The sequence below is a fragment of the Coffea arabica genome, chromosome 2c, assembly GCF_036785885.1.
Source record: "Coffea arabica cultivar ET-39 chromosome 2c, Coffea Arabica ET-39 HiFi, whole genome shotgun sequence".
Lineage (NCBI taxonomy): Eukaryota > Viridiplantae > Streptophyta > Magnoliopsida > Gentianales > Rubiaceae > Coffea > Coffea arabica.
This window is the reverse complement of record NC_092312.1, coordinates 45,645,026-45,717,114: the sequence shown is the minus strand read 5'-3', so window position 1 is coordinate 45,717,114 and position 72,089 is coordinate 45,645,026. Positions and strand designations below refer to the sequence as shown.

At 40.9% G+C, this 72,089-nt stretch overlaps 2 protein-coding genes across 2 annotated transcripts; both read left to right on the top strand.

Moving 5' to 3' along the window:
* The first annotated feature begins 22,486 nt into the window (after nt 1-22,486).
* On the top strand, nt 22,487-23,587 carry LOC140035672 (uncharacterized). Its single transcript, XM_072076991.1, has 2 exons — nt 22,487-22,782; nt 22,924-23,587. Exons 1-2 carry the CDS (start codon nt 22,487-22,489, stop codon nt 23,585-23,587), a joined length of 960 nt encoding a protein of 319 aa, XP_071933092.1.
* Nucleotides 23,588-23,630: 43 nt separating this feature from the next.
* On the top strand, nt 23,631-58,128 carry LOC140035671 (uncharacterized). Its single transcript, XM_072076990.1, has 3 exons — nt 23,631-23,790; nt 25,827-27,388; nt 58,102-58,128. The coding sequence occupies exons 1-3, from the start codon at nt 23,631-23,633 to the stop codon at nt 58,126-58,128; spliced, it is 1,749 nt and encodes a 582-aa protein (XP_071933091.1).
* Nucleotides 58,129-72,089: the final 13,961 nt, after the last annotated feature.

Here is a 72,089-nt window from a genome sequence, read left to right as displayed (position 1 = left end):
ACAACTCGAATTTCGTTTAGTTTATAAAGGAAAATTCAACAAAGTAAACGATTTATCCCATTAACTTGTTCTTATAACCATAATATCATTATGCAAGAAAGTATAGCGCTCGAGCACATCAATCGGACAAGAAAACGAAAAAACGAAAATTTGCCGCGGATGAACAGTAACCGGCCACGTCACTATCCGGCCAGAATCTGGCCGGATACCCGGCCGGATTCTCGGCCGGATAGGAGGCCGAGGCTAGACCCCAAAGGGGTCGAAATTCCCCTGTCAATCCGGCCGGAAATCCGGCCAGAAGTTGGCCAGATTGCTCCGGCCGGATTGCGGCCAGTAGCTAAAACCCAAATTTTTTTTTCTTTTCCCCGGCATATCCGGCCAGAACCTGGCCGGATTCTGGGCAGTGTTTTTGCCAAAATTCTTTCTCCCTTCGGTTGCAACCGATACTCACATAAACACATCAAAAACATAATGCAGTTGGTCCAAGACTTGATAAAGCTATACACATACATGCCTTATATACATAAGAAAGGTTCAAATTACACTTCAAAAGCACTTGAATTCATATACATCGAGGTTTTCAAATGTGAGAGGAGCTATTCAAAATTAACTATATAACTAGCTCAACCCTTTTCAAAACTTGAGTTCAACAGTGTCCCTGTAAGGAAAACAAAACAACGGGGTGAGCTTACGCCCGTGAGGTACCAATTTCACAAGTAAGTCATACAATCCAACACACACACATAAGTGTTTTATGAACTCAACCATGTATAAAAGGATACAGTCGGCCCTCAAGGGCCGTTTTCCGATTTCCATACTTGATCATATTCGTTGGCACTCCGTCAACCATTGAAGATAACCAAGATCCGTAGACACCTCTTCTCACCATTTCCTTCCACCATTCACCCCCTAATCGGGCCCGCACACCTCATAGTTTCAAAAGGTAATACTCGAGTATACCACAAGGTCGAGGAGTTAACACTCCACTCGCCTACTAGTGACCCAAAGGCTCGTTAACGAATCGCCCAAGCCCTTGCCGGCTCGACTCGAATAACGGTCTAAGGGGATGAGCTCAATTTTCACAGTAATAATAGGGCATAGCCCTAGCAATTATCAACCCATATACACATGAAATTCAACAGTTCAACAATAACAGTATTGCACATAAGTGGTCAAGAGCGATAAAGTACACCCTTGACCTATTCAAATCACATAGCAAGTACATTCAACCATTGCATGGTACACTCACCAAGTAATCAAGTAAATCACACGTTCGAGTCAGGAGTAGGTCCCGGTCCACCGGTACGACCTAAAACAAGCAAGCAAACATATTTGAGACTCAATCACGAGTCAACGTACAATTTTAACCTACTAATACAAGTTACTCAAAAATAACAAGTAGAGCAACGAAAGTGTGGAATGTGAACAAACTCCCCCAATTCTTCCATTTCTATACAATTCTCCTCAATTCAAAACCATCCATCCTTCTAATCAATTGGGCGGCATTTCCCCTTAATTTCTTCACTTTTCCAACCTAATGAACAACACCCAACTTATACCAAAACACTCAGGAGTCATAAACTAGTCCATTCACCTTATTTGAAACACAATACAATCAAATACACATCAATTGCTAGCATAAAAACCATACATGGAAAAACCCCAATTTCATCAAACCCTAAACCGAAATTTTCCTCACAAATGTTGAAATCTTCTACAATTAACCACCATTAACACACAAAGGCTCCAAATCAAGCCATATAAATCCATCACACTCAACTCAACCATGAGATATCATATAAACCAGAAAATTGCTCAATAAATAGAAAAATTGACATAACTCAACCACAAGTCTTGAAATAACCCATAAAATAGCATCTTTATTCCCTATCACCAACCAATTTCATCTTACAAACAATAATGAAACAATTCCATAGTTACTCACCTTACACTTTCTTGATACAAGGTAGATGAGAGCTTTTCCCTCCAAACCAAAACCACCAAGTACTTCAATCTTACCTAGCAAGCAAGTTTTATGGAAAGATTTGGGAGATTAATGGTTGGTTTGCAAGATTTGGGCAAGAAAATGAAGGGAAATTGAAGAGCTTTCTTTTTTTTTTTCTCTCTAGTTGGCCGGCCAAGAGGGTGGAAAATGAAGAGGAAATTTGGTCAATTTTTGAATTAGTAAAGGTGTAGGAAAAGTCAAAAATCCAAGGGCCAATGAAATTGCAACATTTGTCTTTCAAGTTTATCTCTTCCTTTTGTCTTACAACACTTAATTAAACTCACTAACCTCTAATTAACTCATAACACAAGATAATAAACTTCCGTATATAAAATTTCCCAAAACTACATTTTACTGTACCGGTCGTCTTAGTGGGTCCCGCAACCACTGTACACCCTAAAAACACAAAAATTAACCTAAACCCAGAAAATAATGCAAAATTCATATTTTCTCATAAAATTCCCCAGAAAACCCACATATAAAAGAAAAATCCTAAAATTAGGCCCAAAAGCCCAAAATAAATACTTGGAAAATAAGAAAATTTTCAGGGTCTCACAGTGTAAATCTGTTTGGAATAGGAAATTTATCATCAAGTAGGAAAATGTTCAGGGATTGATAATTAATTACCAACCTCATTTTTCCTCTTACCTGTTCTGATCTCTTGTTGACATAAAAAGCTTGACATGCCCACTAAGAATCAGAAACTTCTATCAAACCATACTTCAAGAGTTCACCATTTGAGGACATAAGGACCTACTAGGACCCATATGTTTGTTATATGGCCTACATGTTTGAAAGGCCAAATTACTATTTTAAAGGTTATTTACCTTTTGAAGTCTGCAAGAGTCGTCTTTTGAAGGTCTAAAGAGTCAAGATGACCTTTGAGAGTTTGAAAAGTTAAGTTGTCCTTTGTAAATTTGAAGAGTCAAGATGTCCCTTGGGATATCAAAGAGTCACTTTGTAAACTATAAATAGATGGTTCCTATTAGCAGAAAGGATCATCGAGAAATTATCTAGAATTCTATTCAATAAAACCTAAGAGTGATTTATACATGACGGGCTAAAAGTTTTAGTTTTCTCCCAAGGGAAGGCCGAGATCCTTGTAGCTACGTGTTGCTTAGATTATCATAGCTTTGTTATAATTTACTCTTGCGATAAAAGTCCCTTGAACCTTTGAAGGCCCGATGGAGAGAGGCTGTTGTGTGTTTGGGAATACTTTCAAAGAGTACGTTACAACTCTGATATGGGATTCTAAGCAGGCACTCTGGTATTTGGTATCAGAGCCAGGTACAACTGGATTAAGGAGTACAACTCCTTATCATAAGTGGAATAGTTCAAAGCTGCCCCATTGAGTTTTTCACTAAAGTATGCAATTGGTTTGCCTTCTTGCATTAGGACAGCTCTAATACCCACCCCAGATGCATCACACTCTATTTCAAACATCTTGTCAAAGCATGGTAATGCAAGTAGTGGTGCGTGTGTGAGTTGATGTTTAAGCATTTGGAAAGCACGTTCTTGGGCATCTCCCCACACAAATGGCTCATTTTTCTTAATTACAGCAGTTAGAGGTGCAGCAATGGTACTAAAATCTTTAACAAATCGTCTATAAAAACTAGCAAGACCATGGAAGCTGCGTACCTCACCCACCGTGCTTGGAGTAGGCCATTCTCGAATTGCTTTAACCTTCGTCTCATCCACTTTGATTCCCTGTTTACTCACAACAAAGCCTAGGAAGACAAGTTGATCAGTACAAAAGGAGCACTTCTTAAGGTTAGCATAGAGCTTTTCCCTTCGAAGTACATCAAGAACAAGCTTCACATGTTCAACATGCTCATCTAGGATCCTACTATAAATCAGGATGTCGTCAAAATACACAACTACAAATTTTCCAAGGAATGGATGAAGTACATGGTTCATCAACCTAATGAACATACTAGGTGCATTAGTTAGTCCAAATGGCATAACTAACCACTCGTACAAGTCATGTTTAGTTTTAAAGGCCGTTTTCCATTCATCCCCCTCTTTCATCCTAATTTGATGATAATCGCTTTTTAGATCAATTTTAGTGAAAATCACAGCACCATATAGCTTATCTAACATATCATCATGTCTAGGAATAGGGTGACGATATTTTACCATTATTATATTAACGGCCCTACAGTCAGTGCACATTCGCCAACTTCCATCCTTTTTAGGCACCAAGATGACGGGAACCGCACATGGGCTCAAGCTTTCTTGTGCCCATCCCTTTGTTAGAAGCTCTTCGATTTGGCGTTGGAGCTCCTTTGTCTCATCTGGTCCCATTTTGTAGGCTAGTCTGTTAGGAAGTGGGGCACCTGGAACCAAGTCAATTTGATGCTCAATTCCCCTTATTGGTGGCAGTCCATTTGGAATCTCATCGGGGAAGACATCCTCATAATCCTGCAAAAGAGAGACAATACTAGATGGTAGAGTGTTAGTAAGATCACTTGTAACAACCAACACCTCTTTGCACAAAAGTACAAAGATGGGTGTATTAACACTCAAAGTTTTTCTTACTACATTGCCTTTTATCAATAGATTTTGCTTTTTCTCTCTCTTTTCAATTTTCTCGGCCTTATCATTTTCTGTTGAGCTCTCGGCTTTTCTATTTTTTTTTCTTCTCATTCTCGAGCTCACTTTCCTTGATCAAGCTTTCTTGATCTTCACGAACTTGAATAGGAGTGAGTGGCACAAGCACAATGTGACGACCCCACCTCCCCCTAAGGCGTACCAGAGGGTTCGACGGTCGCCTGCCCAGCTCTCGCCAGGACTCACTCACTCGAATCACGTGCACACATCCATGTACCATAAATAACATCGCAATTAAAACTTATAATTTATATTGATACCAAATCAAGGTACAAAGCCTCAATATACCCAAACGGATTCATAGGGATTCATATCGATTTCCTAAGAGTACAAGTTCGGCCAAGTTCTAACGTATAACCCTCGATAAACAAAGTAGCAAAGGTCCTCGATAGTTCAAGTGATAATTACTTTTAACCTTTACTCAAGTTGCAAGTATAGTTTTCTAGTCCTCGAGTGTAAATTTGGGCAGCATGCCCTTTGTTTTTACCTAATTTTCCAGCCATTTATGGCTTCATTATTTTTCTTCAGCCAATCCCAAAGTCATACATATTATAGATTCAAGTAAATAGCCGTTCCATAGGCTCATAACAACATAAGAACAAAAATCAAAGTGATAACAAGTGCGGAAATGTAACCTAGCAAAAGACAGATTTGATGTGTGGTTGCGGAAAGAACACATCCGAGGCTACGCTTATCGGATTGAGACACAACTTATACCGTTTCGAAGCTAAGACACAGGGCTACAATTTTCATGAAGATCACTTAGTCCAGTTTCCAATGCAACCAGTCAAATTCCCAATTTACAGAACCAAAATCCAACTAGTCGGCTAATTAACCGGACTACCTTTAAATGACTATATCTTAGGTTACCAAGGTCCGATTAAGGTGTTCTTGGAGATGTTTAAAAGCTAAGACAGAATACTAGAACTTTCATGTTTTGACAAATAGCTAAATCAGTACGGACCATAGTGAATAAATACGATTAACTGGATGAATTGTCCAAAACGGATCACTGGAATGCATCCTAGGGTAGCGAGAGTATTTTGGCCTTTTCACAGTCTACATAGCTCCGATTGGGTTGAAATTTTGTAGGTACCTATAAAATACCATTCTATACAACTTTCATGTTTTAGGCCAAGCCTAATTCGGCCTCTAACTATGAGTACTAAAACCGGGCAGAATGTAAACATAAAATTCCAGAAATCTGGAGTTTTTGGGATTTCATGACAATCTATTTATTTTCTTGCTTCCAACACTACCAAAGCCCCTTATATAATCTTATATACAACATATACTAACTATACAACAAGTTTAGATAGAAATTTATTAAACCCTAACTTGCATATATCATCCAAAATCATCACAACAACTTGCATATCTTGTAATCAAGCCAAAACATGAACTAGATAACATCTTAAACCAAAATTTACAAGAACAAGAACCATGATCAGATCTTATACCTCAAAGACAAAGCTTGAAAGAGTGATACTCCACCTCATTTGGAAATTTTTAGTTCCCCTAGCTTCCCAACTAACAACTCACTCTTTAATCGATTTAGAATTTTGATTCCTCACTTGGATAGTGCAAATCAAGAAGGAAATGGTTTTCTCTTGCTCTCCCTTTCTCTCTCTCTTTTCTCCGCCAAGGAGCAGAAAAAATGAAGAAGAAAGGCTGCTCTTATGGTGTTAAGAAGAGAAGAGGATTAGGATTAATCTTGACCACAAGCTTGCCAACACTTGGCACCTTCAACACCACACAAAATTTTCTTTTCTTTCCTTGCATTTTGGCCCCAAAATTTCAGCCAAGAGATGACCATGAGGGGGGGGGGATATTTTGCTCAATTAGTAATGAGCTTGTATGGTAAGAAAGTGGTGATCAAGTGGTGGTTAAATCGGTAGTACACGGTACACGTCGGTTCGCGCCGTTTTTCTTAAAAACACACGTACTAGGGTTTTTTCTTCCTATTCACTAACCTTATATCATTGCCCCTAATCACATATTATTTCTCACTTAAAAGTCACTTTTAATCACCAAATTGGATCCTTGCTCCGTACCGAAAATTCATCCGGCGGAAAATCGTGAAAACCCTAATTTTGCTCCAATCTTGAAACCAAAAGTGAAACCCTACTTTCTAGGTTTATACGGATCATAAGAGCCTTAAGTATCTGTTTTCTCAGAAGGAGCTAAATCTAAGACAACGTCGGTGGGTAGAGTTCTTAGAGGATTATGACTGTATAATTAACTACCATCCTAGAAAAGCCAACGTTGTAGCAGATGCTTTAAGCCGAAAGGCTCAACTAGCAAGTTCATAGTGGGAGAGTAGAGCCTGTTAGAAGATGTCTGTGAGTGGAAACCTCGTCTGAAACCATTTTACTTGCACTTTTGACTCAAAAGTCATCTCCAAGCAAACATGATATCAAATTTTTCAGTTTGAATAGTGAGCAACTATTTCACAACTATTTCTCAAGTGAATTTCAACTTCTTGATTCTTATTGAAGGAAACGCTTAAGTTTCGAACCTTAGTTGATTTTCAAAGTTCTCAAGTTAAGTTTTATCGCAGATTTGGACTCCAAACCCGGAGTATCACCCAGACACGAGCACTAGAGGCACTATTTCGGTGAGTGCTTCCAAATATCTGATTGAACTCGATATTTGCCATTTATCTTTGATCAACGTGAATATGTGACATATATGTGATTTGATAGAGCAAGGGTGTACTTTATCGCACTTGCCCTATCCAAATTTATTCTTGTTTATCGACTTTACTTGACACATGCACATGAATTATATTATGCCTGGAATTCTAGAAACCCTGTGGCTAGTTAATCGAGTCGAGCCGGCAAGGGCCTGGTCGATTAGATAACAAACCCTGGGTCGCTAGTAAGGTCGAGTGGAGTGTTATCTCCTCGGCAATTCGGTATACTCGAGTATTACCACCCGTGTTTCATGTGGCGTGCGGGCCGGGAGAAGGGGGTTGATTGGTGGACAGAGACTGGTGAGAAGTGGAGTTTTTTTCTGGACTAGTTATTACTTGAAAGTTGACGGAGTGTCAACTACTATTCGATCAAGCTGGGATGGAGCTGAGACATAAGCAACTGTATCCTTACTTGTGAACATGATCCACATATTTCTTGACTACTTGAAGTATTATCTCTTTACTTGAACTTGTTTGCTCGCTATTTCACTATTACCTTGTTATTATCTTGTTTGCTGGACAATTTGATATCTAGAACATCACTGAGTTTTGGCTCACCCTATTAGTTTTGTTTTCCTTACAGGGGTACGAGTGATGCGTGAGACGTGTAAAGACTAGCGGAGTCTAGTTATTTTGACTTGTACTCGCGCTATTCCTCGAATAGAACGTTTTGTTATGGGATTGTATATACTTTGAACCGTTTGGGTATATTGAGGCTTTGTACCTTGATTTGGTATCAATATAAATTATAATTTTTAATTGCGATGTTATTTATGGTACATGGATGTGTGCACGTGATTCGAGTGAGTGAGTCCTGGCGAGAGCTGGGCAGGTGACCCGTCGAACCCTCTGGTACGCCTTAAGGGGAGGTGGGGTCGTCACACACAATCCTCTTCTCGCCTTGCTTGAAGGAGTATTTATTGCTAATGCCATTGAACGTAACTCCCTTGTCGAATTGCCATGGTCTCCCTAATAGTATGTGACTTGCTTGCATAGGGACCACATCGTATAACACCATGTCCTCATACTTTCCAATTCGGAAAGGTACTTGGACTTGCTTGGTCACACGAACATCCCCACTATCGTTCAACCATTGCAAACGATAAGGTGTTGGATGTCGTAGAGTGGGTAGTGCTAGTTTCTCCACCATCAAGGCACTAGCGACGTTAGCACAACTACCTCCATCTATGATCAAACTACATACCTTGCCTTTGATATAGCAACGCGTGTAGAAAATGTTCTCCCTTTGTGCATGGTCGGCGACTTTCACTTGGGTTGCTAAGGCTCGTCTGACAATGAGTCCAACTCGTTCATCGATGGGCAATGCTTCCCCTTTTTCCTCTTCTTCCTCAAGGGATGGCAACTCCTCCTTCTCATCTTCATCATCGGTGAGAAACTCACCATTGGGTAAGATGATCATAGTGCATTGGTTCGGGCATTGGCTAGCAATATGCCCTCGACCTTGGCATTTGAAGCATCTAGTATCTCGATTTCGCCCCATGCTCAACTCAATGGCAGTCTTTGGTGTTGCCTTAGACTCCCATTTAGTCATATCCGGCCTCAGTCTTGAAGGGGTGGAATTACTCGGCCCTTTATCCTCTTTCTTTGGTGGTGTAGTTCGGGGATAAGAGGGTGAAAAGTTGGAGTAACTTCGAGTCGAACCCCTCCTCTTAATCCTCTCCTTTCAATCTTGATGGCCTTCTCCACCAAGTCCCCAAGTTCTACATAGTGGTGTTACTCTACTTGATCAGCGATTTCGGGTCTTAATCCATTCAAGAAGCATGCCATTGTTGCTTCTCGATCCTCCATGATATTTGCTCGTAGCATGAGTATTTCCATTTCCTTGTGATAGTCCTCGACTATAGCCCAAGGATACAAGCATGAGATTGCTCAAGAACCCTTGCCAAAAGCAAGTAAAGGATCGAGTTTCTCACACTAGAGAGAATAAAAAACAATGAATTTTATTGATAAAACGTCTACCCTTCACCCGTACAAAGGGAGCCTTTTTATAGGCTAGAAACCTTGGGGCCTAATCCATCTTGGTCAAAGATTGGCGGTCCATCTAATTAATCTAGACGAGGAAATTCGGACCACATTTTGGCAAGAGTGGGCGGACTTGCACAACCAAATGAAACTACTAATTAAACTAGCAATTCAACTAATGACTCGATAAACCCAACTAAGAACAACTAATACTACTACCAATTCGGCCAAGACGCATTAAGGGCATGCATGGCCGAAACTTGATGCTTCATGGGCTTGGATCAATGTGTAGACAACTCGCTTAGCAACTTCCAAGCCTTCAATGTCTCTATGAAAGCCTTGAGTCAAGGCCGTCATCTGTGCACACATCAGTCCCCTTCACTTGAGAAGGATTTGTCCTCAAATCTGGATGGAAATGAATGATACTAACAAGAGTTGTTAGTACGAAACCTCAAATCTAATGCCACCACATATTGGCCCTCTTAGATTGAATGATACTTGCATACGTCATGAGTATTATAATTTGGTGCACATGTCTCTTGGTGGGTTTGAAAATGTTCACAACCAGCCAAGAAAGACTCATGGCTTTACTCCAATGACTCCTTGAAGATAATGCATGTAGCTTTGGTTCCATGATACAATATAGAATGTATGGGTCATTGGCAGCCAGGTTACATCTTCTTGGATCCTCCAAAATGCAATTGATAGAATGAAGCACACGTTGAACACGTTTAACTTCATCAAACTGATCATCATCTGGAACACTTGTTGCAAAATGGTAAGAAGGCATAGGACCAGATTCCAGTGTAAGAACTCCCTTTGAAACAATGGATTTACGGATGGAACATGCCATGATCAACTCAATCTCTCCCTGTTTAACCTGCGACAAAGCAACTATACTCAAAGGCAATGCCTTATCGAGTTCATCAGCATTCAAAAGCACGTTACAAAGCACAAGTAACAAAGGCTGATTAGATTGCACAACTTTCCTAATGTCCTTAGCCTTTATTATCATGTTTTGTTTCCTAGTGTTTGACTTAACTAATGCTTGTTCATTTGTAACGCTAGTGACAACACTCTTCCCTTGGGCCGATTGCTTAAACGTAAAGGTCGAACAATTTTTAGATTCAGCCTCTTTTTGTTTTCTTTTTTGTCGGTCTAAGTCACATTCTCTTTGCAATTTAAGTTGGTCCTCATACACGTGAAGGTGTGAGAGGTGTTAGGACCATTCTTTTACCATTGTGCAGAAGAGTATATTTGTTAGACCTACCATCAAAAGTAACATGCTTATCAAATTGCCATGGCCTGCCTAGTATCACATGAGTATCATGCATAGGTACAATGTCGCATATGACTTCATCACAGTACTGACCAATCGAAAAAGGGAGGCGTACCTGCTTGTAGACACGGACTTCGCCGTCTTCACTTAACCCTTGAAGTCGATAGGGATGTGGATGTTTGGTTGTGGGCAGCCCTAAGCTCTCCTCCATGATCAAACTTGCAACATTAGTGCAACTTCCGCCATCGAGGATGAAATTGCACACCTTGTCATTTATTTTACACCTAGTGTAAAACAAATTTTTACGCTGTAATTGCTCATCCTCCTTAACACGGGCGGTTAGCACTCTCCTCGCGACTAGGCAACCAATTTCGGCCTGGATCGGTGAACATTCTTCCTCGGCTGAGTCACATTCACCTTCCTCCCTGGTCAATCTGGGCATCTCCTCACAATCGTCATCATCAGATACGACTTCTCCATTGTGAGTGATGAGCATGACCCTTTGATTCGGACATTGAGATTGCATATGTCCGAATCCTTACTTAATATCCCTACTCTTAGGCTTAGGAGTCTCTTAAGCAGGCTTTGAAGTGGACCTAGATGCATCCACAAACTGGCTAGGGGTAGAATTGGAATTTCGGTTAGGGAAATTACCTGGTGTTCGGTTGGAAGGGCTAGATGTCGCTGCATTCCCAGCCTCATGTGCGGCTCCCCTTGGTGGATTCCCCTTCAACGCACTCGGATGGGCGGTTTGGAAGGCTCGGGCCCCTCGCCTCAATTTCTTCCCCCTCTCGGCCTTGATGGCTAGTTCAAGAAGATCATGTATGTCCAGGTAATGTTGAAGCTCCAAGGCTTCTTGAAGGTCAGGTTTTAGACCTCTAACAAACCTTGCCATAATAGCTTCACTATCTTCTTGAATATTTGCCCTCATCATGGCCAACTCGATTTCCTTGTAGTAGTCCTCCACACTCATGTTGCGTTGAGTGAGGGTTTGAAGTTTGGAGTGGAGATCGCAGTTGTAGTAACTAGGAACAAATCTCTTGCGCATCAATGCCTTGAGTTCTCGCCAAGTTCAGATTCGTGGCTCCCCCATTCTCCTTCTATGGGTCCTTACTTGGTCCCACCAAACTAGGGCATAGTCGGTGAACTCAATGGCGGTAACCTTCACCTTTTGTTCCTCGCTATAGTCATAACAGTCGAAAACTATCTCGATACGGCCTTCCCATTCCAAGTAAGCTTCAGGGTCGCTTTTGCCTTGGAATGCAGGGACTTGGATCTTAAGTGATGTGTGCATGGGTGGCGGGACCTTGAAGGCTTGAAGGATGTTAATCAAGTTACCTACACATTGATCCAAGCCCACGAGGAGTCAAGTGATGGTTGTTAGTTTGGGCTCTAGCCCGCTAGTTAGTCTTTGTAGTTTTTCCAATTAAAGGGAGTCGGCCAACTGTTGGGCCTTTTTTTTAGTCTTGAGCTGTCAAGTTATTATTTGGATTAGTTACTAGTTGTAGGGCATGTTGAGTCATGGATTCGGCCCACCTTGTCCAAGGCCTGGCTGAACCTTTATTTCCTTTTTTACTAGCATTAGGGTTTCGTTAGTTTGCCTATATAAAGGCTTGCTTTGGTAAGCATTAGGGGTAGACATTTTATCAATAAAGTTTGATTATTTTCGATTCTTCTTATTGAGAGAGATTCGAGCCTTTTACTTGCTTTGGCAAGGGTTATTGAGCAATCTTGCATCTTGTCCTAGATTGTTCTACCGACCTATCCATTAGAGTAATCACCTCTGTGGAGTCGTCATTCTACCACTGATACGGTCCTCGATCAACACGTTTTGAGACACGTAGCACGTTTGCCCAAGGATCTAACGAGGTTATCCAACGCTTGGGTTGCGGGACCTAAAACCAACACGGACGACACAAATTGGTTGAAGGCGGTAGAGCGACGACTCCAACAGAGATGGCTACTCTAATGGATAGGTCGGTAGAACAATCAAGGATCTTCGCGAGATTGCTCAAACACCCTTGCAAAAGCAAGTAAAGGAATTGTACTCTCAATGTAAGAGAAACAAAATAATGTTATTATCATAAAACGGCTACCCCAAAACCTTACAAAGCAAGCCTTTTTATAGGCTAAGGGTTACTAAAACCCTACGGGAAACAGGAAAGGGAAATTCGGCCATCTTGGTGTCAAGATGGGCCGGCCCATGCTCTACTAAATAAACTAATCCAACTCTATTAAACATTAAGGCCTGAGGCCCTACTCGACCAACTCTCTTGGAGGTCCACTTGTCTCTTCATGGGCTTGAATCATGGTGTAGATAACTTGATTGTCTCCTTCTAAGCCTTCAATATCTCTATGGACTCCATGTTGGACTTGAACAATTCGGACAAGGCCTTAGAGGGATTCTTTGAAGAGCTTGGCCCGTGCACGTGTGACTGGGCCCAATGGAACTCGGACTGGGTCATTGCGTGGGCCAAGGTCCGTTCACACATCAGTCACCTCCTCTTGAGAAGGAAACCGATTTGGAATTTCTCTTGCTTCCATGAGCATCATTATGAAGATTCTTATCTTGTGCATGAGAATGGTAAGCTGTTGCACAATTGTATGCCTATGACCACTAACTATGAGATTTATTGTGTAGGTGACAATTATTGGACTTGGGCAGCATTTCTCAACTACCCAATTCGACAGGTAAAGGAATTTGGTAAGATCATTAGAGTGCTTTGAGTGAACACACGAGGATGAGTGATACACGAGAGTAGAGTGCACATGCGTGAGTTTGTGTGTGGGAGGAAAATTCCTCTTTTTGCTAACCATTTTTGCAGGTTCCCTCATACATTCATGGTGAGTACAAGACGCATAAAAACTAGCTCACAACATTGTCTTCCTGATCCTAAGGGAGTCAAAGAAGTGGCATTATGTGGTGTAGATGAGCAATTGGACATCGTCAAATCTCAGTTGCTTGGTTGGTTTTATACTCGTTGTGGTGTCAAAGATAAAATCTGTAGCTTGGCCATTGATGGGAGTTGTGAAGTCAACCTTGCAAGTGCTATCATGGTTGAGAAATTAAGTCTTCCAACCATTGATCATCTTCAACCGTACAAGTTGATGAGTACTCATGGTGATGTTTGGGTTACTAAGCACACACTTGCACCGATTCAAATCGGCAAATATGTGGACGAGGTATTGTGTGATGTGGTCCCAATTCAAGTGACACGTGTTTTGTTGGGCAAAGCATGGATGTCGAGGCGAGAATTAAATATGACGGACATACTAATAAGTATTCCTTCGTATTTAATGGTCGTCTTGTAGCACTTACTTATGACCAGCTTTGTGTTGATCTAGCATGCATGAAACGTGAGCTTGAGCGTTATAGTATGGAGAAAAGGATAGATGAGGGAATTGAGCTTGAAGAGGTAAAATCTGAGGGAGTTGAAAGCAATGAGATAAAAGGGTCAGCTGTTGAACTAGAAAAAGAGATGGAAAAATTTGATGAGATGGGTGGTAAAATAGAAGAGAAGGGAGAAAGTGGGCTGATTTTAAGCAAAAATGTGAGGGCCTATTATTTTCCTAACGAACTTACCTTTGCTTTGTTCAGTATCTCTTCTTTTGTGCAGATTACACAAAGTCAAATAGAGCTGTTCATGGCATGTTCTGATACGTTCCTCGATCAACACGTTTCGAGACACGTAGCACGTTTGCCCAAGGATCTAGCAAGGATGTCCAACGCTTGGAATTGCGGGATCTAGAACCAAACGGACGACACGATTGGATTCAAGACGGTAGAACGACAACTCCAATGAAGGTGACTACTCCACGGGATAGGTCGGTAGAACAATCAAGGACGATCACGAGATTGCTCAAGAACCCTTGCCAATGCAAGTAATGGAATTGTTCTCTCCATGTAAGAGAAACAAGAACAAGTTTATTATCATAAAACGGCTTCCTTAAACCTTACAAAGCAAGCCTTTATATAGGCAAATACTAATGAAACCCTAAACCCTAATATCGAAAAGCTAGATGGTCGGCCACTCCTTGGACAAGGTGGACCGATCCATGGACTCAATAAAGAAGGGCCTAGTGGTTCGGCCATCCTTAGACAAAGGTGGGCCAAATCCATGACTAACAAAAGGACTAATCTAAACTTAAGACTCCTAACACTAAGGCCAAATCGGCCATAGCCCACTTGGCTCTTCACGGGCTCTCTTTATGGGCTTGGATCATCGTGTAGACAACTGGGTTATCACCTTCTAAGCCTTCAATGTCTCGATGAACTCCTTGTTGGTCTTGAACATTCCGTACAAGGGCTTGGAGTGATTCCCTGAATTGCTTGGCCCGTGCACATGTGACTGGGCCCAATGGAACTCGGATTGGGCCATTGCGTGGGCCAAGGTCCGTGCACACATCAGTCCCCTCCTCTTGAGAAGGATTTGTCCTCAAATCTGGATGGAGATGAATGATACTAATGAGAGTGGGTAATGTGACACCCAAGTCTCCACATATTGGCCCTCTTAGATTGAATGATACTTGCATATGTTATGGTTAAGATAATTTGGTGCACATGTCTCTTAGTCAGCTTCAAGGGGTTCTTAAACAAGGACATTCTCCAAGGTAGGAAGGAACGTGTATAAGGCTTGCGAACGTTCCAGGTTGCAACCCAAAGCTCGCTAATTAGCCTTCGCACCCGGACATTCACATGCACTTCATAACGATGTTCATTGAAACTAGAAAAGCCTCGAACCTGGTTGTGCAAGGTGGTGTAATTCAGCCCTAGGCATTGAATCCGCGCAACTTGCCACTCAGTCGTTGTGGGAACATTTTGGACAGCTTTACAATACTTCTCATCAAAATAATGGCCTCGAATGACTCCTCCAATGGCGCGGACAGGTTTGAATGCAGGTTGTTCCATGGATTGATACCAAAGAGATTTAGCCCCTAGGAGACAAACTCCATGGAAACTCGCAAAGTGTCCAAGTGACTTCGGAATGGAACATGCCATGACCAGCTCTATTTGACTTTGTGTAACCTGCACAAAAGAAGAGATGCTAAACAAAGCAAAGGTAAGTTCGTTAGGAAAATAATAGACCCTCATATTCTTGCTCAAAATCAGCCCACTTTCTCTCTTCTCTTCCTTTTTGCCACCCATCTCATCAGATTTTTCCATTTCTTTTTCTAGTTCAATAGCTGACCCTTTCATCTCATTTCTTTCAACTCCCTCGGATTTTACCGCTTCAGGCACAATTCCCTCATCTCGGTTTTTCTCCATCCTATAACACTCAAGCTCACTTTTCATGAGTGCTAGATCAATACAAAGCTGGTCATAAGTAAGTGATACTAGTCCAAAATGACGACCATTAAATAAGAAGGAATACTTATTAGTATGTCCATCATATTTAACTTCTCGCCTTGACATCCATGCTTTGCCCAACAACACATGTGTCACCTGAATTGGGACTACATCACACAACACCTTGTCCACATATTGTAGACACCAAATTTTAAATAGTTTGCATGTTGCATCTAATTCATGATTTTGTTTTAGATTGTCTGCATTTTAGTTGTTATTTTTATTTTTATTCACTTACCTTTTATTTGTCTTTTATTTGCTAATTATTTTTAGTTTTATTTGTCATATTAATTTTGTTCACGTTTTAGCTTTTAGCTTTTAGTTTTAAGTTTTAACGTAAAATTTGTGAAAAGAAAAAAAAACAAAAAAAAAAGAAAGAAGGAAAAAAAAGAAAATGGTTCACAAAATACGTTCATTCCTCTTAAATTCAATCTTTTGGCATTTTGTTTATTTTTGTTATTTTATTTTTGAAAAAGAAAAAAAAAGAGCAGAAAAATAAAAAAATGAAAAAGGGAAAAATGGAAAATGATGCAAAATGAAAAAAATGAAAAAAGGGAAAAATGGAAAGTTGCATTTTTGTTGTTTCTAGTTTATTTAATATTAATTAAGTTGTTTTTATTATTATTATTTATTATTATCAATTCTGTTTAATTAATTAATTAGTAAAAAAAAAAATTTTGTCGCGGCATGCACGCTGCAAAAAATTGCAGCGTGCAAAGCATAATCTCGGAGGCTCCGTTGGATGGCTGGATGTGAAGGAAGGACAGGCCCTTCATCCTCACCATTGGGGTGAGGGTTTAGTAGCCTTGAGGTCCGTATAAATAGAAAAAGAAGAACTGCCGCAAGGTAGAGAGAATCGGCGGGGGGAGAAGAAAACAAAAAAAAAGAGGAAGCTTTTCTTTGAGGAACGGCTAAGAAAAAAACCGAGAGCAAAGGAGAGAAATCTGGGCTGAGGTCTGAGAGAGAAAAGGAGTGGAGAGTGAAGCTGGGATAGATTCGGAGCAAAAAAAAAAAGGGGAGAGACTACGAGGGTTTTAAGTTGACAGCGGAGAGCAGAAATCAGAGAGGAAAACAGGAGGAACAAAACTATGAGAAGGTAACGTTTGTAGGCTGAAAAGAGGCTACGGAGAGGGGGAGTGAATCGAGGGAGAAGTGGACGGCTAAGAACGAAACCACCGAGAGAAAGGAGAGGTTTTAAGAGTGGAAGACTGAGTGAAAAGCTGAGTAAAAAGGCTGAGGGAGAATCTGGGAAGCAAAAGAGACCAAGGAGGGAAGTGAGGAGAGCTTCGGGTCAAGCCAAAAGAAGAAGAGGAGCCGCTGGAGTTTTTTTTCATACTCGCTGCCAACCTTTGCCGAAACCAGAATCGTAAGATTTCTTTTAGTCTTACCTCTAGATAGCTTCTGTGAGAATCAGGGGTTGTTTGTTGTCCCCAATGGTTATGTGTTTAATTAGTTGTGCTATTTTGTTCGGTGATGAATCTGCCAGTATGGTGAAAGTTTTGCAGTAGCCCTTTTCTTTATCATCATAGCTTAAAGTTGCTGCCTTTTGTTGATTCTTTTGCATGACAAGCTCGTTGGGTTTCTAAATCTGTTTGTTATTGTTAATTTCATTCTCAAGCTGTAGTTTAGTAGTAAAGATGTTAACTTTGAAAAGAAAATAACGCTTCCTTGGCTTGTTCAAGTTTGGACTGATGTGAAGCCTGTGTTTTTCTTGGGCATTCTTGGTTGGGTGGGCTGCGTGCATTCACTTGGCTGCATTCACTTCCTCCGTACCGCCTGCAAATCTGGTTCAGTCATCTTGGTAGTTTGCTCAAACTTGTAGCAATAATAATGATCGATAAATAGGCGGGGTTTGGGTTGTGTTTAATTTTTTTGCCCTCTTTTCTGGTTCGCCAATAAGCTGCAAAGTTGCAGCAAGAAAATTGAAAGAAAATTTTCCAGACTTAACACGACCTCTTGTCTGTCTTTTTGTTTCTTTATTTGAACCCATGGCTTGATGGCCCTTAGAAATGTTTTGAAGTTGTCGGTTTGGTGGCTGCCACCTTTCTTTTATCTTTGGGTCCAATTTCGATAATGAGCGAGTTTGCAGTACTTGGAGGTTGATTTCCTTTTGTAAGAAAACTTCGGTAAACCAGAAGCTAGAAAAGGATTTGTAGCTTTGATGATACTTTGTTTCATTGCTCCTGCATTTTTGGAGCTCCTGCATTCTTGATGATCCTTGTTTCAAACCAGAAACTGTATGCTCGAGCTTTAGAACCAGAATTGCGATAAACAAGTTGAGCGTTTGGATTTGTTTGCTTGTTGAAAATATTTGTTTGCTTGCGGCATTTTTATTCTTTTCCCTTCTATTTCTGTTTTAGTTTGCATTCCTAATGATCATCTCTAATTCTCTGTTTCAAATCCTGCTATGAAGTCATGTTTAGTCGAGGATGGATGGGTGGAATTCTGGTTTCTTATTGAATTTGTTTGCATGATAAAAATGCGAAAGATTGCGGCTGGAAATTGCTGCTGCACTTTGTTTTTCTAGCAGTCACCGAACTAGATTTTGCTTGTTTGAGCATGTTAAACGGTTTATGTCTTGGGGTATACTAGTGGGTAACATGCGATATTTGCCTCATTGTGTTTTGATTTGAGCTCATGGATGGTCTGTACAAAGAGTAAGCCACAAATTTGCAGCAGATTATAAGAAAGTTTTTTTTCATTTTTCTTCGCATGAGAGGCTGCCAGAATTTGTATTTGGAGTTGTTGGCCTGTTGAGTTATGCTTGTCTTTGGTTTAATGTTGAAGCTTGGATCGATTGGCTGAATTTTTAATTGTGCTAGGAGTGCATTTGAGCAACTCGGTAATGCAGCAATTCACCAAAACTGGTTTAGTTGTCTACCTTGCTAGTTTTCAGTTTTTGCAGCATGAAATAGGAAGAACAAGCCAAAGTTGCTGGATTTTGTTTTAGCATTTGAATATTCTTGTTTTCTGGATTTTTGCGTTCCGAAAAGGGGGAAGAATGTTTGATCTCCTTACAAGTTTTTTTGTTTGTTGGATTGTGTTTGCATGGTAGAATGGAAAGAAGCCACGGCTGGAAATGAAATTTGTTGCAGAGAAAGTTTCTTCTACGTGATTGCATGGCTTTTGCATGAAAATGACTTTCAAAAATCGCACTCCAACCCCTTGGCTTCCATCTAATGCTTCCATGGCCCAATTAATTGGAAAACTTAATTAATTTTGTCCTCCTAACATGCCATTTCCTCTTTAATACATCTTGATTTGTTTTGGGTAGATACTTAAGGGGTTGTAGAATGAATTTGAAGGGTCTAATAATTTCTTTTTCCTAGACTTGTAGTTAATTTGATTTTTTTGGATTCTTTGGCATTTGGTTGTTTAGCTACTAGTAAATTGCTCCTCGTTTACCTTTTTGTGAATTTTCTAGTTTGATTTGGTAAGTTTCACCTTAGATTCTTAATTTTATTTTATGTTTTTTAGTCCCTTAGTGTTTATAATAGTAATAAATTGGCCCTTTAGACCTCTTTAATTTTTTCAATTGGGTCTTTGTTTGTCTTAATTGGTTAAGTACGAGTAGTTTACTTTCCTTGGAATGCTTCGAGTGATTCAATTTGACGTTTGTTTCCATTTTCTCTGATTTATTTGATAATTTAAGTGGTACCTTGACCTTTTTATTATTTTGGAGGGTAAATTAGTAACTTCACTACGTTAGGGCGTCGATTCAAGGGAGGTACATTCTACCCCTTATATTTGCACTTCATTTGACCCTACGTGCTCCTACGTGTTATGTGAATATGCATGTTTACTTCACTTTTCTTGCCTTCCCTTAATTCCTTGCATTTATTTCATCTACTTTTACTTTTATTTAAGTTATTCATTATGGGGTATGTGTACACCTCTTGGCTTGTAATAGATAGGGCTTGGCGAGCTTTCTTGTCCATTTTCCCTTTCCCCCCTTTTGTTTTAGTTAGCAAATGTAATAAGTTCATTGCTTGCTTTCGTTGCTACGTGTTTAATCACTTTATTAGGTCCTTGCATCTAGTCAAGCATGCTAAGTGTTATGTGCTACGTGTTTATAAGTGATTCGCATGTCTACTCGCTTTTTATAGTCATGAATGAATGTGATGGATGAATGGACGTCACCACACTAGTCCAATGCTAGTTGTGGCCCCCTTTCCCGTCACCACACTAGTCCAACGCTAGTTGTGGTTCATTGTTCCGTTTCCACTAGTCCAACGCTAGTCGGAATTCATAGAATGGGCTAGTCCAACGCTAGACCCTTAGGGATTTCCCCTCGTTAGTACATGTTTGCATGTTTCACTTCATTTCATGCATTTTTCTTAGTTTTATCATTTTGCATGCCCCTCGAACCCCTTTTCCCTCCATTTTAGGATTTTTGCATTTCATGCTAGTTATAGGGTTCATTTGCTTGAGAGTCCCTTTAAATATGGGATATAGACGAGTGTGGCTTTTTCTAAGCCTTAGCACGCTTGTATCCTCTCTATAAAAGGGCAAATTGAGTCACGATTTAGGTCTCCCCGTACCCAATATGCATGAATTCCCTAGGCTCATGCATTTTTAAATCCACTCTACCATTTTATACCCTCATCACACTTTCATTTTTCCTCCCATTTCGCACACGTGCACCTTTATGTTTCTTCACTTGCACACGAACACTTTTATCATCACTTGCACACATGCACTTCATATTATCATTTCACATACCGTACCTTGCCCACTCACGTGCACATTTTCATTTACATATTTATTATTTTTTATTACTTTTTCGAACTCATGTCCTCACATTGCATACATGCATTCCATTCATTTGCATCCCACTCGCATTATTCGTGACTTCTTCAAAGGATAGTTGTTGGGCTTCACAACTAATGTGATTGGCACCACTCAACCTTTGAAGAGAAATTTCCACCAATACCCCTAGGTCTAGGGTTTGCATTCATGTAGTGCATCGAAATGTAATAAATTCTTTGGTTAAAATAAGAAAATCTTTGATTAAATCATGCAACTAGCCTGGGCTAGGTCGAAGGGGTGCCTTGGATTTTTATCCTTGCCTTCCCCTTCGTCAAATGTGACTCCCGAACCTTTTTCGTTGGTTTACGTAGACTAGGAGTCGTTTAAAAGGGGTTTCTTACTAATTTTTTTCTTTAAAAATTTCATTTTTAGGTGACTTGGTACACCTTAACTCATTACCAAGTGGCGACTCCGTATTTTTCAAAAAACCCTTTTTAAACTATAATTCTGGGTCAAATCGTCGCATCCTCAAACCCCCATTTAGACCCACTTTTCTTTTAAATCAAAATTCAAATTGAATCAAAAAATACATTTTTTAAACCATTTATTTACTTATCAAAAAATGGGGCGCGACAGTTGGCGACTCCACTGGGGACATTTGAGAGTCCGAGCAAATTTGATTTAATCAATCTTTTTCTTCTTTTAACCTTTTCATATATCACATTTGGGTGTTTTAGGGTTGCATTTTTTTCCTTTTTTAGGATTTTGCATTTCACGCGTGTCCAACTACTCCCTCACTCGCAAATGTATGATTGGTTGATTGGATGTATGTTTACTTGCTTATCTCGCGCTTGCATTGCATTTGGGGGGGTGTGTGTCACCTTTAGAGCCTCACGTGGTTCTCAACCCCTTCCCTCAAAAATAGGGAACACTTCATACGTGCACGTTTACTTATTGTTATCCCATTTTATTTTATTTTTCGTGGGCGCTATCCCACACCGCCTTGTAGGATTAGGATTGATTGCCTTGGGTAGGCGGATGGTGTGCACTGCGCCCATAGCGCTACCTAAGGGATCACTCGAGCCACCGATCGAAGGCCTTGGGAGTGATGACCCTTTGCCTTTAGGTCTGAAGGCTTGGGAGCCGAAGCCTTATCGAGTCCAGTTGCATTAGTGAACCCCAGCCTCATGCATCCATGTTTGAATTTTCCTAGTTTAGAGTCAGCCTTACCCTCTTTTAAGCACATTAGGCACGAGGGAAGGGGTTCCACCCCTTTTACTTGTTTTATTGTATTTTCTTTCTTATTTGCTCCCAATGTGTTACGTGTACTATCAATTGTGCTAACCATTTCATTGTTTTCTTGTCTTGCATTCATATGCTTTAGCAATAAGAGGCCTCTTCGGCACTCTTTTAGTGACTTACCCACTAGATAACTCACATGTTTAAATTTCAGTCATTACACTTATTTTTCAATAAATACGTTTCATTTTAGACCTTTTCCCCCCGATGCGTTATTTATGTCTTTTAGGCCATACTTGTCACATAGTTATATTGCTTTAATAAATGGCATCATGCATTAAACCTTAGAAGGAACGCCAATTAGGCAATTTCCATGTTAGGGAAGCCAACCCTAATCCCATGGGTATTTAACCCTACTTTTGGGGGATTTTGCACGTCTACTTTTTGCAATTTAACCTAAGGGGTAAAATCCCAAGGTAACGGTATTTAAGTGAATTCCTCATCCAGATGACGCAGTATTGAATGCTCAACCAAGTTCCCCGAGAGCTGAATCAGTGGAGGAACAACCTATCCTATGAAATGGGGGGGCTATTTCAATATGTGGGACATTTACCGAGCCTAGTCGATATTATACCCAATGTGTCCGTTATTCAAGCACTGATCAATTATTGGGATCCAGATGTCTCGGTTTTCCGATTTGGAATGTGCGAACTCACCCCAACCATAGAAGAGTTAGAAGGATTATTGCAAATGCCGGGAAAGGGTAGTCCTATGGTATACCCGAGCGGAGGAACCAGAGAGCAGTTTTGCCGATTTTTAGGATTAAGGAGCAATAGTTTAGATCAACACCCTGATGCTAGATCTTGTCCACTGAGGTTTCTATATGACCGGTTTGGGGAAAAGGAGTCCTTTGAGTGCCATTAGATTGATTTCTTCATAACAAAGGGGCAATGGGAAGAGAAACGTGTACAAGCTTTTGGGTTGGTTTTGATCAACTTATTGCTATTCCCTCAAAGGCATGGAAAGGTGACATTTGCAACCATCAATATGATTCAGAATCTTTTCTTAGGAATTCAGGAAGCAACACCAACTTTGATACCCGTTGTCATAGCAGATATCTTCTCAGCCCTTACTAATTGCCAAAGAAAAGGGGGGTTCTTCTATGCTTCAAATCTGATACTCCAAATGTGGATCATGGAACATTTGGCGAAGAGATTACTAAATCCGTTGGGTTCTTGCCTCCCAATTGAGAATTGGATTGATTCGCATCGAGAGAGAGTCGGCCGCTACTACCGCGTGATGTCGTCAAGCCAGTTTATCGAAGAGTTCAACAATTTGACACCAGAAAAGGTGCAGTGGGTTTTAGATTGGACCAAAGTTAGAGACCCAGCTTTTAGAACCACCCAACATGATTTCATCCCTTTAGCTGGAGTCAATGGTCTAGTAGCCTATATTCCGCAAAGGGTTATGAGACAGTTTGGCTACCCGCAAAGTATTCCTATGGTACAAGGGGTTGAAGATCTCAGATTGGGTACGGTAACCGAGAGTCAAAGCATGGTATTAGAGGCTTGGGGAAATCTGCGAAGACACGAGAATTTGCAGTTGGAAATGGTAAACAAAACGGCACCTGCAGTTATGCCTGGGTACAACGAGTGGATCAAGCAAAGGGTGGAACATTGATAGGGCAAGGCAACAATCAGCATCAGCCAGTCCCGAAGAACGGATGGAGAGGCTAAGGAAAGAATTAGAGGAATCTCAAGCCCAGCTTATAATGGCCAACAGAGTTCTAGAAGATACCCAAGTGCAGCTGAGGAGGGAGAAGAAGAAGAATGAGAAGCTAGAGGAAGCCATAGACGCCTTTGATAGGATTAGGGAAGGAGCTCGTAAGCTCAGTTTAGGGAGCTCTAGAGAATCACAAAGTACAAGTCTCTCGAGACATAGAGATTTTGTAAACATGGTTACTAAGACCATTGACGAGGTTGTAAAGAAAGATTGAACTTTTCCACAATTTATGAGACGCTTTCCATTTCAAAGTTCTAAATTCACTTACAGGTTTGAAAATGAGATTTTACCCCGAAGGTTCGCATCATGCTAGGCCTACCCTTGGCACAAAAAGGGTCCCCCCATAGGACATGCATCCGAATTGTTCGAATAATTACTAACTCATGCCTTTTTCTTTTGCCCTTTTGAATAAATTGCAGAAATCTAAAAACGATTGGTTTATCTAAAGAAGTCTTTTGCATTCTCAGGTAAATTTTCAAAATAGCTTTTCGGAAAAGCCCCATTATTACGCGATCCCGAAGTAGAGCCCAAAGGAATCGTGTAGACATGAGTACTCAACCAGAATCATCCGATAAGGCCGTTGCAACTACCCAGCCGGAAGCTGCAAGTCCTGGGGTTCAGTTGACAGAGTTACTCACAAAATTTGGGGAAATGGCATCGGAAATGGCCGCTCAAAAGAAGTTGATTGACGAGCTCGTTAGTAGCGGAGTGCAACCTGAGCCTGTACCCACTACACAACCACAATCCGAACCATTTGTTATTCCTCCATTTCAAACCACGTTTGAGGGAACTTTCAACCCGCAATATGCTTATACTCAAAATCCTCCTTTCTATCCTCCTTATGGTCAAGGATTTCAGCCTCAAGGCGATCCGACCATGCATTTGAACCCACCAGTTTTTTATCAGACTACCGCGGAGCCCGTAGTGCCGGAGCACACTTTTCAAAATAAGCCAGAAATGGGAGAGTCGTCTGCCCAGATTGATATGAAGCTACTTAAACGCTTGGATCGTTTTGATGAATTCATCCGGAAAAGCCAAGGTTTAAGCAAACAAGGGGTGTTGGATTATGATGATTTGTGCCTGTTTCCGAACGTGCAACTGCCGGTGGGGTTCAAGACCCCTAAGTTCAACAAATATGATGGAACGGGTAACCCTAAGACACACTTACGCTTGTTTGCCAACAAGTTGGGCAAGCCAGTGGATGATGAGAACTTACCATTGAGATTATTTCCAGAGAGCTTAGAAGGGGATGCCCTCGATCGGTATTCCAATCTAAAGCCAGAGGAAGTGAAGACCTGGCTCGATCTGTCCAATGCCTTCATCAGACAATATGAGTATAACTGTGAGCTGGCACCAACCCGAACTACTTTGGAAGGAACGAAGAGGCGACCGTCTGAAGATCATAAGACATATGCCAAGAGATGGAGAAAGATAGCTGCGAAAGTGGAGCCTCCGATGACTGAGGATGAAATTATTCGTACATTTATAAAGGCACATGACCCTCCGTATTTTGAAGAGATTTTCCGTATGACCGGATGTTCGTTTGCTGCGATTGTAAATAAACTTGAGGAGTTTGATGATTTTGTGAGAGCCGGAAAAATTGTTAATGTCTCTGCTCTCAAATCCCAGTTGGATGCTTTACAAGGTCAAGGAAGCAATGTGAAAAAACCGCAGTTCAAAAAGAAAGAGGGGGATGCAACCTTTATCTGGAACCAAAACCCTTCACCCAGACCTCGATACCAACACAGCCCAATCTACCAACCCCATTACCCTTACTACTCAAATCCGCACCCTGTATATACTACCAACATCCACCACCCTAGACCTCGCCCAAGCTATCCTAACCCACCTTCAGCCCCTTTTCAAATTTCTCAACCGAATCCACCTCAAAATCGACCTCGCCCTCCATATAATCCAAGATTTCCTCCACCAAATAGACCTATTTACAACCATCCTCCACCTACTGAACCTTACAATCGACCCCCTAGCCGTGCACTCACCAATTTAGGCAGGCCTTTAGACCAATTGTATGATCAGCTAAAGGCCGCCGGGAAAATTGGTATGGTACCCCCTCCTACCTATCCATATGGCATGCCTGCCTGGTATAACCCGCAAGCCGTCTGTGCTTATCATTCAGGGGCCGCCGGACATTCGACTATTGATTGCAAGGCGCTTAAGCATAAAATCCAAGATATGGTTGAAGCCGGGGAGATTGTAATCCGAAAAAGGGAGACACAAGGGCTGAACGTAAATAGGAACCCCTTGCCGGAACATGCCAATATCATAGGGGTTATTCTGGATGATACGGAGTACGTGGAACCAGTCAAAGAATTGGCAAGGGAAGCTGAAGTGTTTGGGGTCACAGACCAACCCTTTGTCATAGAATTGCCATTTGAAGAGGACGAAAAGCCCGTTATTTTGGATCTCACGCCAGCTGAGAGTGAGTCTTTGGAGCCAGTGGTTATTGAATTCCCGAAGCAGGAGCCTGTTCTAAGTCTGCAACAAGTGCCGTGGAATTATGATGAACCTGACGTACAGATTGGGGAAAAGTCAATTGCAAAGAAGGAAGTGTCAGCGGTCACCAGATCTGGGAAGGTTGCAAGTCCATTTGAAGCTGTCATTCCGTTTCAAGCAAGTAATTCCGAGCCACCTGCTAAGCCAACAATCACCGAGAAAGAAGCCTTGGATTTCCTTAAGAGGCTTCAGAGAAGTGAGTACAATATAGTTGAGAAGCTAAGCAAGTCGCCTGCCCAGATATCCATGTTGGATCTACTCTTTTCTTCAGATATGCATAGGGACGCGCTGATCGAGGTGTTGACCAAAGCTCAAATCCCTAGGGACATCTCAGTTGATAATTTCTCACACGTGGTTGGGAACGTATTATTCACCAAACAAATTACTTTCTCTGACGAGGAATTGCCGGCGGAAGGCATTGGACATAACAAGGCCCTGTACATAGTTGTGAGGTGCAACGGAAAAATGCTGCCGAAGGTATTGATTGACAATGGATCCGCTCTTAATATATGTCCCTGGAGCACCTTGGAAAAGCTAGGATTGCAAGACGTCAAGTTGAGGCCTTCAGGGACCATAGTCCGAGGTTTTGATGGAGCGCAAAGAGAGCCAATAGGAGAAGTTGATTTAGTAGTTGAAATGGGGCCCGCCCAGTTTCAAATAACCTGCCAAGTAATGCACTTTTCTAGTGTTTACAACGTTTTGCTTGGCAGGCCATGGATTCACAAGTCTGGGGCTGTGCCTTCTTCATTGCATCAATTACTGAAATTCGTAGTAAATGACAAGCTGATAACTATATTTGCCGAGGAGGATTGCCTTGTAATCACCGATTCCGAGTCTAAAGAAGAGGGTAGCCGAAGCTCCACAGTGACCCCTCATAGCACATCTGATATTGTCTCCGTCAGTTGGATAACAAAGGAGGAGCAAGCTCTGTCAAGGGCCAGTATCATGATGGCTAAGGAGATGATCCGTGGAGGCTATGAATTTGACAAAGGGCTGGGACGAGATCTGCAAGGAATTTTGAAGCCTGTGGAGATTATTGAGAAAAAGGATTCGTTTGGTTTAGGCTTCCGACCGACTGCTAAGGATATCAGAGAAATGAAGGAGCGCAAGAAAGCGGAGAAAGAAGGAAGGCAAAGGGCTCTTGACATTCCACCCCTGCATTATACTTTCTCACGACCAGCCGAGGTGATCATGTCAGAAATCAACCCAGTTGACGAAATTGAAGCAAGTTTGGCCCAATTGTTCGTTGGGGCAACATTTGAAGATAGTGTTCCAGGCGAAGCTGAATTTCCTGACATCCCCGAAGGATCAATTCCCAATTGGACAGCCGATTTTCTGCCCGTTCGGAAGGAGTTTCGGTAAAATGAAAGGGGTTTATCATTCATGTGAATTCATGAAAATACTTTTGCATCTGTAAATAGCCAATGAAAACAATTTTACTTTTTAACTAATGTTTGCGCATGTAAATATTGTTAAGTTTTCATTTCCATTTGCTTTCAATCAAAGGTTTTATGAAAATGCACAAGTTGTTCTTGTCATGTTGTTTTGGTTATTCATTTGTTTATATTTTTGTCGTATTGCTTGACCATTTGTTTGTTATATGCTTATTTGCTTATTATCCCACATTCGTTAATTCTTTCAGATGACCAAAAATAAAACTATTTGACTCTTTGGATATCACAGTTCTGGAATACGATAATGGTAATCTCTATATCACTCACGACTTGGAGGTCTGTGAATCCGAACTCCAAAGCGAGAGTGATAATGAGGAGGTATTTGATTCTTTTGCAAAGGACCTTGAACAATATGAGGAAAAACCAAAACCGAACCTGGAAGAAACAGAAAAGGTTAACATTGGCACGGAAGATGAGGTTAAGGAGGTGCAAATTAGTATTCATTTGAATGAGAGGTAGAAGAAGGAAATGCTTGAATTTTTGACTATATTCCAAGATGTATTTGCATGGTCCTATGATGATATGACTAGCATCTCAACTGACGTGGTAGTACATAGGTTACCCACAGACCCTTCTTTTCCACCCGTAAAGCAAAAACCCAGAAAATTCAAACCAGATATGAGCCTCAAAATAAAAGAGCAAATTGAAAAACAACTCAAAACCAACATTATCATTGTTTCCCATTACCCAATTTGGCTTTCGAATCCCGTCCCTGTTCCAAAAAAGAGTGGAGAGGTGCGAGTTTGTGTTGATTATAGAGATCTCAATAAGGCCAGTCCTAAAGATGATTTCCCTCTGCCAAATATTCACATTCTCTTAGACAATACTGCCGGACATGAGATTGAATCCTTTTGCGATTGTTTTGCTGGCTACCACCAAATTTTGATGGCAGAAGAGGATAGGGAGAAGACTGCTTTTATCACTCCTTGGGGCACCTTTTGCTACCGAGTCATGCCTTTCGGTTTAAAGAATGCCGGGGCTACCTATCAGAGGACCATGACCACCCTGTTTCGTGATATGATCCACCGGGAGATGGAGGTCTACGTGGATGATATCATAATCAAGTCTAAAAGGGCAGAGGACCATTTGGTTGATTTGAAGAAGTTATTCGAAAGATTGCGAAAATACAATTTGAAGTTAAATCCTGCGAAATGCGCCTTTGGAGCACCTGCAGGTAAGCTGTTGGGATTCGTTGTTAGCAAGAAGGGCATAGAAATAGATCCGACGAAAATCAAAGCAATTCGAGATATGCCAGTGCCGAAAACTCAGAAGGACGTGAAAAGCTTCTTAGGGAAGATCAATTTCATTGGGAGGTTCATCGGCCAACTAACTGTCACATGCGAGCCGTTGTTCAAATTATTGAGAAAGAATGTGCCGTTGTATTGGAATGAGGAGTGCCAACAGGCTTTTGATAAGATTAAAGATTATTTATTGCAACCACCAGTCTTAGTGCCGCCCAAACCGGGCCGACCTTTGATTATGTATTTATCTGTACTCGATGGAGCAGTAGGGTGTGTTCTAGGTCAGCACGATGACTCTGGAAGGAAGGAACAAGCCATCTACTATCTAAGCAAGAAGTTCACGCAGTACGAGGCTAATTATTCATTCATTGAGAAAAGCTGTTGTGCATTGGCCTGGGCGGCTCAAAAGTTGAGACACTACTTGTTGAGCCATACCATTTATCTTATTTCCCGATCTGATCCTTTGAAGTATCTTTTGGAGAAGCCGATGTTAACCGGACGCCTGGCCAAATGGCAGATAATTCTATCAGAGTTCGACATTGTTTTCACTTCACAAAAGGCGGTCAAGGGGCAAGCTATAGCTGATCATTTGGCGGAAAATCCAAGGGATGATGATTATCAGCCACTTCATACCTATTTCCCTGATGGGAAAGTTTTATTCGTAGGCGCTACAGATGATATGAGTGAACAAAGCCCTGAATGGAGGCTTTTCTTCGATGGAGCTTCGAATTCTCTCGGAGTTGGAATTGGAGCCGTTTTGGTTTCACCCGAAGGGAAGCATTACCCTGCCGCTGCCAAATTGCAATTTGCCTGCACAAACAATATGGCTGAATATGAAGCCTGCATTTTTGGTCTCAAAATGGCTTTAGAAATGGAAATCAAAGAATTGATAGCTTTCAGTGATTCAGATTTGCTCGTGCATCAAACCTTGAAACAGTGGATAACCAAAGATTCAAAAATTCTGCCCTACCATTGCAGTCTGCTCACTCTGGCCAAGCAATTTCGAAATTTGGAGTTCAGACATCTTCCGCGAGCTCGAAACGCATTCGCCGATGCTTTGGCCACCTTAGCCTCCATGATCCAGTATCCAGATGAACTGAGGATCGAGCCAATTCCGATTCAACTTCAAGACAAGCCGGCCCACTGTTGGGTTGTAGACAAGTCCTCCGACAAAGTTCCGTGGTATAATGATCTTAAGGAGTTTCTCAAAACAGGATCTTACCCTCTGCATGCTAATACAAAAGACAAGAATTTTCTGCGTAGAATGGCTTCCAAATTTTTCTTAAATGGTGAAGTGTTGTACAAAAGAACCTCGGATTTGAACCTTTTAAGGTGCATTGATGAAGATGAAGCTCAATATATGATGAAAGAAGTGCATAGTGGCGTTTGTGGACCTCACATGAATGGCCATTTGCTAGCGAAGAAAATCATGAGAACCGGATACTTCTGGCTTACTATGGAGCATGATTGTATAGATTTTGTCCGGAGATGTATAAAATGTCAAATGCACGGTGACATTATCCGTGCTCCACCCACTGAGTTGCATAGCATGACCGCCCCATGGCCCTGTTCAATGTGGGGTATGGACGTGATTGGTACAATCGATCCTCCCGCTTCAAATGGACATCGATTTATATTGGTGGCAATTGAGTACTTTACTAAATGGGTTGAAGCGGAATCATTCAAACATGTCACGAAGAAGGTAGTGGCCAATTTCCTGAGAGATCACATCATCTGTCGTTTTGGAGTACCCGAAACCCTTATTACGGATAATGCCAAGAATCTGAACAATGACATGGTAGATGGACTATGCGAGCAGTTCAAGATCAAACACCGCAATTCTGCCATTTATAGGCCTCAGATGAATGGAGCTGTAGAAGCCGCAAATAAGAATTTGAAGAAGATTATCCGCAAAATGACAGAGAGGCATCGCGATTGGCATGAAAAGTTGCCTTATGCATTGATGGCGTACCGGACTTCTATTCGGACATCGACTGGGGCAACGCCATATTCACTTATGTATGGGATGGAAGCTGTATTACCAGTTGAGGTTGAAATTCCGTCGATACGAATCCTTATGGAAGCTAAATTGGAGGAGGCCAATTGGATCAAGCAGCGCCATGAGCAATTGACTTTGATAGATGAAAAGCGATTCAATGCTATCTGTCATGGTCAGTGCTATCAGAAACGTGTGGCCCGGGCTTACAACAAAAAAGTCCATCGTCGGGCATTTGAAGAAGGTGATAAGGTACTGAAGCGAATTTTGTCAATGCAAGATGAAGCTAAAGGCAAGTTCGCTCCAAATTGGCAAGGGCCGTTCATTGTCCAAAAGGTATTACCTGGCGGAGCTCTTATTTTGGCAGAAATGGATGGACGGGCTTTCCCTCAACCCATCAACTCAGATATGTGCAAAAAGTTTTTCATTTGATCATGCAAATTTTCTTTAAGAAATTCATGCAAATGGCGAAATGCAAGTCAGGCCATCTTCTTTTACACTAAAAAACATTTTATCTCTACTTGTCCCCTTTTGAGCCATCAGAATTGACAAATTTCGTTTGATAACCCTTGAGAATTGCAAACCCCACACTGGGGCAAATTTATTTCGAAAAAAAAAAGAGAAGAAGAGAGAACCCTTACACTGGGGCAAATTTAGTTCTCAAAGAAAAATACAAAAGTGAGGAAAATGCAATGAAAAATGCAAAGAGAGAAAAGCTGATCAAACTGGGGCAAATTTTCCTCAGTTTTGGAGTTGTTTTCAAATAGTGCATTCTCAAGTTATTTCACCCCTCGTATCAAATCTGCTTTCAAGCTTCAACTTTTTTTTCAAAGCACCCCACCGGACCTCATTACAAAGCCCAAAGTCCTGGTTTTCGTCACTTGCTGCATTTCTATTAGAAATTTGCTAATCAACTGGCAGGTGATGTCCGTAATGTCTTCGCCTAATCTCATAAGGGAAGTACATTTTACTGATGCCAGAAATCTTTAATTCATGTTTCTGAGTCAATCATGGTCGAGATATTTCATGGTTCTTTAGGTGAAAACCCGAAAGGGCGCCTCGAAAAAAAAAAAAAACAAACAAAACAACAAAAACGGTGGGGGCAACCTTGGTGAAAACCCGAAAGGGCGCCAAGGCGGGTTTTTCACAACAGACGAGCACGAGAAAGAACAGCTGGTGACCTGGTTCATTTAGGGTTTTCCTCATATTTGTGATACTTCTGCCAGTATCGGATTCCGAAGCAAAAATATCCAAAGTCTTGAATATGATTTTCGTTGGCTAAACTTGTATTGTTCTTTACAAATATTCTTTTGCAAAATGTATCTTTATGAACCTCTTGGTTGTTCTCAATTATTTGTGTATGACTGCTTATGATTGTCTACATCCTTTTGCATGCTCATCTTTGCCTGACATAGGAAATAATCTTGCATATACATTGATTGTTATATGATAAATTTTCACGCATCTTTCTTTCACCATTGAATTCAAATGAATGATAAACCCTAAGGTTTGTGCAAAGACACGGGATTCAATCATCAGTTACAGTGAGTAAAATGCAACAAAGCTGCCACCTAGATTGGGTGAAGTGTTAAATCCGTATTTTATCAGTCTCAGAAATTGAAAGGTTTCAAGTTCGATTAAGGCAAACGCCGCAGAGCCGAAGTAAAAGCATCACAAGACTCATGTGTTACACGATTCTCAAGGCAAATCGGATCAAATAATGGTGGCAAGTCTATTATTTCTTCTTTTCTTGCAGGAATGTTGCATTTACAAACAAAAGCAGCCGCTCTTTTTGGCGCCTAAATCAATGACAGGCAAAGCTTCCCAGTAAGCAAGGATCGATGTTATTTGCAAAGCTCGATCATAAGAAACAACATCAGCTCTCGCTTCAATCACAAAGATCCAAATTTCCCTCTTGGTGCACGAGTTGAACTATTCTCAGGTAAAAAACTCAATTCATTGTTTAAACTTTCCCAGTGAAGTCCCTTTTTAAATTCCGTTCGGGCCAGTCCCGTTTTAAATTCCTGTTCAGGTCAGTCCCGTTTAAATTCCTGTTCGGGTCAGTCCCGTTTCAAATTCCTGTTCGGGTCAGTTCCGTTTAAATTCCTGTTCGGGTCAGTCCCGTTTAATTCCTGTTCGGGTCAGTCCCGTTTTAAAATCTTTGTTCGGGTCAGTCCCGTTTTAAATTCCTATTCGGGCCAGTCCTGTTTAAATTCCTGTTCGGGTCAGTCCCGTTTAAATTCCTGTTCGGGTCAGTCCCGTTTCAAATTCCTGTTCGGGTCAGTCCCGTTTTAAATTCTGTCCGGGTCAGTCCCGTTTTTAATTCTGTTCGGGTCAGTCCCGTTGTAAATTCCTGTTCGGGTCAGTCCCGTTTAATTTCATGTTCGGGTCAGTCCCGTTTTAGAATTCCTGTCCGTTCGGATCATTCTGCAGCCGAATAACACAGGTAAGTATTTGGTGTCTACTTCTTTGTCTTAAGTTTTTTCAAAACTCAGACAAAGAGGGGCAAACTGTAGACACCAAATTTTAAATAGTTTGCATGTTGCATCTAATTCATGATTTTGTTTTAGATTGTCTGCATTTTAGTTGTTATTTTTATTTTTATTCACTTACCTTTTATTTGTCTTTTATTTTCTAATTATTTTTAGTTTTATTTGTCATATTAATTTTGTTCACGTTTTAGCTTTTAGTTTTAGTTTTAAGTTTTAACGTAAAATTTGTGAAAAGAAAAAAAAAAAAAAAGAAAGAAGGAAAAAAAAAGAAAATGGTTCACAAAATACGTTCATTCCTCTTAAATTCAATCTTTTGGCATTTTGTTTATTTTTGTTATTTTATTTTTCAAAAAGAAAAAAAAAAGAAAAAAAAGAGCAGAACGTTCCAGGTTGCAAGGTAGGAAGGACATTCTCCAAGGTAGGAAGGAACGTGTATAAGGCTTGCGAACGTTCCAGGTTGCAACCCAAAGCTCGCTAATTAGCCTTCGCACCCGGACATTCACATGCACTTCATAACGATGTTCATTGAAACTAGAAAAGCCTCGAACCTGGTTGTGCAAGGTGGTGTAATTCAGCCCTAGGCACTGAATCGGCGCAACTTGCCACTCAGTCGTTGTGGGAACATTTTGGACAGCTTTACAATACTTCTCATCAAAATAATGGCCTCGAATGACTCCTCCAATGGCGCGGACAGGTTTGAATGCAGGTTGTTCCATGGATTGATACCAAAGAGATTTAGCCCCTAGGAGACAAACTCCATGGAAACTCGCAAAGTGTCCAAGTGACTTCGGAATGGAACATGCCATGACCAGCTCTATTTGACTTTGTGTAACCTGCACAAAAGAAGAGATGCTAAACAAAGCAAAGGTAAGTTCGTTAGGAAAATAATAGACCCTCATATTCTTGCTCAAAATCAGCCCACTTTCTCTCTTCTCTTCCTTTTTGCCACCCATCTCATCAGATTTTTCCACTTCTTTTTCTAGTTCAATAGCTGACCCTTTCATCTCATTTCTTTCAACTCCCTCGGATTTTACCGCTTCAGGCACAATTCCCTCATCTCGGTTTTTCTCCATCCTATAACACTCAAGCTCACTTTTCATGCGTGCTAGATCAATACAAAGCTGGTCATAAGTAAGTGATACTAGTCCAAAATGACGACCATTAAATAAGAAGGAATACTTATTAGTATGTCCATCATATTTAACTTCTCGCCTTGACATCCATGCTTTGCCCAACAACACATGTGTCACCTGAATTGGGACTACATCACACAACACCTCGTCCACATATTGTAGACACCAAATTTTAAATAGTTTGCATGTTGCATCTAATTCATGATTTTGTTTTAGATTGTCTGCATTTTAGTTGTTATTTTTATTTTTATTCACTTACCTTTTATTTGTCTTTTATTTGCTAATTATTTTTAGTTTTATTTGTCATATTAATTTTGTTCACGTTTTAGCTTTTAGTTTTAGTTTTAAGTTTTAACGTAAAATTTGTGAAAAGAAAAAAAAACAAAAAAAAAAGAAAGAAGGAAAAAAAAGAAAATGGTTCACAAAATACGTTCATTCCTCTTAAATTCAATCTTTTGGCATTTTGTTTATTTTTGTTATTTTATTTTTGAAAAAGAAAAAAAAAAGAAAAAAAAAAGAGCAGAAAAATAAAAAAATGAAAAAGGGAAAAATGGAAAATGATGCAAAATGAAAAAAATGAAAAAAGGGAAAAATGGAAAATGATGCAAAATGAAAAAAATGAAAAAAGGGAAAAATGGAAAGTTGCATTTTTGTTGTTTCTAGTTTATTTAATATTAATTAAGTTGTTTTTATTATTATTATTTATTATTATCAATTCTGTTTAATTAATTAATTAGTAAAAAAAAAAAATTTTGTCGCGGCATGCACGCTGCAAAAAATTGCAGCGTGCAAAGCATAATCTCGGAGGCTCCGTTGGATGGCTGGATGTGAAGGAAGGACAGGCCCTTCATCTTCACCATTGGGGTGAGGGTTTAGTAGCCTTGAGGTCCGTATAAATAGAAAAAGAAGAACTGCCGCAAGGTAGAGAGAATCGGCGGGGGGAGAAGAAAACAAAAAAAAAGAGGAAGCTTTTTTTTGAGGAACGGCTAAGAAAAAAACCGAGAGCAAAGGAGAGAAATCTGGGCTGAGGTCTGAGAGAGAAAGGGAGTGGAGAGTGAAGCTGGGATAGATTCGGAGCAAAAAAAAAAAAGGGGAGAGACTACGAGGGTTTTAAGTTGACAGCGGAGAGCAGAAATCAGAGAGGAAAACTGGAGGAACAAAACTATGAGAAGGTAACGTTTGTAGGCTGAAAAGAGGCTACGGAGAGGGGGAGTGAATCGAGGGAGAAGTGGACGGCTAAGAACGAAACCACCGAGAGAAAGGAGAGGTTTTAAGAGTGGAGGACTGAGTGAAAAGCTGAGTAAAAAGGCTGAGGGAGAATCTGGGAAGCAAAAGAGACCAAGGAGGGAAGTGAGGAGAGCTTCGGGTCAAGCCAAAAGAAGAAGAGGAGCCGCTGGAGTTTTTTTTCATACTCGCTGCTAACCTTTGCCGAAACCAGAATCGTAAGATTTCTTTTAGTCTTACCTCTAGATAGCTTCTGTGAGAATCAGGGGTTGTTTGTTGTCCCCAATGGTTATGTGTTTAATTAGTTGTGCTATTTTGTTCGGTGATGAATCTGCCAGTATGGTGAAAGTTTTGCAGTAGCCCTTTTCTTTATCATCATAGCTTAAAGTTGCTGCCTTTTGTTGATTCTTTTGCATGACAAGCTCGTTGGGTTTCTAAATCTGTTTGTTATTGTTAATTTCATTCTCAAGCTGTAGTTTAGTAGTAAAGATGTTAACTTTGAAAAGAAAATAACGCTTCCTTGGCTTGTTCAAGTTTGGACTGATGTGAAGCCTGTGTTTTTCTTGGGCATTCTTGGTTGGGTGGGCTGCGTGCATTCACTTGGCTGCATTCACTTCCTCTGTACCGCCTGCAAATCTGGTTCAGTCATCTTGGTAGTTTGCTCAAACTTGTAGCAATAATAATGATCGATAAATAGGCGGGGGTTTGGGTTGTGTTTAATTTTTTTGCCCTCTTTTCTGGTTCGCCAATAAGCTGCAAAGTTGCAGCAAGAAAATTGAAAGAAAATTTTCCAGACTTAACACGACCTCTTGGTCTGTCTTTTTGTTTCTTTATTTGAACCCATGGCTTGATGGCCCTTAGAAATGTTTTGAAGTTGTCGGTTTGGTGGCTGCCACCTTTCTTTTATCTTTGGGTCCAATTTCGATAATGAGCGAGTTTGCAGTACTTGGAGGTTGATTTCCTTTTGTAAGAAAACTTCGGTAAACCAGAAGCTAGAAAAGGATTTGTAGCTTTGATGATACTTTGTTTCATTGCTCCTGCATTTTTGGAGCTCCTGCATTCTCGATGATCCTTGTTTCAAACCAGAAACTGTATGCTCGAGCTTTAGAACCAGAATTGCGATAAACAAGTTGAGCGTTTGGATTTGTTTGCTTGTTGAAAATATTTGTTTGCTTGCGGCATTTTTATTCTTTTCCCTTCTATTTCTGTTTTAGTTTGCATTCCTAATGATCATCTCTAATTCTCTGTTTCAAATCCTGCTATGAAGTCATGTTTAGTCGAGGATGGATGGGTGGAATTCTGGTTTCTTATTGAATTTGTTTGCATGATAAAAATGCGAAAGATTGCGGCTGGAAATTGCTGCTGCACTTTGTTTTTCTAGCAGTCACCGAACTAGATTTTGCTTGTTTGAGCATGTTAAACGGTTTATGTCTTGGGGTATACTAGTGGGTAACATGCGATATTTGCCTCATTGTGTTTTGATTTGAGCTCATGGATGGTCTGTACAAAGAGTAAGCCACAAATTTGCAGCAGATTATAAGAAAGTTTTTTTTCATTTTTCTTCGCATGAGAGGCTGCCAGAATTTGTATTTGGAGTTGTTGGCCTGTTGAGTTATGCTTGTCTTTGGTTTAATGTTGAAGCTTGGATCGATTGGCTGAATTTTTAATTGTGCTAGGAGTGCATTTGAGCAACTCGGTAATGCAGCAATTCACCAAAACTGGTTTAGTTGTCTACCTTGCTAGTTTTCAGTTTTTGCAGCATGAAATAGGAAGAACAAGCCAAAGTTGCTGGATTTTGTTTTAGCATTTGAATATTCTTGTTTTCTGGATTTTTGCGTTCCGAAAAGGGGGAAGAATGTTTGATCTCCTTACAAGTTTTTTTGTTTGTTGGATTGTGTTTGCATGGTAGAATGGAAAGAAGCCACGGCTGGAAATGAAATTGTTGCAGAGAAAGTTTCTTCTACGTGATTGCATGGCTTTTGCATGAAAATGACTTTCAAAAATCGCACTCCAACCCCTTGGCTTCCATCTAATGCTTCCATGGCCCAATTAATTGGAAAACTTAATTAATTTTGTCCTCCTAACATGCCATTTCCTCTTTAATACATCTTGATTTGTTTTGGGTAGATACTTAAGGGGTTGTAGAATGAATTTGAAGGGTCTAATAATTTCTTTTTCCTAGACTTGTAGTTAATTTGATTTTTTTGGATTCTTTGGCATTTGGTTGTTTAGCTACTAGTAAATTGATCCTCGTTTACCTTTTTGTGAAATTTCTAGTTTGATTTGGTAAGTTTCACCTTAGATTCTTAATTTTATTTTATGTTTTTTAGTCCCTTAGTGTTTATAATAGTAATAAATTGGCCCTTTAGACCTCTTTAATTTTTTCAATTGGGTCTTTGTTTGTCTTAATTGGTTAAGTACGAGTAGTTTACTTTCCTTGGAATGCTTCGAGTGATTCAATTTGACGTTTGTTTCCATTTTCTCTGATTTATTTGATAATTTAAGTGGTACCTTGACCTTTTTATTATTTTGGAGGGTAAATTAGTAACTTCACTACGTTAGGGCGTCGATTCAAGGGAGGTACATTCTACCCCTTATATTTGCACTTCATTTGACCCTACGTGCTCCTACGTGTTATGTGAATATGCATGTCTACTTCACTTTTCTTGCCTTCCCTTAATTCCTTGCATTTATTTCATCTACTTTTACTTTTATTTAAGTTATTCATTATGGGGTATGTGTATACCTCTTGGCTTGTAATAGATAGGGCTTGGCGAGCTTTCTTGTCCATTTTTCCTTTCCCCCCTTTTGTTTTAGTTAGCAAATGTAATAAGTTCATTGCTTGCTTTCGTTGCTACGTGTTTAATCACTTTATTAGGTCCTTGCATCTAGTCAAGCATGCTAAGTGTTATGTGCTATGTGTTTATAAGTGATTCGCATGTCTACTCGCTTTTTATAGTCATGAATGAATGTGATGGATGAATGGACGTCACCACACTAGTCCAATGCTAGTTGTGGCCCCCTTTCCCGTCACCACACTAGTCCAACGCTAGTTGTGGTTCATTGTTCTGTTTCCACTAGTCCAACGCTAGTCGGAATTCATAGAATGGGCTAGTCCAACGCTAGACCCTTAGGGATTTCCCCTCGTTAGTACATGTTTGCATGTTTCACTTCATTTCATGCATTTTTCTTAGTTTTATCATTTTGCATGCCCCTCGAACCCCTTTTCCCTCCATTTTAGGATTTTTGCATTTCATGCTAGTTATAGGGTTCATTTGCTTGAGAGTCCCTTTAAATATGGGATATAGACGAGTGTGGCTTTTTCTAAGCCTTAGCACGCTTGTATCCTCTCTATAAAAGGGCAAATTGAGTCACGATTTAGGTCTCCCCGTACCCAATATGCATGAATTCCCTAGGCTCATGCATTTTTAAATCCACTCTACCATTTTATACCCTCATCACACTTTCATTTTTCCTCCCATTTCGTACACGTGCACCTTTATGTTTCTTCACTTGCACACGAACACTTTTATCATCACTTGCACACATGCACTTCATATTATCATTTCACATACCGTACCTTGCCCACTCACGTGCACATTTTCATTTACATATTTATTGTTTTTGATTACTTTTTCGAACTCATGTCCTCACATTGCATACATGCATTCCATTCATTTGCATCCCACTTGCATTATTCGTGACTTCTTCAAAGGATCGTTGTTGGGCTTCACAACTAATGTGATTGGCACCACTCAACCTTTGAAGAGAAATTTCCCCCAATACCCCTAGGTCTAGGGTTTGCATTCATGTAGTGCATCCAAATGTAATAAATTCTTTGGTTAAAATAAGAAAATCTTTGATTAAATCATGCAACTAGCCTGGGCTAGGTCGAAGGGGTGCCTTGGATTTTTATCCTTGCCTTCCCCTTCGTCAAATGTGACTCCCGAACCTTTTTCGTTGGTTTACGTAGACTAGGAGTCGTTTAAAAGGGGTTTCTTACTAATTTTTTTCTTTAAAAATTTCATTTTTAGGTGACTTGGTACACCTTAACTCATTACCAAGTGGCGACTCCGTATTTTTCAAAAAACCCTTTTTAAACTATAATTCTGGGTCAAATCGTCGCATTCTCAAACCCCCATTTAGACCCACTTTTCTTTTAAATCAAAATTCAAATTGAATCAAAAAATACATTTTTTAAACCATTTATTTACTTATCAAAAAATGGGGCGCGACACATATTTGCCGATTTGAATAGGTACAAGTGTGTGCTTAGTAACCCAAACATCACCATGAGTGCTCGTCAACTTGTACGGTTGAAGATGATCAATGGTTGAAAGATTTAATTTCTCAACCATGATAGCACTTGCAAGGTTGACTTCACAACTCCCATCAATGGCCAAACTACAAATTTTATCTTTGACACCACAACGAGTATAAAACCAGCCAAGCAACAGAGATTTGACGAGATCCAATTGCTCATCTACACCGCGTAATGCCACTTCTTTGACTCCCTTAGGATCAGGAAGACAATGTTGTGGGCTAGCTTTTATGCGTCTTGTACTTGCCATGATGTATAAGGGAACCTGCAAAAAGTTAGCAACGAAACCGATGATATTGCCTTTCACGCTCCCTTACGTGTATCCACTCGACACTCGTGTATCACTCACAATTACTTACTCTAATTATCTCACAAATAGCTCTTATTTGCCCTTGTTTGCCTCTCTTGAAGAAATCAGACAAATTTCCTCCAAGGAGCTCCAACGTTGACGTCTCAACCACGAATCAAACAAAGGATGAAGCAAAGGTAAATTGGAGTAATTGCAGGTTTATGACACACTTAAGATGCTGTTTTATGACCTAAATAATGTAGGTGAGCAGCCCAAGATGATCGATACTAGATAAGACACAAAACTCAAAAGCTGAAATTTTGGAATTCCTAGAAAGAACTCTCCCCGATGACCCAATTTTTGGAATTTGCTGGGTTGTTGTCTGCGCCCTTTTGGTCAGGTTTTTTTTGTGGTGTTTTGGGTGCTGCTTTGGGTGAAGAGTCAGTCCTTAAATTTGGTCAGCTCGGGCCACAAGGCCTGCCCAACTATGTTCAAGTTCACGGGCTTCGTTGGAGAGTAGAAACGGTGTGGCGGTTGGCTGGGTTTGGGAATCTGATTTGGTGTGGCAGTTGGCTAGATTTTTTTGGGAAACTGAATTGGTTAATATATGGGCGGAGGAGGTCAGTGGATGGAAGGCTTGGGAAATGAGTTGGTGTGGTGGCCGAATGTGAGACCGAATTTGGGAAACTGAATTGTTTATTGGGGTGGCCGAATATGAGACAAAATTTGGGAAACTGATTTGTTTATTGAATTGGTTATATGTGGGCGGTGGAGGTCAGTTGATAGAAGGCTGGCTGGTGTATTAAGTGGGCTGGTGAGTCGGTGAAGGCTTTGGGAATGATTGGGTGTGATGGCCGGTGGTGTTTTGGAAAGCTGAATTGGTTAGTTTGTGCGGATGTTTATGTCGGTCAAGGCTTTGGGGAATGGTTTGGTGTTTGGCCGAATGGAAGACTGAATTGGTGATTATATGGGTAGTGGAGGTCGGTTGGAGGGAAGCTTGGGCCTTGGCCAATGTTCTTGGCAGGATTAGTTGGAGTCAAAGGTGGGACTTGGTTTTCCCAAGTAGGAAACCTCAAGAGCCGGATCTTTCCCTTTTTTTTGTTTCTTTTTTTTTTTTGGCTCAAACTAATGTTTCCAAGTACGTAATTTCAGTCCCAAGGACTCCTCTAGTTCGGATCAATATTCAAGGTGGCCAAGAAAGAGAAATCCCCTTCCCTCGGTCAAGAATTGCCCAAATCAGTCTTGGTTGCCCAAGAACTTCAAGATTTTTGATCAAGAAGCTCAAGAACTACCCAAGTTAGGTTTTGGTGCCCAAGATTGCAAGAACTAATCACAAATAATCAAGGTTTAATAGCAAAACTGGGTCGGCAGCCCCCAACAAGACAATTCCAGCCGCGATTCCTGAACAATAAGGTATGTGACCCTCTACTCTCTTTTTTTTTTTTTTTTTTAACTTTTGCTGGGTTGTCTGCAAGACTCGAACAACACAACAACACACCAGATTTCAGACCACAAATGAGACAAACTATAGCAAATAGCGGGGAACAACTATCTGGACAGGTTGCTACAAACACAAGATGCGACAAGGAGGGAAAGGAACCCTAGCTGCCGCAAGGTCTTTTTTTTTTTTTTTTTGCTGATCACGGCACAACTATTTTGGGCAGTGACTACGGACACAAGACACCAAGACATGAACAACCACACACCAGAATTACGGGCGCAAGACAGAATCTCTGGCACGATCACAATGACAACTTTGGATAGAAACTTCGAACAACAAGGCACAAGGCACAATCAGTATTTAATTCAAAGGAGACTAACGATGGCGGATTTGTGTGACAACACAAAGGTTCACTACGGTCAGAATTTTAAGCCAAACGTCGACACACTACGGTCAGATTTCACGACAATGATTGGACACAAGAACGGACAGAATTCAATGATGCAATATGCGGACAGAATTTTGTTAAACACACGATGCGACAAAAGACTACATAGAAATTTTTTTTTTTGGTAAGACAAGGCAGCGGAGAACAAGGGAAACTAATTGAAAACAATGGATATAACGAAAGATACCTCTACCAAAGCTCTGAAGCCAACTGATACGTTCCTCGATCAACACGTTTCGAGACACGTAGCACGTTTGCCCAAGGATCTAGCAAGGATGTCCAACGCTTGGAATTGCGGGATCTAGAACCAAACGGACGACACGATTGGATTCAAGACGGTAGAACGACAACTCCAATGAAGGTGACTACTCCACGGGATAGGTCGGTAGAACAATCAAGGACGATCACGAGATTGTTCAAGAACCCTTGCCAATGCAAGTAATGGAATTGTACTCTCCATGTAAGAGAAACAAGAACAAGTTTATTATCATAAAACGGCTTCCTTAAACCTTACAAAGCAAGCCTTTATATAGGCAAATACTAATGAAACCCTAAACCCTAATATCGAAAAGCTAGATGGTCGGGCACTCCTTGGACAAGGTGGGCCGATCCATGGACTCAATAAAGAAGGGCCTAGTGGTTCGGCCATCCTTAGACAAAGGTGGGCCGAATCCATGACTAACAAAAGGACTAATCTAAACTTAAGACTCCTAACACTAAGGCCTAATCGGCCATAGCCCACTTGGCTCTTCACGGGCTCTCTTCATGGGCTTGGTTCATCATGTAGACAACTGGGTTATCACCTTCTAAGCCTTCAATGTCTCGATGAACTCCTTGTTGGTCTTGAACATTCCGTACAAGGGCTTGGAGTGATTCCCTGAATTGCTTGGCCCGTGCACATGTGACTGGGTCCAATGGAACTCGGATTGGGCCATTGCGTGGGCCAAGGTCCGTGCACACATCATGTTCCATTCCAAAGTCACTTGGACAGTTTGCGAGTTTCCATGGAGGAGCTAAATCTCTCTGGTATCAATTCATGGAACAATGCCCAATCAAACCGGTCTCCGCCATTAGGGAATTAATTCGAACCCCTCTAAAAAGGGAAATTCGAGATTCTGCTTCTTATTCTTTACCTGTGGTTCATTCATCATTTTTGTCGTATTTTGAGCATGTTACTAGCCCTAACCCTTGTTGTTCTTGTGTAGATTTTGATGAGAAGTGTAAAGGACTAGCACTGGAACCTCAAGTTGAATCAATTGGTAGAAGGAATATTGAAGTGTCAAAGGGAGTTTTCACATTTAAATCTTATTCTACACTTTCTTACCATTTAGTTAACAATGTACCATTAGTTCTTTATCCAATTTTTGAATTGTTTCAAGTTGATGGTTATTTTGTTTTTATAGGTTGTAAAGCTGTCCAAAATTTTCTAACTATGACTCAAGAGTTGCAACCTGATTTCATGCTTGTTCCAGCCGCATGTTGCGTGAATGCATGTGATTCGTATGGGGTGAACTTTACTTCATTCCTGCCGCTTATGTTGGGTGATGCACGCAATAGTGTCAATCAAGATCCGAGTGCTGTTCTTACCTCACTAGTTCGTGTTTCTATGGATATGCAACATGGGTGGCTCAGTGTCCCACCTCCAGAGTGGCAAGTTGTGCCGATTCAGTGCCTAGGGCCGAATTACACCACCTTGCATAACTAGCCTTATACACGTTCCTTCCTACCTTGGCAAATGTTCTTGTTTGAGAACCCTTTGAAGCTGACCAAGAGACATGTGCACCGAATTATCTTAATCATAACATATGCAAGTATCCTTCAATCTAAGAGGGCCAATATGTGGAGACTTGGGTGTCACACTACCCACTCTCATTAGTATTATTCATTTCCATCCAGATTTGAGGACAAATCCTTCTCAAATGGAGGGGACTGATGTGTGCATGGACCTTGGCCCACGCAATGACCCAGTCCGAGTTCCATTTGGCCCAGTCATATGTGCACGGGCCAAGCTCTTCAAAGAATCCCTCCAAGGCCTTGTCCGAATTGTCCAAGTCCAACATGGAGTCCATAGAGATATTGAAGGCTTAGAAGGAGACAATCAAGTTATCTACACCATGATCCAAGCCCATGAAGAGACAAGTGGACCTCCAAGAGAGTTGGCCGAGTAGGGCCTTAGGCCTTAGTGTTTAATAGAGTTGGATTAGTTTAATTAGTAGAGCATGGGCCGGCCCATCTTGACACCAAGATGGCCGAATTTCCCTTTCCTATTTCCCTTAGGGTTTTAGTAACCCTTAGCCTATAAAAAGGCTTGCTTTGTAAGGTTTTGGGGTAGCTATTTTGTTTCTCTTACATTGAGAGTACAATTCCTTTACTTGCTTTTGCAAGGGTGTTTGAGCAATCTCTCGAAGGTCCTTGATTGTTCTACCGACCTATCCATTAGAGTAGCCACCTCTATTGGAGTCGTCATTCTACCGCTTTCAACCAATTCGTGTCACCCATGTTGGTTTTAGGTCCCGCAACCCAAGCGTTGGACAATCTCGTTAGATCCTTGGGCAAACGTGCTACGTATCTCGAAACGTGTTGATCAAGGACCGTATCAATCTTGCGTCTAGGGTTATTGAGCAATCTTGCGTCTTGTCCATGATTGTCACCACTTTTGCCATAAGAGTAACCAAGAAGATAAGACACAAATATGGGTGCAAAATGAAGTGGGAATGGACGAATTTGGAAGGCCAATAGTAGCGGACAGAAATGGAAGTGCGCCAATGGGAACACAAAAGAAAGAAATCCTAGCTTCCTAAAATGTAGGAGTGGGTTCCTAGAATGTAGGAGGGTATTCCTAAAATGTATGAGAGAATGTAGGAGAGTGTTCCTTAAATGTAGGAGAGAATGTAGGAGAGTGTTCCTTAAATGTAGGAGTGTCCCAAAATATAGGAGAGAATATAGGAAAGTGTCTAAGTGAAAACAAAGAGGGTATCCAAGTGTTTTGCTTAGTTTCGTAAAGTGATTTGGAAAACAAGTTAGTTTTGTAAACTCTTTAGAAAACCTTTCTCGAACAACTTTTAGAAACTTCCAAATTCCTCTTCAAGTAGACTTGCAAATCATATTTGGTATCTCTCTCTTCAACCGAAATTTTCCAGATTTTTCTCCTTCCAAAACACCTCCCCAAGGTCGGTTGGAATTCTATAAATCCTTCAAGGAAACTCGACACCCTCTCACACCAACACAATAGGGATTTTTCTGGTTAGAGCTCAAATAGTTTCGGCCCTTGTTCAAGTCAAGAAGATGGTAGGTCAGAATTTTTTAAGTACTTTTCTTGGGTTTAAATTTCTATTTTTCCAGTAGAAACAAGGGTAACAACTGATTTGGGCAATAAGAGGATGTAACGAACTGAATTGGGCAATAAAACTTGGCTTTCCTCTCTTGTTTTTCTTTGTTTCTTGCCAATCGGATTCCGTCTCTTTTTCTTTGTTTTCGTTTCTGTTTTTTTTTCTTAAAGAAACAACAACTACTTGGCCGAAAGAGGGAAATTCCAGAAATTTGGTCAGTCCCTCAACTCACACCCATGCACAACCAAAATCCCTCAAGAACTAGCAAGATACTTTCAAGAATTTCAAGAACTTCAAGGTCGTAGTCTTGAACTTCAAAACACCCCTAAAATCTTGTAGATTCTCTTCAAGATTCACAACACCAACAAGTTTAACCCAAAAAATCAGATTAGAAAATTAAATAAAATGACTTGGATAACACCAAATAAGCTTGGACAAATTTGGAAACAAGAAACTCTTGCGCATACAAACCCTAGCCGCAAGTAGAAAACCCTAGCCGCCGCCCTTAGAACTTTCTTTTGCTCTTTGATGACCACGGACATATTGGGCTAACTACCACACACACGACGTGGACAGAATTTTGGATGCAACAAGGACACAAGATACGGTCAGATTTGAACACAACTACGGACAACAACTCGACGCAACAAGAACATAAACGACGGACAGAATTGGAGCCAAACGATTCAAATGCAAGAAACAAGTTGTGGACAGGAATTATCAACAAACTAGACACAAACACAACGGAGATAACACACCAACAAATTTTGTGTTCGGATGAACAGTAACGTGAACAGTAGCGGATGAACAGAATCGATGGATAGTGACCTTTTTTTTTTTTTTTTTGTAAAACAAGGCAGCAAAATAAGGAAAGCAAAGACAAAAACTATGGATATAATGGAAGATATCTCCACCAAAGCTTTGAAGCCAACTGATACGGTCCTCGATCAACACGTTTCGAGACACATAGCACGTTTGCCCAAGGATCTTGATGTGTGCACGGACCTTGGCCCACGCAATGACCCAATTCGAGTACCATTGGGTCCAGTCACACGTGCACAGGCTAAGTAATTCAAGGAATCACTCCAAACCATTGTGCGTGTTCAAGACCAACAAAGAGTTCATCGAGACATTGATGGCTTGGAAGGTGATAACCCAGTTGTCTACACGATGATCCAAGCCTGTGAAGAGCCAAGTGGGCCATGGCTGATTAGGCCTTAGTGTTAGGAGTCTTAAGTTTAGATTAGTCCTTTTTGTTAGCCATGGATTCGGCCCACCTTTGTCTAAGGATGGCCGAACCACTAGGCCCTTTTTTATTGAGTCCATGGATCGGCCCACCTTGTCCAAGGAGTGGCCGACCATCTAGCTTTTCAATATTAGGGTTTCATTAGTTTTGCCTATATAAAGGCTTGTTTTGTAAGCATTAAGGGAGACGTTTTATCAACAAAACTTTTGATTATTTTCGATTCTTGTTAAGAGAGATTCGAGCCCTCTACTTGCTTTGGCAAGGGTTATTGAGCAATCTTGCGTCTTGTCCATGATTGTTCTACCGACCTATCCATTAAAGTAATCACCTCTATGGAGTCATCATTCTACCGCCTATAATCAAATCGCGTCGTCCGTTTGATTCTAGGTTCCGCAATCCAATCGTTGGACAATCTCGCTGGATCCTTGGGCAAACATATTACGTGTCTCGAAACAAGTTGATCGGGGACCGTATCAGTTGGTATCAGAGCAACTTCTTGAGCATGTCCGTGTTGCGTCTTGAGCAATTTCTGATCTTGTTGCGTCGTGTCATTGAAAGATTCTGTCCGTTGGTGCTACTTCGTGTCTTGAATCTGCTCGTCTTTGTGTTGTTGAACCTTGTTGCTAATCTGTCCGCCTTGTTTTTACAAAAAAAAAAAAAAATTCTGTCCGTGTGTTTCTTTGTGTTGCAATCTGTCCAGATTTCCCTTCGTTGTTTTGCTGTTCATTTTTGTCTAGATTATAGTCTCATTCTTGTGGGTTGGTGCCAACAGCCCAGCAAAAGATTAAAAAAACAGAAAAATCTTTGCGGCAGCTAGGGTTCTTCCCTTCTAGGCGCATCTTGCATTGTAGTAAACTGCCCAGATTTTTCCTTCTCTATTTGCTGTAGTTTTTGTCTCGGTTGTGGCCTGATTCTGGTTGATAGTTGTGTCGTTTTGGGGCATGCAAAATAACCCAGCAAAGGTCAAAAAAAAAAAAAAAGGTGCCGCATACCTCATTGTTCTTGAGTCGATTGCTGGAATTTTCTGTTTGGGACTGCCGAACCTGTTTTGCCATTGATTCTTGAACTTTTGTGTTGTTTCTTGCAAACCTTGAATAGAAACATATATTTGGAAAAGTTCTTGAGTTTCTTGAATGAAATTCTTGAAGTTCTTGGACCACCAAAGACTGACTTGGGAAGTTCTTGAAAATTGAAATAACCTTCATCCGTGTTCTTGATCTTCTTGGGTTTTTTATCTTGTAATTTGGACGAAATTGGATCTGCAATTGTGTTTCTTGAAGAGCCAAGAAAATAAAGCAACGAAAAAGAGAAAAAAAAGGAAAGAACAATTGGCTCTAGCAAGAAACTCCAAGTTCCCAAATCTTGATCAAACTCCAAGTTTCCATATCTTGCTCAAACTTCAAGTTTCCAAATCTGACCAACTCCAAGATTTCCGAAATTTGAACAACTCTAGACTTCCAAATCTGATCAACTTTAAGGTTTCCAAACCTTGAACAAGTCCAAGAGTCCAAATCAGACCAAACTCTAAGATTTCCAAATCGTGATTGGTTTCCAAATCTTGAGTTTCCAATTCTTGGTTGGTTTCCAAATCTTGATTGGCTTCCAAATCTTGAGTTTTCCATTATTGATTGGTTTCCAAGACAACTGACCTGGACAGTCCAAAAAAAAAACACCCAAAATAGTTTCCCAAACCGAACCTAAACTGCCATCCATACCTTGGCCAAACCGCCTTTGGATCCTTGAGTTTCTAAAAATCGGTTGAGCTAGTTTGCAAACCGATTGGACTGAATTTTAAGGACTGATTTGTACCTAATTTAAGCACCCCAAAGGCACCATTTACCTACCAAAACACTGACTAGAAACTCGGCATCCAGCAGCTCCAAAATTCCTGTTTTGGGTAGGCGTCCTTCTAGGATCCCAAATTTCAGCTTTTGAGTTTCGTGTCGTGTCTAGTGCCCATCATCTTAGGGTTTCTTTCCTACATCATTTGAGTCATAAAAAAGCATCTCCAGTGTGTCCAAAGCATCCTTGTTCTTGATTACTCTTGCGCGAAGTTTGGTGAACAAATTTTGGACTTTGTGCGACATTTCTCAACTACCCAATCCGACAAGTAAAGGAATTTTGGTAAGCTTATTTGAGTGCTTTGAGTGATATACGAGTGATGAGCACATACACGAGAGCTTGTGTGTTGTGAGGAATCTCTTCTTCTTTGCTAACCATTTTGGCAGGTCACCTAATCATGCCTAGGGGAGTTACCTCTTACTCATACAACGAAGAATTCTTGGAGAATGAGCCTCTCAAGAGAAGGGGTTCCAAGCGGACTACTCTCAAGTACTCTAGTTCCATGCAATCTAGTTCACAACATGATTTTCGCTCACTCCGGGAGGAGAGGGAACGTTACCGTGCTTCGCGTGTATATGAAAGATATAAACGAGACTGTGATGAATATGAGAAGGAGCCAAGAAGTTGGCGCCAAGCATCTAAATTGAGGTCCATCTCAAACAAACGAGATTCATCTAAGAAGTGTCTTAACAATCAAGACAAGGAGTTTGAGAAGTCTCGAATAGAGGCAAAGCTTCGTGAATCAAAGGATAAATTCCGAAGTCGGACTAAAGCATTGGTTGATTCTATGATGGAAAGACTTAGCCAAGTGTTGGAGTCCCACTTGGAGCAACTTAATCATGTGTCAACCAGTGGTAATAAAGGGAAAATTCATCCTAGTCCTTCGTTGATTAAAGAGCCATATATGAATGAGTTGCAGCCGAGCCATGAACGTGGGCTAGACAATGAAAATCTGAACTCAAGTGCAATGAATGAACAAATATCCAAGAAGAATGGAGTGGGAAAATGCAAGAATAATTTGGCCTTATTTTCGAGTAAAGAGGAGGAGTTGGCCATGTTCGCAAAAGTTGAAAGTGTGGACGTCTTGTTTGCTAACAAGCTAACATGTGTTTTATTAAGTACCACTTCTTTTGTGCAGATTAAACAAAATCAAATAGATTTGGTCATGGCATGTTCCATTCCCAAGTCATTTGGACACTTTGTGAGTTTCCATGGAGTTTGTCTTCTAGGAACTAAATCTCTTTGGTATCAATTCATGGAACAATGTCCATTCAAACCTGTCCGCGCCATTGGAGGAGTCATTCAAGCTCATCTTAAAAGGGAAATTCTAGATTCTACTGCTTATTCTCTACCTGTGGTTCATTCATCATTTTTGCCGTATTTTGAGCATGTTACCAGTCCTAACCCTTATTGCTCTTATGTAGGTGTTGATGAGAAGTGTAAAGGACTAGGACTGGAATCTCAAGTTGGATCAATTGGTGGAAGGAATATCGAAGTGTCAAAGGGAGTTTTCTCATCTACACCTTCTTACCATCTAGCTAATAATGTCCCATTAGTCCATTACCCGATTTCGGAATTGTTTCAAGTTGAAGGTTATTTTGTTTTTGTAGGTTGTAACGTTGTCCACAATTTTCCAACTATGGTTAAAGACTTGCAACCCGATTTTGTGCTTATTCCTGCTGAAAGTGGTGCACGTTCGTGCTTCTTCACATGTCCAAAAGCTGGACACCACGAGTTTACTTCACCAACTCCAACTTGCGCAAATTCATACGATTCGTATGGAGTGCGTTTTACTTCATTGCTGCCACTTATGTTGGGTGATACACGCAAGGGTGTCAATCAAGATTCGAGTGCTGTTCTTACCTCACTGGTTCGTGTTTCTATGGATATGCAACACGGGTGGTTCAATGTTCCACCTCCAGATAGGCAAGTTGTGCCAAATCAGCGACAACCAGGGACGAATCATACCACCTTGAACAACTCGATTCGGAATTTCTCTTTCTCCCATGAGCATCATTATGAAGATCCTTATCTTGTGCATGAGAATGGTAAGCTGTTGCACAATTGTATACCTATGACCACTAACTATGAGATTTATGGTGTAGGTGACAATATGACAATCCATAGCCGAAGGCTGATTAGAGAGCTTTGGATTGCTACCTGGAAGTTTCGCGAGCCTTACACAAGCTCTTTCCTATCTTGGCGCATGTCCTTGTTTGAGAACCTCATGAAGCTGACCAAACGGCATTTAACTTGGCTCGTGACCTTTCATTTGTTCCCAACGTGGCTGACCTCCAAACGCACTGTCGATTTGATTTGTCATACTACTAACACTTGTTAGTATCTTGCATCCCCATCTAGATTTGAGGACAAATCTTTCTCAAGAGGAAGGGACTGATGTGTGCACGGACCTTGGCCCACGCAATGACCCAGTTCGAGTACCATTGGGTCCAGTCACACGTGCACGGGCTAAGCAATTCAAGGAATCACTCCAAACCCTTGTGCAGAATGTTCAAGACCAACAAGGAGTTCATCGAGACATTGACGGCTTGGAAGGTGATAACCCAGTTGTCTACACGATGATCCAAGCCCGTGAAGAGCCAAGTGGGCCATGGCCGATTAGGCCTTAGTGTTTTAGGAGTCTTAACTTTAGATTAGTCCTTTTTGTTAGCCATGGATTTGGCCCACCTTTGTGTGAGGCCCCAGTCCGTTCTATGTTGATATATTCATTAGTTAGGCGGTAACGTTTGGTTTTGTGAGTATTTCGAAAACCCTAAGTAGGGAGTAAGATTTAAACCCTAGTTTTGTATTCGAACAAGTTTGAGTGGTGATTAAAGTTAGTTATGTTAATGTGTGTTTTAGTGTGGGTAAGTATAGGATTTAATCCATTTTGTATAGATTAATTAAGTTTAAGAAGGTTAGAAACCCGAAGTGAACAAAAACCCTAATTTCCGGTTAAGCTTGGAAACCCGTCTTTTCTACATTTTTCTGTATTAGAAAAATTCCCCAGATAATTTTTATTGAGTAAATAGAGTTTTTAGATGATTTTTCTAGTATTAGTTGGATTTTGAGAAATTAACAACGTATATCGAACGTGGGACCCACTAGTGCGAAAAGTTCGGAAAAATTCGGCCAACTAGGTTAAGTTCTGAATACTGGATTTAATTTACCGGGTGTTATGAGATAATTGAAGGTTGAGATGTGGATGAGAGTGGAGAGAGACAAAGTGATAAAGATGCATTAAATAGGGTGACATGTGTCACCATTTGATTAAACCTTGTTTTGACTTTTATTCAACCATTTTCCAAATTCTAAATAAAACCAAAAAATTGACTAAATATCTTCCATTTCTCTCATAGCTTGGCCGACTTTCTCTTTCTCAAAACAAGGAAGAAACTCTTCAAGTTTTGCTTCCATTTTGCTCCAAATCATCAAAACCAACCATTGGAACTTGTTTCTACTCCATAAAACCTCTTAGTTTAGTGCTTGTAAGGTGTTGTGTGGAGTTGTTTGGAAGCTTAAGGTGCTAAGTGGTCTCTCTTCTTTGGTTCTAAGGTAAGTGACTATGGAACCCCTCTCTTCTATCTAAAGTTGCTTAATAAATGACTTGTGGTTGTTATGAGTGTGATTTTGTGGACTATTTCTTGATTTTAGTTAAGATTGATGAAGTTTTCTATTTATTTGGAATTTTTGCTGGTTGCATATGATCACTATGATGTGGCTATGTATGATGATTGGAAATGAGGGGTAATGACTCTAGTAAGTGCAAATGAGTGATAATTGCAAGTAATTTTGGATTTGGAGGAAATTTCAGCAACTTAGGGTTTCACCACCCCCTTTTCTGTCCGGTTTTGTATCTCCTACTTAGAGGCCGAATTGGCCTTTTCTTAAAACATGAAAGTTGTAGGTATTGATGTGTTTGAGGTGCCTGTAAAATTTCAGGTCATTTGGAGTAGTGTAGAGTGAGATATGTCAATTTTACTGTTGCTGTTCTGGGTTGATCAGAATGTGAAAACTGCACTTGTAATTGGTTGTTTTGGCTGGTATTGCTTCCGAATTAGTTGTTATGGTCTTCTAATGAAATGTAGCTTGATGTATTAGCTACCATATGCCTTTGGAATTTCTGGATTTGGACTTGTGTAGGCTGAGTTATGATGTTTGCACTAGAATACGTTTTGTGAATCTGTTTTTGCGATTCTGGTATAGTATATTGCACTTTCGACCTGGTTGCACTCGAAACTAGATTGAGTAGCCTTCTTCAACATTGTAGCCCCTTGAGTCCTGTGTATGCCTGTAAAATCTCAGGTTAAACAGATTAGTGTATCATGAGTTATAGATGAAATGCTCAAGCCTGTTTTGAACATCAGATTTGGTACGTCTTTTAGTTTAGCTTCTGCCCGTGATCTTTCGGTTTTGATACAGTACGATTTGGGTGTCGACTCCTTCATATGAAGTTTAGATCTTGATCTCAGCTTCGAAACGGTATAAAGTACGTCGAAAACCGAGTTCCGTAGCTCCGGTTATGATCAAAACAATATCGCTCGTCAGAACTGCCTTGTATTTGGACAGTTCTGACGGGTACTTTGGCACTCGAATTTTGTTTTGTTCTGAATAGATTCAGGTCTTGGCCAAAACATGAAAGTTTTAGCCTTATGTCTCAGCTTTCTAATGCCTTTGGAATTTCTTAATTTCGATTTCTGAGCCGTGAGTTACGGCCTTGCAAACAAGGCCTGTTTGGTAACTCGCAATGAAACAGCTGGAACTGTTTCACGTAATTTTCGCCTATACCCATTGAGATCTGGGTTGCGATGTCTTCATGAACATTGTAGCCCTTCCTCTTAGCTTCGTAACGGTACCTCATGTACCTTGATCCGATATTCCTAGCCTAATTTTTGACCAAAACGGTTTGAGATGGCCGACTTGGCCAATTCCGTTTGCCGTTCCGCGCGGACGTGTGCGGCCGTTTTGCCGTTTCCGCACTTGCGCGTGCCAATTTTGCCGTTTTGCTTGTTTTAAGTACGTTAGTTGCCGTTTATGATATATTGTGACATAATCTTCGTTTTCAGACAGTGGTGAGCTAGGCGGAGCCGGTGGGGCCCACTACTAGCCAACACACAAAGTGAATTCCGCCTTTGTACTACTTTTGGTATTTTGAGTAAGTATTCAGGCCGCGCTTACGTGTTAGTTGTTATGTGTTTCGATATGTATGAAAAGGGTACCTAGGCGAGGGTGTACTTTATCGCACTCGACCTAAACCCTAATTTTCGCACCTATTTGTACATGACATATGTATATGAAACATTTTGGAACTAAACCCCTTGAGCTTGTGGATCGGGGTGACTTTTGAATAAATTTTGTGAAGTTTGTGAGTTTGGGGCCCGATCTCATGACCTAGATGGACTATTCGAGCCGGTTAGGGCTTGGTCGAAGTCAGTCCAACTTAGTCTGAGATCACCAAGTTTGTAGGTTCATGTTATGAACCAATTTTGTGAATCCGGTTCACCGAGAAGGTGACCAAGTTTGTGAACCGAGCTTGCGCAGCAAGTTCAATTTCGTTCGCCCGGGCAAGTTTGTGAGGTGACTGGCCAGTGAGGGTGATAAGGTGTCGGTGGGTGTACAAGTGGAGTTCTACGGACCATTGAGTGTGGTCGGCGGAGTGTCGGCAGGAGATCATACATGACACATGAATTGGCTTTGGAGCCACCCGTATCCTTATTATATGATGTTGTTCTTTTCTGCTTTTGCTTTACTCTAAATGTGTAATTGTTGCTACGTGAATTTATGCTTTTACCCCCTGTTTACTTACTAAGCTTCTAGCTTACCCCGTTTCCTTTGTTTTCCTTAGCAGGGGACGACGCGGGGAACTTTGGGACTCTGCCGCTAGTATAGTTAGGTTGTTTGTAATAGTGAGACATCTAGCATGTTTGTTTTTGTTTTGGTGGTTTGTATAAGAACCCTTCTTAGGGTCTATCTTTTGCTGGTTGTGGTTATAGTGTATTAGAGTGGTTTGACTCGAGACTTTTGAAGATGTAAATATAACTTTTGGGATTGTATATATTGTATATAGTGCTCTTTCGATTTATCTAGTTTTATTGCTTTAAGTTTTGAGTCCTGGCGCGAGCTAGGCAGGCGGCCCGCCGATACCCTTGGGAGAAGTGGGGTCGTCACACTTTGTCTAAGGATGGCCGAACCACTAGGCCCTCTTTTATTGAGTCCATGGATCGGTCCACCTTGTCCAAGGAGTGGCCGACCATCTAGCTTTTCGATATTAGGGTTTCATTAGTTTTGCCTATATAAAGGCTTGCTTTGTAAGCATTAAGGGAGATGTTTTATCAATAAAACTTTTGATTATTTTCGATTCTTGTTAAGAGAGATTCGAGCCCTCTACTTGCTTTGGCAAAGGTTATTGAGCAATCTTGTGTCTTGTCCATGATTGTTCTACCGACCTATCCATTAGAGTAATCACCTCTGTGGAGTCGTCGTTCTACCGCCCTATAATCAAATCGTGTCGTCCGTTTGATTCTAGGTTCCGCAATCCAAGCATTGGACAATCTCGTTAGATCCTTGGGCAAACGTGTTACGTGTCTCGAAACAAGTTGATCGGGGACCGTATCAGATCTAGCGAGGTTGTCCAACGCTTGGGTTGCGGGACCTAAAACCAACACGGACAACACAAATTGGTTGAAGGCGGTAGAGCGATGACTCCAACAGAGGTGGCTACTCTAATGGATAGGTCGGTAGAACAATCAAGGACCTTCACGAGATTGCTCAAACACCCTTGCAAAAGCAAGTAAAGGAATTGTACTCTCAATGTAAGAGAAACAAAATAATGTTATTATCATAAAATGGCTACCCCAAAACCTTACAAAGCAAGCCTTTTTATAGGCTAAGGGTTACTAAAACCCTAAGGGAAACAAGAAAGGGAAATTCGGCCATCTTGGTGTTAAGATGGGCCGGCCCATGCTTTACTAAATAAACTAATCCAACTCTATTAAACATTAAGGCCTAAGGCCTTACTCGGCCAACTCTCTTGGAGGTCCACTTGTCTCTTCATGGGCTTGGATCATGGTGTAGATAACTTGATTGTCTCCTTCTAAGCCTTCAATATCTCTATGGACTCCATGTTGGACTTGGACAATTCGGACAAGACCTTGGAATGATTCTTTGAAGAGCTTGGCTCGTGCACGTGTAACTAGGCCCAATGGAACTCGAACTGGGTCATTGCGTGGCCAAGGTCCGTGCACACATCAACCGTTTTCTACCAATTCGTGTCATCCGTATTGGTTTAAGGTCCCGCAATCCAAGCGTTGGACAACCTCAGTAGGTCCTTGGGCAAACGTGCTACGTGTCTCGAAACGAGTTGATCGAGAACCGTATCAGTTGGCTTCAGAGCTTTGGTAGAGGTATCTTCCATTACATCCGTAGTTTTTGTCTTTGCTTTCCTTGATTCCGCTGCCTTGTTTTACAAAAAAAAAAAAAAAAATCTGTTCGTTATCGTTGTTGTTCTGCTTCATTTTCATTGGAAAAATTCTGTCCGCGTCCTTGTTTTTGTGTTTTGTCAAAATTCTATTTGGGTTAGTGTTTCATCGTTGTCTAGCATAATCTGTCTGTTTGTGTCCGCATTCATCAAAAAAAAAAAAAAGAGAACAAATCTATCCGCACTTTTCTTTCTTTGTTGTGTCAAATCTGTCCGGAATTTTGCTTGGTCTTCGTGAGTCCAATTTCTGTCCATTCGTCCGTAGTTGTTGTGACCAATCTGTCCACAAATTGTTTCGTGGTATTGAGTCCTTTGTTGCATCAAATTTCTGCTTGTATGTGTTTCCATCGTTGCTTCTAAACCTATCCATAAGTATTGCTCATTGTTTTGCGTCAAATCTGTCCATGCATGTGTCATTGTTGCCGTTGATAATATGACCGTATCTTGTGTCCTTGCTGCATCCAAAATTCTGCCCAAGTCGATAGTCCAAGCCGAAGCTACAAGAAAGCAAGTAGGCGACGGCTAGGGTTTTATTTTCCAAATCTATCCACATTGGTTCATGAGTCATCCAAACTGTTTTCTTAATTTTCTAATCTGATTTTAGGTTAAAACTTGTTGGTGTTGTGAAATCTTCAAGAGAATCTACAAGATTTTAGGGTTTCTTGAAGTTCTTGGTTACTACCTAGAAGTTCTTGAGAGCATCTTGCTAGTTCTTGAGGGATTTGGGTTGTGCATTATTGTGAGTTGAAGGGCTGACCTTATTGCTTGAATTTTACTACTTCAACTGAGTATTTGTGTTGTTGTTTAAGTAAAAAAAAAAACAGAAACGAAAAGAAAAGAAAGAAAGCCATCGGGTGGCAAGAGAAAAAAAAAAAACAAACGAAACCAAGCGAGGAAGTTGAAATTTATTGCCAAATCAGTCTCTTACATCGTGCTTGTACCCCAAACAGAAAATTCGAACAAAAAGGAAAGAAAGTCAAAAGTTTTGGCCTACCTCTTCTTGCAATTCTTAATCCCCTTGTGCCTTGATAACTTGAACCACCCTTCGAGGTTCTTGAATTTCTTGACCACCTTGTTTCTTGAAAACTTGAACCTCCCTTTGAATAAACAACTTCCTATACTCTCTTGCGGTGGTGAAGGGCTTCCTTGGCCTAGGAGTAAAATTCTTGGGAGGTCTTGAGCAACCCATGGGGGTGAAGCTTGCGTGAGGGCACTTGCATCTTCTTGCTGCGAAGCCATAGTCGAAACTGTCTTGGTTGTTGCGCAAGGTGGGAGGGAAGCCGAATCTGGTTTGTGTGTGAGAGCTCGGGTTGTGTGTGAGAGGAGTCAGCTGCCTTGGGTTTTTTTTTATAGAAAACCAACCAAATTTGGTGAAAGGGTTAAGAAGGAGAAAATTTGGGAAAGAGATTCGGTGGAGGAAGGAGATACCAAATCTGATTTGCAAGTCAACTTAGAGAAGAATTTGGGAGTTTCCAAAGGTTGTTCAAGGAAGGTCTTCTAAAGAGTTTCCAAAACCAACTTGTTTTCCCAATCAATTTAGGAAACTAAGTAAAACACTTGGATAACTCCTTTGTTTTCACTTGGCTACTTCCCTACTTTTTCTCCTACATTTTAGGAAATCACTCCTACATTTTAGGAATTTACTCCTACCTTTTAGGAAACTAGGGTTTCTTTGTCCTTGTGTTCACATTAGCGCGCCTATCCTTGCTGTCCGCCCCCTATCTTTTACAAATTTGCCCTTTCTACTACCATTTGTGTTGTGCCTACGTGATTACTCTTGTGAAAAAAGTTGGTGACGATTAGTTGACTTGAGCAGCATTTCTCACCTACCTAAACCGACGGGTAAAGGTATTGGGTAAGATCTTTAAGGAGCGTTTTGAGTGACAAACACGAGAGAGGTGATACACTAAGTGAGTGAAGTGAGGATATACTTGCATTATTTTTTGTGTTACTAACCTTTTGCAGGGCATAAAGAGGGACATGGAGCAATAGCACCCAACCACAGACTACTCCTTGATGTTCACCGCCATGAAGAACGAGCTCAGGCGAATTAGTGAGCAACAAATGGAGGAGTTGCACTCTCGATTTGATGAGCTATCCAAGAGTCTCACACGAGGCTCCCGTTCGAGGTCTCACAACTGGAGTAACCATGGCACCAAAGAGGCAAATAGCGAGGGCTACTCTGCTAGTGAGGATGACGAAAGAGCTGAAAGGCCTAAAAGGGACATGTTTGAGAATGAACTCAAGGGACTTAAGATTCAAGTTCCCACGTTCAAGGGCAAAAGTGACCCTAAAGCTTACTTGGAATGGGAAGGCCACATTGAGATGGTCTTTAACCGCTACGACTATAGCAAGGAAGAAAAGGTGAAGGTTGCCACTGTTTGGTGGGGCCAAGTAAGGGCCAATCGAAGGAGAATAGGAGAACCATGAGTCCGGAATTGGCGAGAACTCAAGGCACTGATACGCAAGCGATTTGTTCCTAGCTACTACAATCGCGATTTGTTCCTAGCTACTACAATCGTGATCTCCACTCTAAACTTCAAACCCTCACTCAAGGTAACATGAGTGTGGAGGACTACTACAAAGAGATCGAGATGGCCATGATGAGGGCCAACATTCAAGAGGACAATGAGGCCACGATGGCAAGGTTCCTTAGAGGTCTCAACCCTGACCTCCAAGAGGCCTTACTGTGACGACCCCACCTCCCCCTAAGGCGTACCAGAGGGTTTAGCGGGGCCGCCTGCCCAACTCTCGCCGGGACTCAGTCGTTCTTTAATCAAATCCAGAACAAATCACAAGAATAAATAGGGCAGCAATCCAAACTTAAAGTGGAACTTATATACATTGCTATCTCAAAAGGAAGTACAACCATCAAATGTACAAAGGTTCTCACTTCACCATACAACCAGCCCGTGCCAAGCACTAGGGCGAGAACCATTACAAGGCCAAAGAACTAGATCAACTAGACTATACAGAACGCTCGTCCTTGCTCGCCTTCCCCTGCTAAGGAAAACAATTGACGTGGTATGAGCTAAAAAGCCCAGTGAGGTTCCAAACAGATAATCAAACAATCAAACAATCAATTCAATACATTAAACATGGAGTATCAATAATTCAAGAAACATTTACAATGGAAAGCAATAGTAACATTCATTAAAAGGATACGGGCTCACAAGGAGCAATTCCTTCATTCGTTCATCCGATCTCCTGACATTTCCCCTTATTCATCCAATCATTTGAAAATGCATTTTTCATTTATCAATAAACCCTCGTTCGTTCGTTCGTTCGTTCATTCATTCATTCACCCCCGTCCTGGCTGTTGGCCAGTCTCCACCAACCTCAGGGTAATACTCGAGTATACCAAACGTTCACCCAAGTCCCTAATCGCCCGACCGAGTCCGCTTCTGGCTCGAGACGACCGGTAACAAGGGGCAATGGCCAGTTCAGCCCAAAAGGCTTACATTCATGCGCAAGTAACATTTCAATCATTAAATCCTTGAAAATTACACAGTTTTTAGGTCGAGTGCGATAAAGTACACACTCGCCTAGAAAACTCGTTTTGGAAATCATTAAAAGCAATTAACACATTAGCAAATGATAACAACAAGCCATAAAGTCAAATAAGGAACACTCACCTAGATATACAAAATAACGTGCAAAATATCCTTCAGGATATTACCCTTAGTCACCAATGAAACCTAAGGTTGAACAAGAGAACATATTACAGTTTATCGAGCAAAACATTTAAGGGAAACAAAGAAACCCGACTAATTAGGAGTAAAACGTGTAAAGATGACTTTCAAGTAAGAAGAGGGTTGTTTGAACCCCAGGATGAACAATCATGTTTTAAAATGGAAAACCGGTCATGGTATTGGCCAAACAAAAGTATACAAGTTCAAATAGAAACCTAGCCCTCGAGCGAAAATTTGGGCAGCACGCCCTTTGTGTTTACCTAATTTTCCAGCCATTTTGGCTTCATTATTTTTCCTCAACCACAACCCAACATCACACATAAGCAATTCAAGTCAAGAGCCGTTCCATAGGCTCACAATATCATAAGAATAAGAAATACAGTAATAACAAGTGCAGAAATTCAATTTAGCAAAAGACAGATTTGACGTATGAAAGCGGAAATAACGTATCCGAGGCTACGCTTATCGGATTAAGACGAAACCTATGCCGTTTCGAAGCTAAGACACAGAGCTACAACATTCATGAAGGTCGCTTAGTCCAGTTCCTAATGTAACTTAGTCAAATTCTCAAATTACTAAACCAGAAACCAATTCGTCGGCTGTTTAAACGCAGAACACTGTAATGGACATAACTCAGAGTACACAAGTCCGAATCAGGTGTTCTTAGAGGAATTTGAAAGCTAATTCAGAATACTACAACTTTCATGTTTTTTAAAAAAGCTAAATCAGAATGGATCCTAGTCGAAAAACGTGATAAACTGGACTTAACTGATCACACGGACTGCTTGGGAAATACTTAAAATAGTAAGGGTATTTTGGACTTTTCATGTCCTACGTTGCTCCGATTGAGCTGAAATTTTGTAGGCACCTATAAAATACCATTCTATACAACTTTCCTTCTTTGACCTAAGGCCAATTCGGCCTCTAACATAGGGCTACAAAACCGGACAGAATAGAAGAACAATTTTCCAGAATTCTGAAATTTTCAGTTTCTAGTTGAATTTTCTCAAATTTCTGGTTCTAATCACCACCAAACAACCTTATATAACCTTAATTACAACATTTACAATCATACAACAAGTTTAGGCAGAGAGCTATGAAACCCTAGCTTGCTTATTCATCCCAAAATTCATCACAACCACTTGCATAATCATGAAATTAAGCCAAAACTTAAGCTAAAAATCATCTTAAACCCAAAATTTAAGCAACAAGGATCATGACCAGATTTGTACCTCTAAAGGAAGACTTGGATGAGTGATAGTTCACTCCCTTTGAAATTTCTTGGTTCCTCAAGCTTCCCAACTCACAACCTCCACTTTAATCGGTTTGGAATTGGAATTCCTCACTTAGTTGTAGCAAATCAAGAAGATGGAATGTTTTTTTTTCTTGCTCTCACTTTCTCACACTCTTTGGTTCGGCCAGCAGCAGAAATATGGAGAGGAAAGGTGAAAAAATTGGTTAAGTAAGATGCCAAAGTGTCTTGGTCAAGATGCTCTTAGGTGGCGACACTTGTCGCCACCACCACCTTTCTTTTTTTCCTCTTTCTTTTCCTTCTTTTCTAGCCACTAGTTTTGGTCAGCCTTAGCTGTAATATAAGAAGATATTTTGCTCAAGTATCAATGAACTTGTAGGGTAAGAAAGTGGTGGTCAAGTGGTGCGTTCAATCGGTAGTGCGCGGGACCCGCCGGTTCGCGCCGTTTTTCTTAAAAACTCACGTACTAGGGTTTTTACTTCCCATTCACTAACCTTATATCATTGCTACCAATCACATATTATTTCTCACTTAAAAGTCACTTTTAATCCTCAAATTTAATCCTTACTCTGTACCGAAAATTCATCCGGCGAAAAATCGCGAAAACCCTAATTTTGCTCCAAACTTGAAACCGAAGCGTAAAACCCTATTTTCTAGGTTTACTTACACTTATTGTGAAATAATTGGGTAGTGGGCTTTGATAAATACTAATTTTCAAATAAAAGGGTATTTTTGAGGAAAAATACAAGGAATTTGCGAGTCCTCACACTTACAACTCCAACCTTACCTGGACATGCATGACCTTCTTGAGTTAGCCATCAAGGCCGAAAGGAGAACGAAATTGAGGAGAAGTGGTCGACCATACACCACTCCAAGACCGAGTGTGTGGAAAGGAAGTCAACCGAGGAAGACATCACACGAAGCGGGTTTCTCGACCACACCACCTGTTTCTAGCCGAACTCAAGGTAACGTCCCTGACCAAAGTTCCAACTCTACCCCTAACAAGTTTGTTGGTGCTTCTAGATCCACTTCCAAGTCCCCTCAAGAAACTGCTAAGCCTAGGAGTAGGGACATTAAGTGCTTCAAATGTCAAGGATTCGGCCATATACAATCTCGGTGTCCAAATCAATGGGTAATGCTTATCTCTCAGAAAGGCGATATAGTGTCAGATGACGACGATTGTGAGGAGATGCCCGGCTTGACCAAGGAGGAGAGCTTGGAAATTGATTCGGCCGAGGAAGAATGTTCACCAACCCAGGGTGAAATTGGTTGCTTGGTCGCAAGGAGAGTTCTAACCGCCCCTGTTAAGGAGGATGAGCAATTACAGCGTGAAAATTTGTTTTACACTAGGTGTAAAATAAACGACAAGGTGTGTTGTTTCATCATCGACGGCGGAAGTTGCACTAATGTAGCAAGTTTGGTCATCGTGGAGAGCTTAAGGCTGCCTAACCGGTGCGGTTTGTCTAGTTCCGCGCCCGCGTCCCCGACCACTTCGTGTTCCTTCCATAAATTCACTCGGTCTAGGCAAAAGTACTAAACCAAAGCAGTAATAAAGCAGGTAAGTAACACATAAACTTTCACATAACACATATTGATACATTTCAAACAGGGTCACAAGCACACATATATACAAGCCAAACATATATATACAAGCAGTCAGTCAAGTACGGCCAAAGCACGTACGTACACAAAAGATCCACCTGAGGATAGGCCTATCAAAAGAGATTTTCACGTAGCTAACCCTACATCCAAAACGGTTAGCTAAGGCTCTATCCCTATCCGCCCTGTACACAAGACCAAAACTATCTATAACAACTCTAGGAGTCATAACCTAGCCCGAAGATGAGCTATGAGACCCACTTGACGGAGTGGATCCAACCCTAGCCTCAGACCCCGCACAAGAGTCCTTATCGCTCACTCCTTCCACCACCTCGGCACAGAGGTTTAGGATTGCAGCGGCTCGAGTCCTCACCTTCCGAGCCCTCTTAGACTCGCGCTCACGCGCCTCCCTCAGCTGGGCACAGAGGTCATCGACTCTATCCTCCGCCTCTAGTACATCGTACTTCAGATCCTCTATCCTTTTGGCTTGCCCCTCGTTGGCCGCCTTTAACTGATTCACCTCAACCTCAAGCTTGGCATTAGCTTTTGCCAGCTCCTTTCTTTCCTTCACAACTGCCAAAACGAGGGCATTCGGGTAAGCATACTTCTCCTTACACGCGCACCGCCGAAGACGGTTAGACGGGCTCCAACGAATAACGGCCCCCTTTGGCCGGATCTGGTACTTAATCATCGGGAGCGCTACACAGGGTCGCTTGGCCGCAGGGCCATCACTAGGTCCACTGGAACTGTCCATCCTACACCAAAAGTGTAAAAATAAGAATCAATAAGCTTAAAAACCATAAACAATAAACCCTCAGATCAAGCATTCCTATAACACCCAGGCTAATTCAAACCTAGGCTCTGATACCACCTGTGACAGCCCCACCTTCCCCTAAGGCGAACCAAAGGGGTTAGCGGACTGCCTGCCCAGCTCTCGCCAGGACTAACGGTACAGTTTACGTCGGTCTATTACGTTCCGGAACATAACAATGCGCGCAAACAAGTCACAATCGCAAAATAAAAAAAAATGAAAGTTGAAGCCGAAGTGAACAGTAGAAGAATCGTCAGAATCCGGCCGGAATCTGGCCGGATTTACGGCTGGATTCTCGGCCGGATACAAGGCCGAGAGCAAAACCAAGAAATTCAATTTTCCCTCGCAATCCGGCCGGCAATCCGGCCAAGATTCCGGCCGGATTGTCTGGCCGGATTCCAGGCCGAATGCAACTGGCCGGATTTCCAATTTTCCTCAGGCAATCCGGCCTGCAATCCGGCCAGTTTCTGGCCGGATTCGACACTGTTCATCCACGCCAAATTTTTTCCCTTTTCGTTTGAAATCGCATTGATCCGAAATCCATCCAAACATTTACCAAACATATATATATACATCAATTCAACATTTACAAGCCAAAACGGCCTACCAAAATCATTCACTAAGGAAGTACACATTCGATTTGCCTATCAAAAGGAAATGAACCCGTTATACATTAGGGTTTCACTTCAAGAGCAATACAAAAGACTTTTACATGCTCAATTCGGCAATTGACTAACCAATCCATTCTCAAAAGTAATTATCGCCCTGTAAGGAAAACAAATAACACGGAATGAGCTAAAACCCAGTGGTATACCACCCAATAAGCAATCAAAGTCATATAAGAATGAACTTTCATTTAAAGTGCACAAATAAGCAATGAAGCAAAATGGTAAAAGGATACGGTCGGCTCTCAAGAGCCCATTTCCATGCTTGCAATCTTGATCCAACCTCATTGACTCTCCGTCAATGTTAAAAGTACCAAACCGTAGACCACCCTTTACTTCCAATCCTTCCACCTAACATACCCCAACCGGGCCCGCACTTCATTTCAGTAGTTTTTGGTAATACTCGAGTTTACCGGAACCAAGGGTCTCATTACCACAAGGTTCCCCAGTACAGTCCCCGTGGCAATTCAATCTTCACGACCAAGCCCTCGCCGGCTCGATTCGATTGACTACCAAACGGGGTTGAGCTCAGTAATGCAGTAAGGCCGTTGGACATCGTCCAAACGACATCAATTCAGTTTCCATGGAATGGAATTCACCAACCAATATATCAAGTTCAATAATGCAATAAAACGGTAGCCAATCAATGACAATATCAAAAGAGGTGAGGGCGGTCAAGTACACCCTTACCTTAATCAATTCCAATATGCAAGTAAGCCTTCAAGGCTTCACATAAGCATTTAGCAAAGCCACATAGTAACCATTTAGTGAGTAGTATACTCACCAAGTGAGAAAGTGGTGTTTCATACACCGTGGTCACCAAGACGTCGTGAGCTACCGTCACGCCCTAAAACATGTAACACATACAATGAGACTCGAGAACGAGTCACCAAACAATGCTAAACACAACCCCAATAGGGTTTCATATGCATAAATGAACACGATAGCAAACCAGAAATTAAAATTAGCAATAGTCTTGGCCCCGATTAGGAAAAACTGTTTTACACTTATTATGCGGTAATGGCGTCAATTTCACTACGGTTATCGGATATGGGTGTAAGACCCACCGTTTCGAAGCCAAGAAACAGGGTTACAACATTGTAGAAGGTCATTCAATCCAGTTCCTAACACAACTAGGTCAAATATACGAAATACTATACCAGAATCCCCAAAACAGGTTTGCAAAACGTAGAAAACTGTAATCGGTATATCTCAGTCCATACAAGTCCAATTGCCGAAATTCCAAAGGCATATGTTAGCTAAGACATTCAGCTACATTTCATCAGAAGACACCAACTTCAAAATCCAAACCAATTCCAGTCAAAAAGGCCAACTACTTTCGCAGTTTTCACATTCTGCTCCATGCAGAACAGCTACAGTAGAAACGGCATAACTCACTCCACACTCATCCAAATGACCTGAAATTTTACAGGCACCTTAAACACATCAATACCTACAACTTTCATGTTTTGAGAAAAGTCCAATTCGGCCTCCAACTCAGTGATCTAAAACCGGACAGAAATGGGATTCTATGAACCCTAACTTTTCAATTTTCACACCAAATCCAAAATTGATTGCATTTTCCTATCCAATACACCTCATAGAGTCATTATCAACCATTAAAATTCATCATACAAGGCCACAACATCCCATTCATATTAAACCAGAAAAATTCCCAATAAAATAAAACTTCTCCAAAACAAGCCAAATCAAGAAACAAATCATATATTCCTTCACTCATGCCACCATTAAGCATAATATAACCATCATTAGGTATAGGGGAGAGGTTGTAGCATCACTTACCAAGAAACAAGAGAGAGGAGGATGTTGGACACCTTAAACCTTCAAACAAGCTTCACTAAAGCACTCACTATCACTAAAAGGTAAGATTTTATGGAGCAAAAACTAAGTTAAACACTTGATTTGGTGGATTTGGACTTGTTAGAAGCTTGAATGTTGAAGAGTTTTGTCTTCCTTGGAGCTTGAGAGGGCCGGCTATGGTGGAGAGAAAATGAGGGGATTTTAATGAATTTTTGAAGATATTTACTAATTGGGTCAAAAGTCAAAAATTTGTCAAAAGGTGAATAGTGTTTCTTAAGTCATAACCAATGAGAAAGTGACATGTGGCATCTCATTAAATGCCTTCCTATCTTTCTTTTCTCTCTCACATCAATCACTTCACACACTCTACTTATCACTTAACACCCGATAAATTTTACACAGTATCCGAAACTTAACCTTATTGGCCGAATTTTTCCGAACTTTTCGCACTAGTGGGTCCCACGTCCACTATTTACTCTTAATTTTCTAAAAATTCTCCAATACTAGAAAAATCATCTTAAAACTATAATTGCTCATAAAATCCACTAAGAAAATATTTCTAAGCCAGAAAATGCAGAAAACATGCAAGTAAGGGGAAATAAACCCTAGGGAAAATATTAGGGTTTTACGGGTTCTCACAAAAACGGATGACACAAATTGATTGAAGGTGGTAGAACGACGACTCCAATCGAGGTGAATACTCAAGTGGATAGGTCAGATGAACAATCAAACAAGGACAAGCACGAGATTGCTCAAGAACCCTTGCCAAAAGCAAGTAAAGGATCGAGTTTCTCATACTAGAGAGAATTAAAAACAATGAATTTTATTGATAAAACGTCTACCCTTCACCCGTACAAAGGGAGCCTTTTATAGGCTAGAAACCTTGGGGCCTAATCCATCTTGGTCAAGGATTGGCGGCCCATCTAATTAATCTAGACAAGGAAATTCGGACCACACTTTGGCAAGAGTGGGCCGACTTGAACAACCAAATGAAATTGCTAATTAAACTAGCAATTCAACTAATGACTCGATAAACCCAACTAGCAACAACTAATACTACTTCCAATCGGGCCAAGACGCATTAAGAGCATGCATGGCCAAAACTTGATGCTTCATGGGTTTGGATCAATGTGTAGACAACTTGCTTAGCAACTTCCAAGCCTTCAATGTCTCTATGAAAGCCTTGAGTCAAGGCCGGCATCTGTGCACACATCAACATGTTTACAGAGCACAAGTAACAAAGGCTGATTAGATTGCACAACTTTCCTAACGTCTTTAGCCTTTATTATCATGTTTTGTTTCCTAGTGTTTGACTTAACTAATGCTTGTTCATTTGTAACACTAGTGACAACACTCTTCACTTGGGCCAATTCCTCAAACATAGAGGTCGAACAATTTCCAGATTCGGCCCCTTTTTGTGTTCTCTTTTGTCGGTCTAAGTCACATTCTCTTTACAATTTAAGTTGGTCCTCATATCTTGTGAAGGTGTGAGATGTGTTAGGACCATTCTTTTACCATTGTGCAGAAGAGTATATTTGTGAGACCTACCATCAAAAGTAACATGCTTATCAAATTGCCATGACCTGCCTAGTATCACATGAGTAGCATAGCATGCATAGGTACAATATCGCATGACCAATCGAGAAAGGGAGGCGTACCTGCTTGTAGACACGGGCTTCGCCGTCTTCACTTAACCCTTGAAGTCGATAGGGATGTAGATGTTTGGTTGTTGGCAGCCCTAAGCTCTCTACCATGATCAAACTTGCAACATTAGTGCAACTTCCGCCATCGATGATGAGACTGCACACCTTGTCATTTATTTTACACCTAGTGTAAATAAATTTTCACGCTGTAATTGCTCATCCTCCTTAACACGGGCGGTCAGCACTCTTCTCGCGACCAAGCAACCAATTTCGGTCTGGATCGGCGAATATTCTTCCTCAGCTGAGTCATATTTGCCTTCCTCATTAGTCAATCTGAGCATCTCCTCACAATCGTCATCATCAGATACAACTTCTCCATTGTGAGTGATGAGCATGACCCTTTGATTCGGATATTGAGATTAGATATGTCCGAATCCTTGGCATTTGAAGCACTTAATGTCCGTACTCCTAGGCTTAGGAGTCTCTTAAGCAGGCTTTGAAGTGGACCTAGATGCATCCACAAACTGGTTAGGGGTAGAATTGGAATTTCGGTTAGGAAAATTACCTGGTGTTCGGTTGGAAGGGCTTGATGTCACTGCATTCCCAGCTTCATGTGCTGCTTCCCTTGCGAATGGGCAGTTTGGAAGATTCGACCTCCCTTCCTCAATTTCTTTCCCCTATCAGCCTTGATGACTAGTTCAAGAAGATCATGTATGTCGAGGTAACGTTAAAGCTCCAAGGCTTCTTGAAGGTCAGGGTTTAGACCTCTAACGAACCTTGCCATAGTAGCTTCACTATCTTCTTGAATATTTGCCCTCATCATAACCATCTCGATCTCCTTGTAGTAGTCCTCCACACTCATGCTGCTTGAGTGAGGGTTTGTAGCTTAGAGTGGAGATCGCGGTTGTAGTAGCTAAGAACAAATCTCTTGCGCATTAATGCCTTGAGTTCTCGCCAAGTTCAGACTCGTGGTTCACCATTTCTCCTCCTGTTAGTCCTTACTTGACCTACCAAACTAGTGTGTAGTCGCTGAACTCAACAGTGGCAACTTTCACCTTTTGTTCCTCACTATACTCGTAGCAATCGAAGACCATTTCAATGCAGCCTTCCCATTCCAAATAAGCCTCAGGGTCACTTTTGCCTTGGAACGTAGGAACTTGGATTTTAAGTCCCTTAAGCTCATTCTTAGAAGTGTCCCTCTTAGGCCTCTTGGCTCTTTCCTCATCTTCATTAGCCGAGTAATCTTCACTATTTGCCCCTTTGGTGCCATGGTTACTTTGGTTGTGAGATCTAGAACGAGAGTCTCTTGTGAAGCTCTTGGAGAGTTCATCAAAGCGGTTGTGCATCTCCTCCATTGTTGCTCACTAATCCGCTTAAGCTCATTTTTCATGGCGGTGAACATCAATGAGTAATCGGTAGTTGGATGAGTTTGCTCCATGTCCCTTGACTTATCCTGCAAACGTTAGTGAACAAGGAAATAGAACAAATATAACCTTACTTCACTCTCTTAGTGTTTCTCTCACCCTCATATTTTCACTCAAACACTTTAATGATCTTACCAAATTCCTTTACCTGTAGGATTGGGTAGTTGAGAAATGCCGTACAAAGTGCAACAAATGTCACCAACTTTTTCCACAAGAGTAATCAAGAAAGCAAGGCACAAATGGAATGCGAAATGGCACAAGGATGCACAATTTTGGAGGCTTTCTAGTGGCGGACGGAAGAGGATGCTAGCACTAGTGTGAAAAGTAAACCAAGAAACCCTAGTTCCTAAAATGTAGGAGTGTGTCAAAGTGGAGATAAAAGAGTTACCCAAGCTGTTCACTTAGATTCCTAATTGATTTTGGGAAACAAGTGAGTTTTTGGAAACCTTTAGAAAACCTTTTCTTGAACAACTTTTAGTAGCTTCCAAATTCCTTTCCAAGAAGAATTGTAAATCAGATTTGGAAGCTATTCACTTAGATTCCTAATTGATTTTGGGAAATAAGTAAACCTTTAGAAAACCTTTTCTTGAACAACTTTTAGTAGCTTCCAAATTCCTTTCCAAGAAGAGTTGTAAATCAGATTTGGTTCCAATTTCTTCTCACGTAAATTCAGATTTCCTTCAAGTACACACAAGTGGGTTGGAGAGGACTTTATTTAAGTTCCACCACACAACCCTCCTCTTGCAAACACAATACCAAATCAGAATTTCTGGTCAAGAACAAATCAGTTTCGGATCTTTCTCAAAACAATGGAGAATAAACAAGACGATGTAAACAAACTTAATCGAGCTCCCCCCCAATGGGTTACTCAAGATGCCCCCAAGAAAGAGACAAGATGTGAGAACCCGTAAAACCCTAATTATTTTTCCTAGGGTTTATTTTCCCCTTAATTGCATGTTTTCTGCATTTTCGGGCTTAGGAATATTTTCCTGGTAGATTTTATGAGCAATTATAGTTTAAAGATGATTTTTCTAGCATTGGTGAATTTTTAGAAAATTAAGAATATATATTGGATGTGGGACCCACTAGTGTGAAAAGTTCGGAAAAATTCGGCCAATAAGGTTAAGGTTCGGATACTGTATAAAATTTATCGGGTGTTAGGAGATATGTAGAGTGTGTGAAGTGATTGATGTGAGAGAGAAAAGAATGATAAGGATGCATTTAATAGAGTGACACATGTCACCTTCTTATTGGTTGGACTTTTAAGAAATACTATTCCAAATTTTGACTTTTTTGACCAAAGGTTAAATATCTCAAAATTCACAAAATTTCCTCATTTTTCTTTCCCTTTGGCCGGCTCTCTCTCACTCTCTTGCAAGAAGAAGAGCTCTTCAATCTTCAAGCTTTCTACTAGCAAATCATCTAAACCAACCAAATAAACTAGATTTCACTCCATAAAACCCTATCTTCTAGTGCTAGTAAGGGTTGTAGTGAAGTTAGTTTGAAGCTCTAAGGTGGCCAACATCTTCCTCTCTCTTGGTTCTTGGTAAGTGAAGCTTGAAACACCCTACTACACCTAATGATACTTATTTTGTGCTTAATGGTGGCATGAGTGTTGAAATATATGATTTGTTTCTTGATTTGAGGTGATTTGGTGAAATTTTCCATTTTATGATGATTTTTCTGGTTTAATATGAAATGAATGTTGTGGCCTTGTATGATGAATGGTAATGGTTGATAATGACTCTATGAGGTGTATTGGATCGGCAAATGCAATCAATTTTGGATTTGGTTGGAAATTTGAAAAGTTAGGGTTCTTAAATCCCCAATTCTGTCCGGTTCTAGATCACTGGGTTAGAGGCTGAATTTGACTTTGCTCAAAACATGAAAGTTGTAGGTATTGATGTGATTGAGATGCCTGTAAAATTTCAGGTCATTTGGATTAATGTAGAATGAGTTATGACGAAATTACTGTAGCTGTTCTGCTTTGGGTAGAATGCGAAAACTGCGATAGTAATTGGCTATTTTGACTGGAATTGGTGTGGATTTTGGAGTTGGTGTCTTTTGATGAAATGTAGCTGGGTGTCTTAGCTAACATATGCCTTTGGAATTTCGGTATTTGGACTTGTATGGACTGAGATATACCGATTACAGTTTTCTGTGTTTTGCAAACCTGTTTTAGGAATTCTGGGTTAGTATTTGGCACATTTGACCTAGTTGTGTTAAGAACTGGATTGAGTGGTCTTCCACATTGTTGTAGCCCTGTTCCATAGCTTCGAAACGGTGGGTCTTACACCCCCATCCGATAACCGTAGAGAATTTGACGCCATTACCGCATAATGAGTGTAAAACAGTTTTCTATTTGGGGGCCAAGACTAAGGCCATTTTCTAATTTCTGGTTTGCTATTATGCTTATTTATGCATATGAAACCCTTTTGGGGTTGTGTTTAGCATTGCTATATGGCTCGGTATCGAGTCTCATTGTATGTGTTACATGTTCTAGGGCTTGAAGGTAGTGCACGACGACTTGGTGATCGTGGTACATGAAATACCACTTTCTCACTTGGTGAGTATACCACTCACTAAATTGTTACTATGTGGCTTTGTTAAATGTTATGTGATGCCTTGATGGCTTACTTGAATATTGAAATTGATTAAGGTGAGGGTGTACTTGACCGCCCTCACCTCTTTTGATATTGTCACTGAATGGCTACCGTTTTATTGCATTACTGAACTGGATATATTGGTTGGTAAATCCCATTTCATGGATACTGAATTGATGTCGTTTGGACGATGTCCAACGGCCTTACTGCATTACTGAGCTCAACCCCGTTTGGTAGTCAATTGGATCGAGCCGGCGAGGGTTTGGTCGTGAAGATTGAATTGCCACGGGGACTGTACTGAGGGACCTTGTAGTAATGAGACTCTTGGTTCCGGTATACTCGAGTATTACCAAAAGCTACTGAATTGGAGTGCGGGCCCGGTTGGGGTATGATAGGTGGAAGGAATGGAAGTAAAGTGTGGTCTACGGTTTGGTACTTTTAAC

Excerpts from the sequence above, each read along its gene's own strand:
- LOC140035671 (XM_072076990.1), top strand. The coding sequence starts at position 23,631 with ATGGAGAGGCTAAGGAAAGAATTAGAGGAATCTCAAGCCCAGCTTATA. Across the intron at positions 23,791-25,826 it reads TAGGATTAGGGAAGGAGCTC|GGGCCGCCGGACATTCGACT; the intron begins GTAAGCTCAGTT and ends CTTATCATTCAG. Across the intron at positions 27,389-58,101 it reads CTTTCTCACGACCAGCCGAG|GGCATAAAGAGGGACATGGA; the intron begins GTGATCATGTCA and ends AACCTTTTGCAG.
- LOC140035672 (XM_072076991.1), top strand. The coding sequence starts at position 22,487 with ATGGGGGGGCTATTTCAATATGTGGGACATTTACCGAGCCTAGTCGAT. Across the intron at positions 22,783-22,923 it reads GCTAGATCTTGTCCACTGAG|GCATGGAAAGGTGACATTTG; the intron begins GTTTCTATATGA and ends ATTCCCTCAAAG.